The sequence below is a fragment of the Zeus faber genome, assembly GCF_960531495.2.
Source record: "Zeus faber genome assembly, chromosome: 8".
NCBI classification, from domain to species: domain Eukaryota; kingdom Metazoa; phylum Chordata; class Actinopteri; order Zeiformes; family Zeidae; genus Zeus; species Zeus faber.
The window spans coordinates 19,196,356-19,265,873 of NC_137195.1; the positions used below are offsets into that span (position 1 = coordinate 19,196,356).

At 44.8% G+C, this 69,518-nt stretch overlaps 8 protein-coding genes across 13 annotated transcripts in view; 4 read left to right on the top strand and 4 right to left on the bottom strand.

Annotated features, from left to right (window-relative positions):
• Positions 1-1,248: 1,248 nt before the first annotated feature.
• gprc6a (G protein-coupled receptor, class C, group 6, member A) lies at positions 1,249-5,034 on the top strand (the record flags this gene model as incomplete). The annotated part of the gene is made up of 6 exons (XM_080004813.1): positions 1,249-1,382; positions 1,632-1,926; positions 2,053-2,835; positions 3,000-3,215; positions 3,632-3,755; positions 3,938-5,034. The coding sequence occupies 6 exons, from the start codon at positions 1,249-1,251 to the stop codon at positions 5,032-5,034; spliced, it is 2,649 nt and encodes an 882-aa protein (XP_079860939.1).
• Positions 5,035-8,275: 3,241 nt separating this feature from the next.
• Positions 8,276-18,698, bottom strand: kpna5 (karyopherin alpha 5 (importin alpha 6)). The gene is made up of 14 exons (XM_080006121.1): positions 18,623-18,698; positions 17,711-17,844; positions 17,455-17,556; positions 16,228-16,327; positions 15,598-15,692; positions 15,314-15,445; positions 14,996-15,084; positions 14,789-14,888; positions 13,289-13,452; positions 13,124-13,202; positions 12,869-12,994; positions 12,326-12,453; positions 10,774-10,952; positions 8,276-10,059 (listed from the first exon to the last, which is right to left on the bottom strand). Exons 1-14 carry the CDS (start codon positions 18,624-18,626, stop codon positions 9,872-9,874), a joined length of 1,620 nt encoding a protein of 539 aa, XP_079862247.1. The 5' UTR covers positions 18,627-18,698; the 3' UTR covers positions 8,276-9,871.
• Positions 18,699-18,851: 153 nt separating this feature from the next.
• On the top strand, positions 18,852-25,971 carry zufsp (zinc finger containing ubiquitin peptidase 1). The gene is made up of 10 exons (XM_080005903.1): positions 18,852-19,408; positions 19,496-19,597; positions 21,091-21,201; positions 21,348-21,457; positions 21,767-21,935; positions 23,210-23,398; positions 24,667-24,832; positions 24,941-25,101; positions 25,256-25,476; positions 25,852-25,971. The coding sequence occupies exons 1-10, from the start codon at positions 18,865-18,867 to the stop codon at positions 25,897-25,899; spliced, it is 1,821 nt and encodes a 606-aa protein (XP_079862029.1). The 5' UTR covers positions 18,852-18,864; the 3' UTR covers positions 25,900-25,971.
• A 2,256-nt stretch (positions 25,972-28,227) lies between these two features.
• LOC307233478 (amine sulfotransferase-like) lies at positions 28,228-32,622 on the top strand (the record flags this gene model as incomplete). Its single annotated transcript, XM_080004814.1, has 6 exons — positions 28,228-28,387; positions 31,393-31,601; positions 31,711-31,837; positions 31,925-32,019; positions 32,176-32,356; positions 32,486-32,622. The coding sequence occupies 6 exons, from the start codon at positions 28,228-28,230 to the stop codon at positions 32,620-32,622; spliced, it is 909 nt and encodes a 302-aa protein (XP_079860940.1).
• A 2,503-nt stretch (positions 32,623-35,125) lies between these two features.
• Positions 35,126-42,413, bottom strand: rwdd1 (RWD domain containing 1). Its single transcript, XM_080005155.1, has 7 exons — positions 42,273-42,413; positions 38,638-38,703; positions 38,155-38,285; positions 37,930-38,073; positions 36,305-36,437; positions 36,113-36,175; positions 35,126-35,758 (listed from the first exon to the last, which is right to left on the bottom strand). Exons 1-7 carry the CDS (start codon positions 42,367-42,369, stop codon positions 35,646-35,648), a joined length of 747 nt encoding a protein of 248 aa, XP_079861281.1. The 5' UTR covers positions 42,370-42,413; the 3' UTR covers positions 35,126-35,645.
• Positions 42,414-43,742: 1,329 nt separating this feature from the next.
• LOC307233588 (calcium homeostasis modulator protein 5-like) lies at positions 43,743-46,583 on the bottom strand. Its single transcript, XM_080004932.1, has 2 exons — positions 45,861-46,583; positions 43,743-45,654 (listed from the first exon to the last, which is right to left on the bottom strand). Exons 1-2 carry the CDS (start codon positions 46,401-46,403, stop codon positions 45,265-45,267), a joined length of 933 nt encoding a protein of 310 aa, XP_079861058.1. The 5' UTR covers positions 46,404-46,583; the 3' UTR covers positions 43,743-45,264.
• An 8,151-nt stretch (positions 46,584-54,734) lies between these two features.
• On the top strand, positions 54,735-67,800 carry cnot10 (CCR4-NOT transcription complex, subunit 10). Of its 4 annotated transcripts, none has more exons than XM_080004915.1 (19): positions 54,735-54,775; positions 55,694-55,773; positions 57,300-57,461; positions 57,540-57,690; positions 57,814-57,953; positions 58,591-58,674; positions 58,790-58,873; positions 59,742-59,859; positions 59,950-60,099; positions 60,187-60,389; positions 61,608-61,729; positions 64,060-64,239; positions 64,336-64,416; positions 64,722-64,835; positions 64,926-65,056; positions 66,041-66,073; positions 66,175-66,302; positions 66,955-67,030; positions 67,240-67,800. In XM_080004915.1, exons 2-19 carry the CDS (start codon positions 55,744-55,746, stop codon positions 67,398-67,400), a joined length of 2,148 nt encoding a protein of 715 aa, XP_079861041.1. In that variant the 5' UTR covers positions 54,735-54,775; positions 55,694-55,743; the 3' UTR covers positions 67,401-67,800. The 4 variants fall into 4 exon arrangements, with proteins under 4 accessions (XP_079861041.1, XP_079861039.1, XP_079861040.1 ...); XM_080004913.1 differs by lacking the exon at positions 54,735-54,775 and adding an exon at positions 54,783-54,911; XM_080004914.1 differs by lacking the exon at positions 54,735-54,775 and adding an exon at positions 54,783-54,911 and having other exon boundaries at positions 57,817-57,953.
• An 876-nt stretch (positions 67,801-68,676) lies between these two features.
• tcaim (T cell activation inhibitor, mitochondrial) overlaps positions 68,677-69,518 on the bottom strand; it is a 6,806-nt gene continuing 5,964 nt past the window's right edge. For all 3 annotated transcript variants that reach the window (XM_080005435.1, XM_080005433.1, XM_080005434.1), the window contains exon 11: positions 68,677-69,195. In XM_080005435.1, the coding sequence (XP_079861561.1) occupies positions 68,973-69,195 (223 nt within the window). In that variant the 3' untranslated portion in view covers positions 68,677-68,972. The remainder of the gene's footprint in view (positions 69,196-69,518) is intronic.

Below are 69,518 nucleotides of genomic sequence, written 5' to 3' on the forward strand. Positions count from 1 at the left end.
AGTCAGACAAAAAGACAAAAATAGAATGGAATGCATTGTTGAAATTCTTGCCATCCAATTATTTGTCCCTTCTCCAGCAAGATCTGGCCGCAGAGCCAACTCACCTGTACAGAACCTAGGGGCAGCTGGAAGAGGTTTTTCCTGTTCCTGACACGCCCCCTGGTGGCCATAAATCAACACCTCGTCCATTGACACATTGTGGGCAAGAAGACATGGTTTTGTTTTGTTTTTTTGTTTTTTTTATGATTCTTGATTCATTGATTGTGTCATTAGCTGGACCTCCACAGAGCTCGTGGAACATTGTGAATAAGTTGCCATCGCCGCCTGCTGGTTTTTTTAAATGTCAAACCTTCACTTCATTGCCACATACCTGACGCCGTCAAGTCACATTTCTCCTGCCTTTTGATTGAGAGGTATACCTGTTGGTCTACAGTAAACAAAGCAAAAAGTGAATAATCAAACAAATGTATCGTAGGATTATCATAGGATAGAAAAAAACATCACAAACTGTGTGCGTTGAAGTTTGGGTTATGATACCTAAACACACACCTTAAGAAAAGTTACACAGACAACACAGTAATAATAATAATAAATAATAATTTTAAATAAATAACAAAAATTCCTAAAATATATTTGAGGCAAAAGAGTATGTAAACCAAGCCTCCTTTTCTAAAGGTGTGTTGTGGTTGCAAAGTAGGTCACACTGCTTGTTCACGCACACAGACATGTTGTCAATCTATAGGATACTAGAGGAATATTCCTGTTGAACAAATGTGTCACTCTGCCCTTGTGATAGAGAAATGCAAACGTAGAAGACAAGAGCGGGGGATTTCACAGTGTGCCTTTGATGGAAAACCTGTTTCCGTTTAGAGGAAAATAAATAAAAGGGGCAGGGCCTGATGGGCAGCACCGATACTAAGGCGGGAGGAAGCCACGGGGAAGTGTTGACTGAAGATGCTCAGGGCGAGACTGCATCACTTCATCAGGTGCACCAGGAAAGCCAACAAGTACCTGGAGGAGGGTCCAGTTGGGAACCGGGAGTAGGAGAACCAGGAAAACCAAAAGGCTGCTGGTGTCACAGCAAGAAGAGAGAGAGGCACAGAGAGAGAGAGAGAGAGGCAGAGAGAGAGAGAGGGAGAGAGAGAGAGTGAGGGCAAGAGAGAGAAGAGGGGTAGCAGAGGAGATATGATGACATGTACTGTGCTCTTCCTGATCGTTGTTGCATCCACGCTGGAAAATGGACGGGCCATGCCGGCTATCCCTGCATTAGCTGCAGCAAGGGCCCCCGGTGACTTCGTCATTGGGGGAATCATACCGGTCCACCTATCTGTGAAGAGAGACCATGACAACTTTTCACCCCACCGGCTGGAGCAGTGTGTCAGGTCAGTTCACACTAACGGATCTCCGAAATTATAGTGGCTAATGTTTGTATGTATCCATCACACCAAGGCGGCTACCTCTAGTAGTGGCTCATTCAGTGGCTGTATCGCAACTTCACCCTACATCTGTTTTGCTCTCACACCCCCACCCCTCTATTGCTCTCTCCTTATGTTTCTGACCTTATACATGATCAGCCTATGCCTAATATTGGGATCTGATACTGATAGACTACTTTCTGCTTCATCTAACAGATTTGACAAAGATGGCTTTGTCAGGACTCTTGGTATGATCAACGCCATAGAGGTAATGAATAAGTCTCCCATGCTGGCCGACATTGGTGTCACTCTAGGCTACCGTATCTATGACTCCTGCTCCGACGTGAGCACAGCGCTGAGAGCCACGGCCGACCTCACCCGGCAGGGCGACTGCGATGGGCAAACAAATACCTCCGTTTGCAACCAGCCCGTCATAGCTGTCATTGGAGCAAGCAGTTCGGAAAAGTCCATCATCGTTGCCAGGCAGCTTACCCTCGACGCCATTCCTCAAGTATGTATTTACACAATTCGAAAAAAAAACCCCAAAACATTATGGACTTATTTTATGACTGAAAACGAATCACGTTATGGGTCAAGCATATTGAGTTCAGACTGGCACCGTTTCTCTCCCCTTCAGATCAGCTACGCGTCAACCGCTATCATTCTGAGCGACAAGACCCGCTTCCCTGTTTTCTTGAGGACTGTGCCCAACGACAGCCACCAGACAGCGGCCATGGTTCAGCTGATGAAGGACAACAACTGGAGCTGGGTGGGCGTGCTCACTACGGACGGCGACTACGGACGCTCGGCACTGGACAGCTTTGTGTCCCAGGCCACGGAGTTAGGGATCTGCGTGGCCTTCAAGTCAATCTTCCCTCAATCCTTGACCAGCGCAGCCCTCTTGCCGGCCGTGAGGAAGGCGGTCAAAGCCATCCGCAGCAACAGCAAGGCGACAGTGATTGTGTCGTTTGTCAAGCCGACGCAGATGAAGCAGGTGTTCAGCGAGCTCCGAGAGCAGACAGAGAAGGCGGGGCATAGTTTGGAGTCCATGAAGAGGGTATGGATGGCCAGTGACAGCTGGTCATTCTACAGATTTCTTGATCAGCAGCTGAAGCTGGACGAGCTAGGGCACGTGGTGGGCTTTACCTTCAAACATGGAGACTTATCGTCCCTAAACCACTACCTAAAAATGCTTGAGCATAACAGCACAGGGAATAACCCTTTCCTGGAGGAGCTCTACGCACAGTCCAATGCCAGTGGAGACACACAAGCACCTACGCTGGGGGAGATCCTCAAAGGCCACGTCCATTCGAACAAAATCCTTAGTGTTGAGATAGCAGTGAGTGCCATCGCGAACGCTGTGGCCTCTCTCTGCCGCAGCAGGGACTGCAAAAGACCGGGCACAGTGCAACCCTGGGAGGTAAGGCTCCCCTCGAATTGATGCAAAGCTTGTTTCCCAAAAAACGAGCACTCATGCGATAGTCAACATAGCCTGGATCCAAACGGTCTGGCCAAACAGTCAATGAACAATTACCTGTATATCAAATTGAAACACAAGAGAAATTGTTTCTATTTTCATTTTAGCTCCTAAGAACTCTGCGGACGCAGGGATTTAAGCTCAGGGAGAGGAGCTTCAAATTTGACATCAATGGCGATATCAACCAGGGCTATGACATCATCCTGTGGAAGGTAGAGAACGGGGCCATCAACATCAGTGATATTGTGGCTGAGTACGACCCAATGACCAACAGCTTAAATTACACCAACGAAGGTGCTAGAAAACGCCTTTTAGGCCTGAGGGTAAGCACACATGCATTTGCTTTGCTTTGTGATATTGCCACACACACACACACACACACACACACACACACACACACACACAAATACAACAATTAAAAGGGATATATTTACACAAAACAAGATCTGATACCAGAAAAAGGTAAACCAACACAAAACATGAGTTGTGTAAATCAATAAAAACATGCTGATAGGCAGAAAATCCTTTTATTATTATTATTATATATTTCAACATGTGCGAAACCCACTTGTAAATAATGGTTCTGTGAGCAACAAAGAATACCAAGGACAACAAGTGTCAAGTTCAAAAAAAAGATGTGCAAAAAAGATTATTCCATTTTTATTTGGATTATTCTTTTCTCTGAGCTTTTTTGCTTGGAGGCAAAAGTGTTAACAAAGTCTTTAAATGCAATCCCCAGAGCATCATATCAAAGTGTTCGGATAGCTGCATGCCGGGACAGTCCATGAAAGTAACCGAGGGCCAGCACACCTGTTGCTACGAGTGTATCAACTGCACAGAGAACTACTTTTCTAATGACACAGGCAAGTGCATCAAACATCAAATAAATAAATAAATAAATAAATAAATAAATAGATAAATATTTGATATATATATATATATATACATACAGTACTGTATGTATGAAAAATACTGGATTATTATTTTAGTTTTTTGTAAAGTATGAATCATCATCACAACCCCGTCCCTGTTGCTTCTCCTCCAGATATGGACAAGTGTCTGAGCTGTGACTCGACCACGGAGTGGTCTCCTGAGGGGAGTTCCCATTGTTTCCGCAAAACCCTGGTCTTCTTCTCCTGGGAGGACAGCTTCGCTGTGGTGCTGCTGGTGCTCACCAGCCTGGGCCTGGTCCTGGTCCTGCTGGTGGGGACTCTGTTTCTGATGCACCGCCACACTCCCGTGGTGAAGGCTGCCGGGGGGCCGCTGTGCCTGGTCATTCTCCTGTCCCTTTGGTGCAGCTTCATCAGCGCCGCAATGTTCATGGGTCGGCCCACAAACCTTCAGTGCATGGCCCGGCAGGTGGTGTTCGCCCTCAGCTTCACTCTGTGCGTCTCCTGCATTCTGGTGAAGTCCCTGAAGATCCTGTTGGCTTTCCAGTTCAACCCGGGGCTGCAGGAGCTTCTGCGGCGGCTGTACCAGCCCTATGTCATCATCGCCTTCTGCGTGGCTGCGCAAGTGGCCATCTGCACCACCTGGTTGGTCCTCAAAAGACCTTTTTATAACTTGATCTTGTACCCGACCAAAGTGCTGGCGGAGTGTCACGAGGGCTCGTATGAGATGTTTGGCGCGATGCTGGGTTACATAGCCCTGCTGGCCCTCACCTGCTTCATCTGTGCCTACAAGGGCCGCAAACTACCTCAGAAGTACAACGAGGCCAAGTTCATCACCTTCAGCATGCTCCTCTACCTCATGTCCTGGCTGATCTTCATCCCGGTCTACGTCACCACCTCAGGGATGTACGTGCCCGCTGTGGAGGGGGTGGTCATACTCATCTCTAACTACGGCATCCTCAGCTGTCACTTCTTCCCCAAGTGCTACGTGATTCTCTTCAAGAGGGAGCAGAACACAGCCAGCGCCTTCAAGAAGAACATTTACGAGTACTCCAAAAAGAAAACAGGGTGTGTTGATGTACCGGACGGCGGCACCGGCGTTCCACCTGTAGCCCAACCGGCAGCAGAGCAAGCAGTCGTCAAGAGCAACGAGGGAACAAAGGATGTCCAGAGCAGCGACTATAGCAGCATTGCCTCTGGATCGGTGACAGCAAAGTGTCACAAGTGTCACAAGAGACTAAACAGCATTTAAACCGTTTCATTTGTTTATCTCCGCAAAGTGAAGTATTTGCCCTGACTCCTGAAGACTTTTAAAATGAGTTTGATACGGCGAGTGTCAAGTGTGGTTAAATGACGTTCGTGTCGTTCTTGCACGTGCTCGTTGGCTGGTCTATCCAGCAACAGGTAAAACCCCCATCCCCACACACACTCAGGAGAGGAGCCCGTGTCACGACACGTGTCCATCTGCTCGCGGGCTTATTCTAACTGGTCAACTCTCTACAATGAACTGTTGTCTACAACCCCATCTTCCGCGTCTCTGTGCCGGAGGGCCCTGAACACGCCGCTTTCGTGGCGCGTGGTAGGCCGAAAATGCCACACAGCCCTTTTCACTTAAGGCGAGATCGCGCGGGTTAAAAAGGTTGAGAGAAAAAAAATTCCCCCAAAAAAACCCTCCTTTCTGGTTTAAAATATTTGCCCTGAAGAGGTCGAAAGAGGTCGAAATCTGCTGGAATCCGAGAATGAGGAAACATTTTTGCCATTTTTTTTTTTTTTTCTTGTTGCTATGCAATGCAGTTCCGCTCAGCTCAGCAGGGTTATATCCCTAAGCATGACGTCTGAGCCATTTCGTCAAAAGGCATCTTTGCGTCTTGACTCAAACAAGGCTGAGACGTTGCAGAAGAGGATTCCCATCTAGTTTTCCTTTATTATCAAAGATATTTCGGATGGTGACGCTGAACGGACTGAAACCACACATTCATTTCGGAGTCTTCTACACTCTGTTTATCGTTTTGTTTTTTTTTGTTGTTGGTGTTTTTTTACGCCTTTAGCTTTGTTAGGGAATGATTTGTTTGGAAGAAAGAGCTTGGGGAACGCTTATGTAAGGAACCAAACATTGAAAAAGTTAATTTGCGCTGTTTCGCAATGAAAATGGAATTTTGAAACAATGAATGGTTATTCTGGTGAAATGAAAGGGAGCACAGCCTCAAGCACCGTCCTTTATTGAGTTGAACTGAAAAATTCCCTTCTCTGAACTTGCCAATCTGGTCTTGTGACGAAAATGAACAACGCAGATATGAAGGGTTGGAGTGTGTGTGTGTGTGTGTGTGTGTGTGTGTGTGTGTGTGTGTGTGTGCGTATGCGTGTGTGTGTGTGTGTAGGAGTGAAACAGCTCATCAGGAAAAAAGTAGTAGGAAAGATTGTCTTTGGGAAGAAATACACTTGTTTGATGGAAGTACAGATCACATTACTTATTTCTCATTGCAATATTGTTTTTCTTCCGCATTTTGGAAATGTACTTTCCCTTGTGGTTCTTACTGCGAGTAACAAAGAAGAAACCGTTGGGCTTTTTTGGTGGTGACAATGCCAGGGATTAAATTGGAGATAAATAAAGTTCAGTCTCCCAGCCTCTCTGAAGTTGTTTGTGTGTGCACGACACAAATGCGTTCTTGCAGTAAACAGCAGCAATCTGGGGAAATCGTTTCGTAATCCTGGGCTCGTTTCGGTTGGATCGCCACAATACATTTCGTCAGGGTGCATTTTTTTAGCTGCCGGGGGGAGGGATCTAGAGAGCACATTTCTGAGAGTCTTAAGTCCCCTAGAACAGAGACCCAGAACCCTTTAAAAAAAAAAAAAAAAAAAGGTGAAACGGGATACCAAGGTAATGGAGTACCTCGATTGTGAGGCCCTGTTACCAGCGCTCAAGGATATAATCTCCCAACAAGGGAAAGGGAACAGCTTGGGTTGCAGTTTGTTTTCCATGGCATGAAGCTTAGTCTCCCATTCACACCTGTGAGTGTGTGTATTCTTGTACATTAAATCATAATAAACACTGAAGCAATGATTCCTCGTTGACCCTGGGTGCATTTCATCGCCTTCCACCACGTACGAGCTAATGCGCTGTCAATGGAAATGATTCAAATCAATTGCACGGTTTCCACCGTGGCGGTCTGTTTTCTTTGTCAACTCTCAAAAGATCATAATTCTTGTCCTGTAAGCGCTTGTGAACACAATTCAGCCTCGGGGCGCTGGGGGGTGTTGACAGAGTTGTTTTGAGACGCACCCAGAACATCTTCAGTCCCGCGGCACGCATGCTCGCCTGGAGCAGGAACCACTCCATCGTACCTGCAGTTCGGCTTTTCCATATTTAACCGCCGCCTTGAGCTGTTCATCAGACAATGGCTTTCTATTCAACCAGTCCCGACCAAACAACAACAAAAAGAAAAGCTGTTTCCGTGAGAATACACCCCCGTGTCTAAACTTTTACTTAATGGCCCGTCAATAGACATCCAACACCATACAACTCTGTCAACAGGTCGGCGCTGTCAAAACAAACGGAGCTATTTTTTATTACTCCAATAAACAGAATATAAGAAATCAAAGCTATCATTGAGATCGCTGATGGGCGTCATTTTTCAGTCGGGTAATTTAAGTTACTTCCATTTTACGGCTTCTTTTATGTCAACATATATTTTTTTCCTATGTTTTGCTGTATAACACCATATGGGGATATTTTGATTTTTTGAAAAAATTTAGTTTAATAAGGTGACGTGACCCCTGACAGCTGACATCAATCAAATTATGAATAATTTAGGACACCGCAACATACATCTCTTAAATTGATTTTAACTTTGGATGTGGTTTTATAGAACCACAATAGCATGTAAACAATTTATATAAAATAAAATTTCCAGCCCTACAGCCAAGCTATATAAACGTGGAAAACAAAAGATAAATAATGTCAACGATTCACAAGAAGTTTGTAACAGATCTATTTATTTATTTATTTTTCTCCACAATATCAAATCAATGTCTCATAGAAGCAAGGCCGCTGCCATTACTCTAACGGAGAAGGTGCCTAGTCCAGTTTTGCCATCCTCTGATCCACGTAAAATTAGGGGGGCAGACAAGACGACTGGATCAATCTGTAATCACTTCCTGTGGTGATGATGCCGAGATTCATCTGTGGCATTCTGGATTCTGTACACCGAATGCCATGAGCACACCTCAAAATGAATTTCAACGGGGAAAAATAAAATAAAAAATAAAATAAAAAATAAACCCCAAATCAAAAACATTAAAGAGAAAAAAATAAATCATACAAACATGATAAACAGTAGAAAATTATATACGATTGAATGTGCATGATATTACTTTTCGCATTACAAAATTTTTCCATTTCAGGTGTGTTATATATATATATATATATATATATATATATATATATATATATATATATATATATATATATATATATAAAAATTTCCCAACTGGGCTACTTGCGGTTTGTGTACTCCAGTGTACACAGCATCAACGCCTTTTAAATAATGTGACATGCCCAATGTGAAAGCTCTTCCGATGCTTTAGATGTAGTACGACAGAATAATAAAGAATGCTGTGATTGACATAAAGAGGGCAGATCAGTGCCTTCTTTTCCACTTCCAACCACAAGTCAAAAGAAACCTTTCAGAAACCTAAAATCCGATGAAAACAACCTTCCTACGTCTGTAAATGGAAGAGAGAAAAAAAAAATAAAAACATTTCACAACAGACAGTACATAGAGGAGAAGCCATGGGAGACAGCAAGTACAACTGCATATCAGTCAAAAAAGAAATGAACTGCATATCACACCTCTCCACACTGAATTCCATATTTAAATAATTTCAGTTTCTTAAATGTATATATAATATACAAAACCCTCAATTTCAGTCTAGCTAACAATGTCAAATTTCATCAAGTCTATATGTAAGGTATCACCAAGGATATTGTACGGTTGCACATAATACAAGACCATATCATACACGTTGCTAGTTCAGGGTGAGATGAGCAAACTAAATAATCTCTCAGAAGAAGGGAAAAAAAAAAAAAAAGTGTTCTTTTTACCTGGAGATAGTTAACGCACAATCCATCACACAACGCAGACAGCACCTTAACTCGCCCTGATACCGCTTTGAATAAGAAGCGTCACACCACTACTCGCTGTCCTAATACTAAGATCGTTCAAACCAGCCTGGTTGGGACACGGCGCGTCGCCAGGCAGCGGCGTTAACATTGGCGCCCTCAAAGCTGACGACAGTGGCAATTATCACAGGTTGAATCTCCCCCGTCTCCCCGGAGGGCAACGGAATAAATAAAGAGGACGAGCTCGGCGTGTCGTCGTAGAGTCTGTGTCATCGGCAGGACCAAACAAAAATAAAATAAAACTTTGAACTTTGCGGGGGGGGGGGGGGGTTTGTGTCAACTCTGTCGACAACAAAGCTGATGGTATCTTTCCAGCTCTACAAGTACAAACCCGACTTGACCCTTCAAGATGCCATTATTTTAATTAGTAGTTGTTGTTTTTTTTTCCTCCCACCAATCAACAGTCTGATGCTTCGTATGTTCGTGGAGTTGTTTTTATCCTTTTGTTTTGAAGACTGAAGAGGTAGTTTCACATTCAAAAAGGGATATGGATGGTGACTTTGAGACACCGGTTTCAAATTGTAAAACGGAAAGAAAAAAAAAAATATCATTATAATCATTAATAACGATAATGTCACAGAAAATGGGGGGGGGGGGGGGGGGGGGGGGGGCACACCATGTTTTTCTCTCTCAGAAGATCTGCCACAGCACAGCCATCAAACTTGCGTGGGGAAGGAAACCCAAGCACCCTGTGTAAGCCTCCATAGAAGTCAAGTTAGAAACACTGAAAGCGCCAAAACAAAGGTTCTACATCTTTGTCTCTCCACAAATCTCCTGTTTCCTCTCTCTCTCCGACATTAGGGGGTGGGGCGGGTGACGAGCAGAGGCTTCGCTCGCTCTCTGGTGGGTTGACTCCAAAGATCGGGAGGAGAGTAGTAAAGGCGGGACCGGGGGCCTGTGGTGGCGGAGGTTAGAGCTGGAAGCCTTCCATGGGCCCCTCCTGCTGCTGGAAGATGAACTGGCCCTGGTTCTGATCCACTTGCGGTGCCAGGCTGGCGTCCTCCTCCTCCACGCCAAAGTAGTGCTCGATCAGGTCGAAGGCCTTCTGGTAGATCTCCTGGTTCTCGTGGCTTTGCAGGAACTCGATCTTATCCAGACCTGGAATCAACAAGAGCCAACGGCTTCTGTCAGTGTTTATCATAGCATAAAACACGTCTCACGCTATAGCGACAACAGGGTATTTCGCAACTTCCACAGTGTTAAATTAAACACTGAATATTTTAATACTTAAGACAAATTTTTATGACATTTAAGACCAATTTTTGGGCAAATTATCTCTATACAACAGGGAAGTATTGCAGGCACATACTATATATTAGGTAGAAATAGGGTAGATCGTTAATCAGTGGTTTTGGCGATTAATCCTAACTTTCATGAATAAACATTTGCCATTACTTTGTTTTGTTTTTCCCCCCACACATTTGTATTGTGCATTATAAAGACAGACAGATAAGTACTTTATTTATCCCCGAAGGTAAATCGCAGTGTCCCAGCAGTTCACATCAACACAGTAGGCAAAACAATAAAGCAATCAAGTACGATAAAAATATGAAACAAAGAAAACGTACAATAAACCTAACAGTTAACCTCATCTGCCCAGTTAACCTCAGTTAAGATCTGCCAATACACACTAAACCTAATGATAAACACATATAACCTAAAAAGAACAAAAAAAATGAACATAAAACAATAGGCCTGAAAAATAAAGACACATTGAAAAACTAAATACACAGTCCTATACAATAACTTATGGAATAAACAGAAAAGCAGACCGATGAAAGTACATTAAACACAGGCCCACACAGGTCGTACCGTAAGCCTCCTCGATGAGCGCGCAGTAGGGGTTGATGCCCGTCCCGTTCTGCTTGGCCTCCTGCTCTCCCAGTCTGAGGATGTTCTCCAGCCCGTTCAGGGACACCTGCACGATCTTGGAGTCCATCACAGTCAGCAGGTCACACATGGGCTTGATGGTGTTGAGGGACACCAGGTACCTGCCAGCGGGGAGCGATGGTGGGAAAGGAAGGCAATGCAAAGAAAGTCCACGAGGGGAAAAAAAGAATGAGAACATAGTACAGTGGAAACCGCTGATCAGGATCACGGTGACAGTGATCAAGCGCTTATATGGATCAAGAAGCTTGGGACAGAATCATTCCTATACAAATGCTGTTTAAATAATTATCTTATGGTAATCAGGCTGTCCGCTTACAGTGTTCATTTTGGGTCTTTTCATACATGACAATGTGTGACCCACCGCGTACTTTTGGGTCATTTGGCGGCTTTTGAGATTTTGGTCCCCCCCCCCCGCATCATTTGAAAGTGGAGAAGAGCTTCCAAACAAGGTGTCACTTGTGCAAATCAAGCAAATATTTTTAAAGCTATGACTTGTTGATGACAAGGGTGTGGCAAACTGTGATTCTGAGATAATCACCTCCAACGTTTTCCCCACACCAGATTCATTCAGCCAGCTCCCAGAATGCAAATGGGGTTGGCAGACAAACAAAGCCTCATGGCTACTTAACATACTGGTGAATGGGCCAATCACGAACAGCTCAACAACACAACTAATTTTGTTTTTAAAAAAGCTTTTATTTAAACTCTGTTTTGAAAATACGTTGAGTTAAAAAAAACAAAAACACAAAGGAACACTAATCTGGAAAAATCTAATTTTCCATCAAGAAAGGTTTTTTTTCCAACTTATTTGGCTGCTCCTGGCAATTTTAGAAATGCGTGAGATGGCGAGTTTTGCTGTGGTGGGACACATATTGAAAAATAATTGAAAACTACGGCAATTCTATTTTTTTTTTAACTGCACTCCGATTTTCATTAAACACTTTAAATCCTGTCCGACAATTATTTGAAGGTAAAAATTCATTTAAGAATGATCCTTTAGGTGTAGAGCAGTGGCGTAAATGGGTAATGGAGAGGGAGCCATCTCCGCTCTGCGTCCCCCGTTTCTCCAAAAATAAAGTGTTTTTATTTCAGATATATTAATTTTCCTCCGTTTCCTAACTGAACAACAAAAAAAGCCCTGTGCGTCCCGTGTCATGCTCCAAAGAGCCATTGATACCATTAGATGGTAATCTGCACGAGAAAAACATATAAATAATTTGCTTATAATATATCATATTATAGTGATCAATTTGACCCTGACAGAAGTGATTACTATAAGAGGTTTCCACTGTAATTTAGTTCTCTTTATTTTGGCAACTATACTGGGACATATGCACATGGGAAATGTTTCAGTAGAATGCTACGTTTACACACTTTTATAAAAAATAAATTAAAAAATACATCTGAAATACTAAAATAAAACATCCATTTAAAAACGAAGCCCAGGTCGGCATTGAGGGCCTTGCATCGATACCTAATTTGTGCAGGAGTGCCGCCAGACGTGGCGTTTGTAATGGCCCACGCCGCCTCTTTCCTTGTGCGGAACTCCGCCTTCTGAAGGATTTCTATGAGGACTGGGAAGATGTTGGCGTCGATTACAGTCTGATGGAGAATAAAAACAAATACATGTCAATCACAGTCATTCTTGACCTTTTCATATCAAGAACCCTCAACTTGAAATACAGCAGGCAATTTGACTCTGGGACCCCAATCTCAGAGGATTGTTATTAGATATGATTGAGTCCAAAGCTACATACCGGTCTATACTCTAGTTTCAGAGATAACAGTGAAACCAACATCGAAACAGTCAATGTCTAACTAACGTCTTGTAAATGAAATAATGGTGAGGTTTAACTATTAATAATTTTTCTGGGATCCACTTGGAACTTATTTAAGGACACCCGGACCCCGTGTTGGGAACCATCGATCTCGTACATCAGCGGGATATAAGAAAACGGAGGGACAAGAGCTTCTCTAATCACGGCACATGAGCTGAAGATAAGCAGGGCTCCTCTACCTGGATCTGAGCCCTGTTTCCTGCAGTGATGTTAGAGACAGTCCAGCATGCCTCCTTTTTAATGGACTCCTTGGGGCTGCTAAGGAGGTGGAGTAAGCAGGGCAGTGCTGAACAATTCAGAATCACCTAAAGATGAGAGGTGCACACGCATACATGCTTAGAATCGTGATGAAATGCAGACTTGTGGAACAGGACACTAAATAGAAAGTAGAGGCATCTGGGTGACAAATTGAATGCCAAAAAACTTGTTTCTACCTGTGTCTGAATGTCATCCCCGGTCACAATGTTGCCTACAGCACGCAGTGCAGGCGACACCACCTTGTAGTCGCTGTGCCTGCAACATAACATTCACACTGTGAATACCATCCAGGCGTTTTGCTCTGGCTGTGCTTGAGGAGGTTTTTAAATTTTTTTGCTTACATGAGCAGCTCCACGAGCCTACGGCAGACACCAGAGTCGATGACTGTCTGGATTTTGTCGTTGGGGCCGTCCGACAAGTAGGACAAGGCCCAGCAGGCATCAGCCAAGACATCTGGATCGCTGCTGAAGAGCAGCCTGGACAGCACGCTGAGACAGGGAGACACCTGAGAGGCAACCAGAGAGCACTTTGCTGTCATTTATGGTACAGGCAACATCTGTTAACTATTGATTGTTATCACAATAAATGTTAGCTTAGTTAAATAAACAATGAGTAAAAAAAGAAAAAGAAAAACACATTTACATTAAAGCTACCAAGTCTATAACAGCACTCACTTATTAATTTTGTATAGAGCTGCGTACAAATACAAAATGAAGAAAAAAGTGCAATAAATATGAAATTAGAGCAACAATAAAAAACACTTATGGTCCAAAAAACTGTGGCCATTAAAAAAAACTGAATATTGAATGCCATGATTTATTGCGCATATGGTATCTCTATATACAGCATTTACATGGTACACCGAAGGTCCCTACTTCCCATGGCAGTAAATAAAATGTGGTCACAATTCTAATAGAGCTCAGTGTCATGGATGGTAAATACAGACCGCTCTCCACACACACTACAGTTTGACAAGGCGACAAGCCCGGAGCTTTATTACCCCGCTGTTCATCGGGAAAGTCGGCCATCTGTGAACACTACTTTCCATATTGGAGTCATTGTTGATAAAGTGCACAGTGAGGTTTGAAGCGCTGTTTTGTTGTCACAGATTTCTGACATGTCTCATTAAAAAAAAAAAAAAAAAAAAAAAAAAAAGAAACGCAAGGAATCAGCAGCATATATACTGTACCAGAAATGACTGTAAACTTATGATGTCATGCTCGAAAAACACTGTGCAATGTCTGTTTAAGTGCGGGCAACACAGTCAGAGTGATGCTAATACTACTAGTTCCAACTGTGATTATTCATCACAAAGTTAACTTCCAATAGTGGAATTTCAGTTGATGTCTGTGAGCCTTAATAACACATAACCATTTTGGGACGCATTTATTCAGAAGTGACATACAAAAAATAGCTGTCAGTCACATAAGGCCAACCAGGTGCAGCAGGCTGAGTCATATGTGTAATTATAGGGCCAAGTACGTACTTATCACACATACACTGATTTGCTCAAACTGTACTTTAAGGTGTCTTTGCCACTGAAACAAATTAAATGGACCCTATTCATCATCCAATGACAGTGAACAAAAATGACTCGTGACAGCAATGAAATGTGACAGCAAAATATACACACATCCTCCCCATCTGCCCATCCTCACCCACTTCCTGCCATTTTTCCCCCAAAATTGTGCAGTGGGCGGAGCAGGGGGTGAAATAACTCGCTCAACATCACAGGACGTGAACACCAGTTCAACGCATTAGGGTCACAATTCCATGTGTGGTATCTTTAGAAAGGTGAGATCTAAATACAGCAGAAATGTGTAGTGGACAACTGGACTGACCTTGGCAAATTCAGGCGGTGGGTTCTTTCCCCGGCACAAGTTGGAAAGGGCCCACACTGCGTTCCGGGTTGTAGTGAGACGAGTGGATTTGGCGAGGAGCCTTGAAAATGAAAGACGCCATTGAGTTGTAAACAGACCTTCTTAGCCCAGTACCGAACGCACTGAAGGAAGCCTGCCAAACATGCCACACAGAGGAAAGACACTCACTGTTGGAGCGAGGGCAGGATGCCACAGTTAAGCACGTAGTCTCTGCACTCTGCATTGTCCCCGGCTATGTTCCCCAGCGCCCACACGGCCTGAAACACAGCAAACAATTACTCTGCATTTATCTTTCACCGTGCATTTCACACTGCAAGCGGGAGAATCCATTTTCTGTACAGACGGCTTGCTGGAGAAAATCACTTCAGCAACAGCACTCTCACTTATTTGTAGCCTCCTTATTTTCAGCGAAAGGGACTTGATTATGTACTATGGCATGCATACATACATTTTCTAACTTAAAGTCGCTAGTTTTCATCTGCTCACCTGTTCCTGGACATCCTCGTAGTCGGAGTTGAGCAGCTCAATAAAAATGGGCACGGCTCCCGTCTCGATGACCACCTTGGTGTGCAGGAAGGTTCCTGAGGCAATGTTGGTTAGGGCCCAAGCTGCCTCAAACTACTCAACACAAACACATGCATGCACACAAAGACACACATAATAAATTCTATATCCAGCAGATGGGGAACACAGTAAAAGCTGTTGAATACACAAGCAAAGAATATTCTAAGAACTATTTCAGAGAATGTAAAGACCCCCGAGGGCCTTACCTGCAGCGTGCAGTTTTCACTCCTCTTAAGAAACTCCACAAAGCGATTCACAACTCCAGGAGTAGATATAACCTCATCTATGGGGGGATTGGGTTCTGTAGGTAAAAGGATGCAAGAGCGGTTTTTAATTTGATGGTGTTGAATACCGCAACCAGCCCGGTAACTTTCAGTCAAAAGTTAAATTTAGTTAAATTTTTAAATTTTCTGTCATGTCCTAGCCTCTCTCAGTCGTAGGACTGAGAGAGGCTACTAACGTTTATTGACATCAGCAAGGAATGACATCTCCCTAAACTGTTAAGTGACTCAGAGGATTTGGTCTCCAAAAGGAGTCTATGTGCAGCAGACATGGTCTTCGATCACTGTGTGACAATGCATTACTCAAAAACAAGCCTTTAGCCACCTCTAGTGGTAATACATTGATAACACCGCTGCAAATGGTCATCATTCACGCAGAAGTCGTTTTGATTCAAACCGCAGCTAACAACAGATACGTCAAACTTTTAACTAGTCTTCCTGATTGATTACATCGTGTTAGCACATTAAATATTTTATTCACTAAAAGTTGTTTTTTTGATGTGCGGTGATATTTTATATTCCAACGATTGCGTGCTTTAAAAAAGTATAACAAACCTTTTGAGAGTAATTTCCTAAATTTCTGTGTAGCAATTAGCTGCTGGTCTGGGTCTTCTGAGAAGATCATCTGAATCATATCTGGAGTTATGACTCCTTCCTAGAACAAAACAAGCCATACACAAGTACTTAATCATTATCACATGCATACGTTTGCACTCTCAACGACAAAAAAACATAATAAATATGAGAATTAAATTGATATAGGTGAGGTCAAAAATAGTGGTTGACCGGTCCAATATCTGGCATTTTGAGATCATCGGCATCGGCCGATGCCTGCACTCACAAGGCCAAAAAACAAAAAATGTCTGCAGACTAGGGTAATATCGATTTTCTATACACTTTGATTCTGAATATTCAAAAGCGTTTTCTGCACTATCGACATAACTTTATAAGCTGCACTTTCTCGCCGTCTCTTCTCTCAGACGGCGCCATACGCGACAAACACGCATCCTCTCACTCAGTGCTACAAAGTACAGCAGAGAGATGTCATCAAGTGGCGACTCTCACTCTTAAAGGAACAATGTAAGCTTTTCCAAGTACACCTTTTTACCCCCCTTTTGCTCGAAATAAGATTATTAAAACACAAATGAATATCATTCCACATTTATCAGATTTGGTGACATTTCTAACAAAATAAAATAATCATTTTGCCCGGGTTACAAATATAATGTATTGTACAGCCGCTTTGGACAAACGCATCTGCTTAATGATTTTTCTTCAATATAAGTGCACTGCAGACAGAGTGCAGATCTACTTAAGCAAACAATGACAATGCAGACAATAACAGTGTTAAATGTTCAATTAAGTTCATAAATGTTGCATCTTATTAGTTATTAAATTGTTTTATGTTTATCAGATGCAAAAATACAACATGATTATATATTGACCGCCCTGCTCTAACTATCAGCATCGGCGCCCCAATTGCACCCCCTGCACACGCCCCCCTCCGCATTAAAACCTTTTTTTTAGTTTTATTTGCAGGCTTTGTGATTTGAAAATGGCATTATCTTTTGATTATCAGCCCTAAATGTTACCCAGCAGCACTTCCATATATTCTCCGTTGTCACAATCATGTTGTGATCGGCGCTGATAATAGGTAGTCTCACATCCACTCGTAATGACACACGGAGCTGGGACACGAAGCAATAGAATGGGACCCAGTGTAGACCAAATTGACCACAATAAAATGTGGACACGAACGGGTATCTGTTCGGGCAAACTTACGCCCGCAACTGGCACGGTGGAGCTGACATCAGGATCCTGGATTGGGCATTCAAGCATGGACTCATCGCTTGATGGGACACACACGTTCCTCCTCTTGAACAACTGGGGGAAAAGGAACACAGATCACTTAAACTAAGAACCAACACCTGTAACAACACTAGTATGAAACACAGAGCACATTGCGATTAGACGGCAATATTTTCGAAAGATACCGAGTAGTGAAATTGTTTCCCCGGGTAGCATCTGTAGTCCTCACCTGCTCCTCTCTTTTCTGTTTGCGCAACTGGATTCCTTCCTCTTCTCTCCTGCGCCGCATCTCCTGAGGATTCAGAGCTTTGTTCTTATAGCTCTTCATCCTGTAGTTGTCCTTCCCGGGGCTAGCCATGTCCTCTGAAGGGGGGGCAAATTACAACAGTGCTAGTGATTTATAAAGTGTGTAATTTGTTTTAAAACTGAAGTATTCTTATTCAATACTAGCGGCCTGTCTACACATTAACCACCTATCATCAAGACAAATTGCATGTACATGAGAATGTACATGGCCCAATAAACAGACCAATAAAGGATCGGGGGCATTGGAGGGTACGCCCTTCCTAACATTTCTAAAAAAGGTATGCACAACATATATTTGGGTTTATCTTTACATATCCAAATGTGCTTGTTTGTTTTAATTTTCAGGTTTATTGCATATAGCAGTTTGTACTATTTGTATCACTTAATCATTACGACCTATTGTTTTGATGCGAGCTTTTGTAACGTCGCAATTGCCCTCAAGTGATGAACAGAGTAACCGTCCATCTGGCCATCATCTAATCATAATTCGGGACTTAACCTGACTTCATGACAATACTACAGCCATGTCTAGGGGCCCTAAGACCACCGAGTACACAGCACAGCAATTATATTCCCACCCAGCCCACAAATATAAGGTAAACTGCTAGCTTCCTCCCGGGCCTAGCACTAGCCCAGCTATCTCCATGCTAACGCCAACCTGCTATTATTAGCAGCGGCCCAGTAAACCCCTGCCTATTAGCTTTTAAGCTAAGGTAGCCTAGCCTGGGCTCCATTCGCGAAAACCACTAGTAACGATACCGGCCTCTCGACAACGTTATGACAAAGAACCGCCACCAGCCGCTCCCTTAAAACGGTGATGTTACAGCCCGCTTACCCATTTTAGAGCCAAAGTAGTCGTAAAAAAAAAACGGCGTGTGTTTGTTTCCGACCCGCTCCTCCGCTGCTCTTCTTTTTTTTTACCCTGAATCAGAGCAATATGGCGGCGACTCAAACATTTCCCAGCGAACCCTTGGAGCGACGGTCGCCGACGTCACATCCGGCAGCTGGCGCGTCCAGCCGCGGTTCGGAACGGAAGGAAACGCGTCCAATCGGCGTCCCGCGGCGGCGGCGGCGGCCATGTTGACCTGTGTGCTCTGCGGCGAGCAGCACCTGTGGGAGGAGGACATGAAGACGCACCTTCTCCTGGCCCACGCCGAGAACCAGGCGAGCTGCCCGCTGTGCTCCTTGTCCGGCGTTTCCTATGACGAGCTGAGCTACCACGTCAACACCGAGCACCGGGAGCCCGGCGGCGGCGGCGGCGGCGGCGGCGGCGGCGGGGCGCCACGCTCCGCGCCCAGTTCGCCCTCCTCCGTCGGGCAAGGCTACAGCGACGGGTCCGCGATTCCTTCCACGTCGTCCAGGGACGGTGGCTCCGAGGCAACGGAGGCGACGCCCCCTCTCGACGAGGCGGCGGCGGAGCCCCGTCGGAGCGGCGCGCCGGGGCCCCCCGGCGGACGGGCCGCGTCCGTCGGCGGAGTCGCCCCTTCGGCGCCGACCTCCCGGGGTCTCGACACCGCCCGCGACGCGGTCAGACGCCGCGTCGAGGAAGGCGGAGGCCGGGCTGCCTTGACAGCAGAGCGACGCAGAGTCAAACACAGGCGGCTGTCGTCACCGCGGAGGGGTAGATAACGGCCGCGGGGGTGGGTGTCACGCGTTTGAAGGGCCGCGGCTGGTGTTGATTTGTGTGTGCTTGTGTTTACGGTTGTAGATGACACGTTTCCTTGCCCCCTGTGTGCCCTGGTCTGCAGCGATGGCTTCACCCTGCAGGAACATGTAGAGCTGCACCTGCAGGAGCAGGACGCACCTGAAGGTAGCCCTCCTAACCCCCACGGCTCCAACCGTCGTGTCAGGACTCCGCAATGTCACAGAGTGGAGTGGAGTAGCGAGCCTTATGATCCTGCTTTTAATTCACGTGTTGGCTGTGCGAGCCCACATGGAAGGCCTGAGACATATTATTGTCTATATTGTCTAAGACACTATTATTGTCTTACTGACGGCCTGGGGGCATTCTTATTTGATAGAAAATTGACAGTCTCACTTTGGTAAAAAATGGCAAAACACCCTGTGTTTTACAATCCTACCCATATCCATCCAAAACTTGCGAAATATCAATTAAACCTCCCCTACACCTTTTGATCACTTAATGATATCATTTCCTGTGCCATAGCAAGGTGATTACTATGATTGTAGTCTGTATCTTATATTGCAGTTCAACATTACAGTTCACATTATTTGTCTATCTATATGCTCACATTGAAGTGAATCCTGCTTGATCAAGCATACATGCAATAGCAGAATACAGTTAGATGTTCTATTGATTAACCAATTCCAGTTGTGTTCAAAAGCAGTTCATAGTAGAACATTCAGCAGTTCATCCTCACCCTCTGTCAATATTTCACTCACAAGTTCAACCCTAGAAGGACATTAGAAATTAAAGGCCAAATGATACTTTACTAAGGCTTAAATGTTGCCCCAGTGGCCTGCCTTTATAAGAGAAGCTGCAGCAGAGTTGTACGTTTTTTTTTTTTTTTTTTTTTTTTTTTTCTAAAGTACAGCTTTCAGTGTGGTTGTGCTTTGAATGGTTATAAAGGACTAGTGCGTGCCCAATTTATTTTTTTTTTTTTTCAGAAGAATTTCCAAGACATTTTAATGGCTCAGTTTAACAAAATGTCAATGATTCATTCCTGTGTTCCACAATGGAAGATGAAACTGCCGGTTAAAGTCATAAACCGCGGAAAGACACGCATGCCCGTTCAAAATTTAAGACTTTATAAGACATTTTAATGGCACAGATTAACAAAATGTCAACGATTCAGTCCTGTGTTCCACAATGGAAGATGAGGTTGCCGGTTAAAAGTCATACACCCGGGAAAGACTCTTTGTGACTCAGTTGCAGAGCCCTTAAGCGCCCCCTGCTGTCTTGCTGTTCGCTGTTCATTAGAAGTATTAATATTACACGTGTCGCGTGTCCAAATTGCACCAAATTGGACACTGCACGTCCTTGGGTCCCCAGCAATACACCAGCCAAGTGTGGAGTAGATCGGATGAACGGTTGGCGAGATAATCGAAGAACATACAGAGATTCCTTGCTTTAGTTAGATGGGATTGTTAGTGGGACATTTTAATGGGGCATGGGTTTAAAAGTAGCAAACCTCTGACGGGGGAAATATAAATTCTTAAAGGTCCTATCAAGTAGAAGAACCCAGTTTCTAGTACCAGTCAAATTTGTATTATTATTGATATGAAATGCAACCAAATTTCCAATCATTTTATTTTTTTATTTTTTATTTTTATGTTTCTCAGGTGCAAGGATGTATGTGTGTCCTATTTGCTCGATAGTGTGTGAGGACAGCTTCATCCTGCAGCAGCATGTGGAAGTACACTTCGATGGCGCGGTGGCAGCCGGCAGCGCAGGTTTGGAGTTTACTGACAACTGGGTCCTTCTGTGATCAAATAATTTCCTCGAACCGGAGACACTGTCATCCATTGCCCTGTAGTGTCATGCAAATCTCACTGTGTTCTTTTTTTTATTTTATTCGTCTGTTTGGGCTTGATTGTAGTGAGCCCTGATTCTGACCTCCGGCTGGCCAGACGGCTACAGCAGGAAGAGGATGAGAAGAGGAGGGGAGCGGGGGTCAAACAGGAGGCGGAGGAGTTCAAAAAGTTGAAGGTGCAGACAAGGCCACAACGCTCACAACCACTTCACACACCCTTGCTCCAGATCTGCTCGTGTTTACGCTCGAAATCTCAATGAGCACCAGAGCCTTTTTATCATCAGGTTTTAAAAAGGCAGATTTTGCCCGCCGCCTCATATTTCTCATTGTGGGCCATGGCGTGTTGGAGAATTCCAAGGAATAACCAAGGCCCCGTCACTCTGCGCAGGACGCGCATGTGATGTTACTCTATCTAGCATGTGGAGTCATGTGTCGCCACGTGGCAGAGGCAACTGTCTCACAGCACAACCTTATGATATGTGCAGGAGACGTTTGGTCTGGACAGAGACGGAGGATACCGCAGGCAGCTGGAGAAAACTATGGAAAAAGCCGTGAGCCGGGGTGTCATGGCCCCCGCAGACTTCCACAACAAGAGGGTGGAGTTGATGGAGTCTCTGGCCTCAGGGGTCGACGACGGCAAAACAAGAACCCAGGGTATGTCGCTGTGTGGAAGGGTTCCTCACACTGAGCTCCTGTATGGTTTTCCAGAAGCCCACAGGAATATAAACACAGATCCAGGGACTTTGTATCCATACGTAGTTACACAGTGACTTTAGTTAATGAACAATTTGATGGGGAAGAGAGTGTTATTGTTTCCAGGTTAACAGCTAGTGGTGGAGGGCTGGTATTAAAATTGTCTTACTTGAACCAAGGCAGGCACTAAATAACCTTTCCCTCACAAAAGCACAAAAGAGTGTGACCTCTGTTAATCATTTGCCCAGTAAGGTTTCCAAAGGATTTCAAAGCCGTCGTTGTGCTATAAGAACATTTCCATATTTGCTGCAGAAGATTGCTGTATAAATATGTTGAATGCAGCAGAATTAACATGATTTTTTGCTTTCCTTTTGAGTTGACACCGCTTTGTTGACTGAAAGTCTGTCATGTGTTGTTATTCACCTGATCACATGCGTCTCCACTATTTGCTTGAGAGCAGTGCCTGCAGAAAATGTGTTGGTTGGGTTCCAACGTTTATATAATTCCTAGAGCAGAGGTTCACAAATTTGGGCCGGACCCTAGGGGTCCTTGAAGGAATTGCAAAATCATGACTATTTATTCATTCTTTATACGTGGTTTTTTTTCCCCACAAACTATACCGTATTTCCTCAGATGTAAACCGATAGTCAAACTGTCGCTGGCGTGGGCTACATAAACAAATAAAAGCCCGCCTTGCTGTAGGCAAGACATAGCAGATCGCTTCTTGGGGTGGATGCCCCTTTCTGAGTGCTCTTGCTCCCGAGTGCTCAAAGCAGGAAGTGGTGTGGTCAAGACAAACAGAAGGCACAAGGCGATGGGAAAACTGCAATTCTTCCGTCGGCTACCACAAGTGCGACTTTTAGGGTAGCTTCTTGCTCTTTTTTTTTTTTTTTTTTTTTTCACCACTCGTGTTTGCATGACATGGCACCCAGACTGAAGTTTGATTTAAAATACATACTAAAATATCATCAAATATACTTTAGAGGGAATTTTATATAAAAGCCTACCTCTAATATAAGCCTGCTTCCAATAAAGGCCTGGTACTGTCTGCAGTTGAGGTAAATAAAGGCCCCTGGTCACTATTTGAGGAAATACGGTATATGTACTCAACTCACTGTACTAACAACACATGACACTGCACAGTGAATGATGTCTCAGGAGGAAAAGTCTGGAGTTCAGTTGTTTTGAGAAGATCCATCTGTGTGTCTTAAACACATGCACCCGTATTTCTTCAGGCACACTGGGAGCCCTGTATGAGCACTTCCAGAGAGCGGCCCGGGACTGCGTTCATGTGTGGCTGAGCGCCGAGACGGACCATTTCTGCTCCTCCGCAGGTGACAGAGGCTGGGGTTGTGGCTACCGAAATCTCCAGATGCTGCTTTCTGCTCTACAGAGAATTGAGACCTTTGCACACTGTCTGCCAGGTAAACCACTGTGCGGTCTGTCAATCTGTGAAGTTCCATTACATTTCTTTACACGTGACAGAAAATTCTAGTTTTTCCCAGCTGTAATTTCTTTGTTCCCCTTGGGGAGGGGGGGGGGCGACATAAAAAAATAAATATATATGACTTAATTCCCATGTTCTTCTATCATCCCAATACCCTGAATATCCCCCCATGGATTAATGAAATTGAAATTTGAGTGTTTGCAGTGAACGTTGCAGTTTCATTTGAACCAAATTTCTGAGGTTTACTTGAGCATGCTCAAGTATCACATGGCCGCTTGTAGCATCTTTTGTCTCAACTTGTTTGTAGTCAGTTTTCATGCTGTGCTGCAGGCATTAGCTGTGCCTATCTCAACAGACTCATTGGTGTAGCAATTGAAATAAGCAAGGTATGCCCACAAGGTATTTAAAAAATAAAAAATAAATCCGTTAAACTTATCTGTTTGTCCAATTACTTCACCTCCACCTCATGGGCTTCCATGTGAATTTTTATTGACACACTGTTGTTGCAGCTGCTCAACAACTACAGAGCAAAACGACACAACGCTCAAAGCAGTGGACCACAGTTGGCAATAGCACTCTGGTTATATATGGACCACTATAAGGCAAAATGCCCCTATGATAAAAATAACACGGGCCCACCAGCAATTTGTACAGCTTTTTACTGTGTTGGAGGTAGTTTCACAGGAATAATACAGTAGAAAACTAGGGCACTAATATTGCTTCAGACAACTAAATCGCTTGAATGTATTTTTAATGGCTGTGATGAAAAAGTGGCCTTTTATTATCCAACAGTTTTAACTCTGCTTTTGATCACCAAAACTTGTTTTTAGGCAGAGTGGCATGTAATATAACCAGTTTCTTATCAGTCCACAAGCTGGCTTTATTCGGGAACTCACGTTACTAAGCGTTTCGAGTATATAAGCTGAGTTAGTCAACCAGTTTTTAGGTTCACAAGACATGAACAAGTGCATGCAATCTTCTAAATAGAGTTAAAACTAACCTACATGGTATCCCCTTGCCCCACCCCCCTCGTAGATCCAAGGTCCCTTCCTTGGCTTTGAACAGGAATAGACAGGAAAATAAACCTATTAAAGCATCCCCTTTTAGCGGTTGCTACTGTAAAACCCAAACTCCAGATGATGTGCTTTATGTTATTGGGTGTTCCCATTGGGGTTTGTTTTGTTTGTTTTTTAACCCTCCAAGTCATAGCTAAATGCTTTTGCTCCGTCTCTTCTTCGTCCTCAGCGGGGCCGGTCCCCGGTGTTCCGCGGCTGCAGAGCATGATTGAGGCGGCCTGGAAGGACGGGATGGACCCGCAGGGCGCGTCCCATTTCAACCACCGTTTGCAGGGCACGCGGGCCTGGATCGGAGCTACAGAGATCTACGCTCTCCTCACCTCGCTGGGAGTCAGGTCCGGATCAGACTGCAACCTAGAACTTAGTAAATAGAGGGTCACCTCATTCTTCCGACACCTTGGTGAATTTCAGCCTTTCCGTTGGGACGGGTTGTGTGTACACAGGGCCCGCATCACAGATTTCCATAAGCCCACCGGCCCGGGAGACACCCATCCCAGGCTGTTTGAATGGGTGAAAGATTACTTCTCAGAGTCCTTTAGAGGCGCCAGGCTGCCGCCTCGGGTGGTTCGAACCTCTCAGCCCCCCCTTTACCTGCAGCACCAAGGTAAACATCATTACTGATTTAGAAAAATTATGGATAATATCAGGCGGATAGAATAACGGATAGAATAACTGCTCACAACTGGAACAAGTTGTGAGCAGTTACTGATTCGGTGTCTACAGCTTGGTTTGGACGTAACCTTTGCCTCTTGCCTCAGGTCACAGCCGCACCATCGTGGGTGTGGAGGAGAGAAAGAATGGGAGCATTTGTCTGCTGATCGTCGACCCCGGCTGGTCACCTTCAGACGCCAGGAAGCTGCTGAGCCAGCACACTGCCCCTGCCGCCGTGCGCCGTGTCAGGAGGCTCCCGGGCACCATGAAGCACAAACAGTACCAGGTGGTGGCGGTGGACGGGGTTCTGTCTCCAGAGGACAAACGGGTGAGTCTGTCTTTCAGCCGTTCCCACTTATGAAGGGGAGAAAATAGAATGGCCCTTCAAGGCATTTTGACTGTTATTTGAGTGGCATGTTAACCTTTCCTCTACATATACAGTTAAGTACACCGTTTATAACATTGAAAGTTGCCAAAACACTGGGACGTAATCCTACTTGCAACGGTTGTCTTCACATATTGCGCTAAAGAAGAAGCCATGAGGCTTGTTTGGCTCATGTTTGCCACTTCATAGTCCTTTTGGTTAAATAAAAACAAATCCTGACGTTGAATGTATAAACATTCTTGGTTGAGTGTAAAAACCCTGACTGTGTGGATAAGCCAAACTTTATCTGTTTCTATTATTTTTGTGTTTTTTGTTTAGATCCGCATACAGAGTTCGGGAACATTGCAAGCTGAAAGGATTCCATGAACACAGGATGGAGATGTTTTATTTGATGTTTTTATTGTGAATATATATATATATATATATATATATATATATATATATATATATATATATACACACACTTTTTTTTACTCTTTGTAACAGGTATTTTTGATTTAATAAATTATATATTGTTACACTTTTACCAAACGTCTGTATCATTGGTGTCATTGAGCTGCGCTCTCACATGATTCACATCAACTGGTGTCAGGGAACCCACTGTTCCTAAATAGATTATTCTGACCACACAAGGATAGATGAGCTTTTAGTGACATTTATCTGACTTCCTGTCATAAACACTGTCTTTTATGAAACACAAAGAGACAATGTGATCATGTCAACTTTACAAAACTTGGCTTGTAAAGTGAATTGACTCATAATTGACTTGTAATTCTACCTATCTGTGAAAATTGTACCACGGCAGGTGAATCACCAAGAATCCCCTGTGGATGGGGCAAATCAACACACAAATAACATTCTGCAGGTGTTGCGCAAAATGTGTACAAAATTCTCTTTCAATGCTTGGAGAACCTTCACATTTTAAACAAGAGAATAATTACAAATATCTAAATTGTGGTAATTAATCATTAATTTTATTCGGGAATTTGAATATCAATGGGGGCTCTGAATGTCGTCATTTGTTTACAATGCAATGTTCTTTTCACTGCCCATGGATTGTGCACAGGGCAGCAGGACAGTGCACTGGAAGTGGAGGAAGTGGTGAAAAATGTTACATGATTCAGTATTTGTTTACATTTTGCCTTTTTTTTTTCCACTCTGTGTGCTTTTATAATCACTCTCGGTGACTTGATACCAACCGCAGTCATATTTGCTTACAGTCTTGTGGGTAAACTTGTGCGTTGAACAGTTCACATCAGCAGTGGTAGAAGATGTAGACCGACTCAAACCTGTTTACTGTGCGCAAAAGCACAAATACCCCCAAGTAAGTACAGCTTTGACCTTTCCATTTCAGTAAAATTACTTGTCATATCCAGTGTCCTGATATAACTATCCCTATAGTCTATTATGCGGCAAAAAGTGCATGTGGTACCTTTTGTTCTGCAGTGCTCATGCGTATCCTGGCAATCATTTACAAAACACAGTACATATCCTTTTTTTTTTTTGTACTCTATTATAGGAGATGGTTTATTTTTTTAAGATTTATTTCCCTTGGACGAAGCTTTTGACAATTATAATTATAAATCCAGAGTCGAGTAAATGAAACCCACATATTTTATTTAAAAATGTGGTGGGGTAGTGGTCCAAAGTCCCAAAACGCAATAGAAATTGGAAGTGAGTGCAGATGCTCGAAAGTGTACTCTAGTACTTCGTTACTTTCCACCACTGAAAATCATACTTAACCTAGTCGTACGCAACGCCAATGATTTCAAGTTGCGCAATCCGACCACTTGCAGAGTGCAAGCCATGTGCGCCGCTGCAAAAGAGGTGCGGCCTTATTTACCCGAATGCGGAGGCGCGGGCGAGGCGTTTCATTGGGGTGGGGACGGCAGTGAGGATAAAAGCCACCGGGGAGGGGAGTCCCGCTTCCAGCATCCGACAGATGAGCGCGGCAGGTAAGAGAGCGCCACGAACACGTCGCGCCGAGAACCGACTCGACCCCCCTCCCTCGGCGATATCGCGAGAGTACACGTTATTAGCGGCAGGGGATGTGGAGGAGATGGTGTATTTGAAATTGAACCACCTGTAAAGCTGAAGAATTTGTTGGGTTTTATTGCTGTTGTTGTTTTTTGTTGTTGTTGTTTAAGTCGGGCAAACACCCCCCCACCCCGTAGGTTTAATGACATTTTTTGTTCATGTTTTATTTCACACCACTCGACCCGCGCGGCTACTAACAAAGACGTTTCCTGGGAGCGAGGGTGCGCAGCCTCTCGCCGCCGAGACGCAACTTTTCCCGTTCGCCGCGGGGGGGACAGTCAGACATCTCTGGGAGGTCGATTGAACATCTTTTATTCGTGGGAGCACGGAGCGAACCAAACGGGAACGAACGGGGGAGACGGTTCCCAAAATCCTGGCGGGGGAATACTTTTCAGTGAATACGAATAAAGTCATCTTACAATATATATAGATTTTTTTTTTGGGGGGGGGGGGGGGTGTTGTCAAATAAAGTTAAAGACATGTATGTGTGGATTGGCTTACGGCAGCCACCCTCCCTCAATTTTAACGGACACGTCGCGATTGAGTAAACTCCTGCAGTTGCCCGGTGACCCCCCCCCCCCCCCCCGACGCACCGTGCCGCTGTGCGACACCGCCGAGCCACGACATGCGTCCCCACCCGGTCCGTTTCAGGTCCTCATGGATCCCACCGAGGAACACGCGAGCGACGGCTTCAAGTTGGTGCCGCACAGGGGCTTCAACCTGATCAACGGGATCCACGATCCGGCTGAGGTGGACCGGATCCACGGCTGGGACGTCAGAGACTCGGACGTGTTCGTCATCACTTATCCCAAGTCAGGTGAGGAGGCGGCGGCGGGGACGGCGGAGAGCGACTTTGTTTTTTGTTTTTTGTTTTTGTTTTACCGATTGGCCTGTGCAGTGTGAGGCGGAAGGCAGGTGGAGATCTCAGCTGTTGATGTGTCCGTTGTTTAAAATCCCGCACGCCTTGCCCGCATCACATGGAATGCGGCGGGCCCTGTTTGGCGTTTGTTTTGGCAGCAGGTAACCCAGCACCGCGCTTTGGACGTTACGGTACACCGACAGTGTGTAATCTCGGAGCAGCCACACACAGCCTGCTTGTTTCCACCTGGGGCCAGGTGACTTCACCTAAAGTTGGTGTCATGAACCCGCATACAAAACACTGACATCCTGAGCTTTCAGCAACGCACCGATAAAGGTCCCACTCCGCGTTTACTCATCCAGAAGCAGCTGCGGCGAAGCCTTAACTAATCCTAGACAGTGGTGGAGACAGCGAAGCGGAGGAGGGAATGTCTGAAACCGAGGCCAATGTTGGACGTGATTACGATGAATCATCCCCAGATAAAGAACAAGGAGAAAATACACAGGTTGAAATTGAGGCGTTGTCGGCGGAATGGAGACGGAGCAGGGTCACCCATGACTGACCACGAAGTTCAAGGCATTGACGAAAAGTGGCTAAAATATCACGTCAAAACAGCTTCGCTCTTTTGCTTTTTTTTTTTTTTTTTTGAACATTTAATTCAACGCATTGCCACGCCCAACGCGTGACACTAAAACACAATCTTTTAATCACTTTTAACCGTGAAGGTCTCTTGTAGACACTCGTCAGGTTTGAAGTCGATCCGATAAATCGCGTAGGAGGAGTTCGCAAAAGTACGAAGCATAAAAATGCCCAGAAAGTGAATAAAATGACACTTTTAATCAAATATGGCCGACTTCCTGGTGTGTGTGTGTGTGTGTGTGTGTGTGTGTGTGTGTGTGTGTGTGTGTGTGTGTGTGTTCAAAATATATATATTTCTTTAAGTCTAGTGACGTAACATGTTCCCAATTTTGTACGTTTTTGTCGAAAAAAGTGAAAAGATTAGATTTCTTTTGAAAGTTTAAAAAGGGAAGTGGCCGGCCATTTTACCACGCCCATGCACGGGACCCATAGAATATCAAATGACTTACAGTGTGCAAAGCTTTGTGAGTTTTTCGAGTATGTTAAGGCCCCCCTCACACATTCTGCAGGACGAGGGCCCTGATTAAAGCGACAAGCGGCGACGAGCAGGGCCCCCGCACAATGCGCATGCCGGGCATACTGGCGGGATGCAGCACCGCACTTCCGCGGACGTAAGATGTTATTTTCCGCGTGGAGTGCGTGGTGCTGGACATGACGTATTGCACCTTTTGTATCCATTCCCGTGTCCACTATGTGTTGCTACAGAACACGGACCCAGCCTGCATTATGTTGCTGTCTATGAAGCGCAGACCATACAATTGAAACTTAACGATGTTTGTCGTACAAGGCCCTAACCCTAAACCCTTACCCTTTTCATAACTTTTAACCGTGAAGGTCTCTTGTAGACACTCGTCAAGGTTTGAAGTCGATCCGATAAATCGCGTAGGAGGAGTTCGCAAAAGTACGAAGCATAAAAATGCCCAGAAAGTGAATAAAATGACACTTTTAATCAAATATGGCCGACTTCCTGGTGTGTGTGTGTGTGTGTGTGTGTGTGTGTGTGTGTGTGTGTGTGTGTGTGTGTGTGTGTGTGTGTGTTCAAAATATATATATTTCTTTAAGTCTAGTGACGTAACATGTTCCCAATTTTGTAAGTTTTTGTCGGAAAAAAGTGAAAAGATTAGATTTTTTTTGAAAGTTTAAAAAGGGAAGTGGCCGGCCATTTTACCACGCCCATGCACGGGACCCATAGAATATCAAATGACTTGTTTTGTTAAGGCCCCCCTCACACATTCTGCAGGACGAGGGCCCTGATTCAAGCGGCGACGAGCGGGGCCCCCGCACAATGCGCATGCCGGGCGTACTGGCGGGATGCAGCACCGCACTTCCGCGGACGTAAGATGTTATTTTCCGCGTGGAGTGCGTGGCGCTGGACATGACGTATTGCACCTTTTGTATCCATTCCCGTGTCCACTATGTGTTGCCAGAGAACACGGACCCAGCCTGCATTATGTTGCTGTCTATGAAGCGCAGACCATACAACTGAAACTTAACGATGTTTGTCTTACAAGGCTTACCAGCAGGTGGCGCTGTGGCCATTACTCATTATTGGCTCGTAAACGTCTTCAAGCCGAGGCTCTTATGCGCATTTTAAGTTTGAGGCAGATTTGACAATATTCAGTCGAGTTGCACACCACTTCCTGTTATTTGGTGAAACATGGAATGCCAGTGTGGAACATGTCCTCATTTCTGGGGGCGATGTCTGTGCCAAACTTCGTGAATGTCGGAGCAACTATATCCAGACTAATACCTGCTACGCATTAGGGGGCGCTCTGGAGCCCGCTTATTCATGACTGGTTGGATGCGAGTGACATTTGTCATCATCATCATGTCGAGGCCAGTGGGGCAGCTCGTCATAATGAATGTTAATTGTGCCAAATCTGCCCCTCATCAAATGCAAGACAAAGAATACATGTGTAAGATATTAAAAACATGCCAGGCCAGCAAATAAAAAAAACAAAACATGCACGTTATGGCCAGTTTGATGAATAATTAATTATTATTTATTAATAATTATTGTGTGCTTTGTAATGTAATCCGAGTGGTGTAACATCAAGGAAAACCTGCCCCAAAAATACGGAAACATCTGGTGATGTTTGTGATGATGGTCAGTGGCATGATGATCTGTTGAAATAATTTCTTCATGAGGTTAAATGTGCATGTCTCACAATTTTGAGGTGACTTTAATAGCACCGTCCATTTCTGTCCAAAACCGTATAAATTGGTTAAAATACAAGGGTTAACCGTTGCAGATTTTGGAAAATGATGCCAGCGCTCAACCCTCTTCTCCCCCTGGTGAAATGAGGAACTTGCTCCGATTCTAGGAACCATTTGGATGCAGCAGATTCTCCGTCTCATAGAAGCCAAGGGGGACATCGATGCCACCAGAGAAGAACTCAACAGCGATTCGGTACCCTGGATCGAACTCATTGGCAAAGGGAAGGAGTTTGAGGAGGCTCCGTCCCCGAGGCTGCGGGTCTCCCATCTACAGTACAAGTTCATGCCTCTCGCTCTCAGCCAGAAGAAGGGCAAAGTCTGTTTACCCTCCGTGTGTTTCCTTTTGAAATGTTACTTTGGGTGATCGTTCGCTCAAAGCGCGTCGACGTCCAATAGGTCTAAAGTCTGCGCCGCCTCTCTTCCAGGTGATCTACGTGGTGAGGAATCCAAAAGACGTCCTCGTTTCCTACTTCCACTTCCACAAAGTTGCCACCATGCTCGAAACGCCGAAGGACTTCAACGACTTCTTTGAGAAATTCATGAGAGGAGATGGTGAGAGCAAAGTAATGCAATACAAGCGCGGTTCTTGTGGTGTTTGGACGTAGCCGACTAAGTGCTAATAAACACATTTCATTGCAGTTTACGGGAACTGCTGGTTTGAGCACATCAAGATGTGGCACTCTCACAAAGATGATATGAATATCCTGTTCATCACGTATGAAGAGATGATTCAAGTAGGAACTGATGTTATCTTTTATTTCTACGTGCTGATGGATCGCTGGCCGTGTGTGTGACAAGCATCAGCTCTATAAATGGCTAATTAGATTTGCATGAGGAAATTCTATTGCGGCGCAAAGCATGTGCAACCCCGTGTGTTTCCACCCACCCAGGACCTCCAGACGGCGGTGGAGAAGATCTCAAGGTTCCTTGGCAAGCAGCTGACTCGAGACCAGTTGGCCAGCGTAGTCGAGCACAGCACCTTCAGGAACATGAAGCGGATCCCGCAGGCCAACTACGAGCTGATTTCGGGGGAACTGCTGGACCACCAAAAGGGCTCGTTCATGAGGAAAGGTGAGGCCGGCCCGGGATCTCAGATGTGCAGCTTGAATAAAAACTAAACACACATGCTTACTGAAAGAGTGAAGCCGTTTGGGTCACTGTCTCTCTCTCTCCTTCCTTCCCATCTACTGTGAATAATAGGCACCATTGGTGACTGGATGAGCCATTTCACCGTTGCTCAGAATGAAAGATTTGACAAAGTCTTTCAGGAGGAGATGGAGGGCTTCCCCCTGCCTTTCATCTGGGACATTCGTGTGAAGCCTTCGTCCTCCAAATGAAGACAAAACTAAGTGCTGGGTTCTTTTCTTTGATACATTTACCTTTTTATACTCATTTTCCTTCTTTATTATATATATATATATATATATATATATATATATATATATATATATATATATAAACTATGGCTTCTAATCACGAGCATGTCATATATATTTGGGGTGTCATGATTATCCAAATCCAGAATTGGATTTGATTTTAATTTCACGATTCGATTCTCAAATTAAACAAATTTTCAGCACTCACGGCTTTTCCATTGGTCGACTATAGTCTTGATTTGTAAAGGGAAAAAAAAATGTTTCTCAATAAGTAACTTTTATTTGAATATTAAAAATGATAAAAAACGAATGAGAATATTTAAACAACACAACTAAACTGTTAAGAGCTTAAGCAAAACTAGACTTTAGAATAATTAACAACAAATTGATTATTACACTCCTTTTAAAATACTCACCAAAATAAGCGCAGAAAAACAGATGCTATTTTTGCCACAGGGCAACACTGGTCATAAAAGGCAAATTACCACCTGCAGCTCAGTGATCTTTTCTCCAAACTAAGCAAATAACAAAAAAAAAAAAAAACTCTAGATGTATTTCATTTACTCAGTTTCCTAATGCTGCTCTGCTTTGCTGCAGATCACTCCTGAAAAAACCCCGCCCGTGTTCTCAACGTCCGGTGGCAAAAGCCCCGCGGCCCTGCAGGGTCCACGAGCCGGTGGTTGGGAACCTCTGCACTCGAGGACATTCCCTTGACGAAGATTGGGTTTATTTCCCACTTTCATCGCCACGACAGTGCAATTACTGGGTATTCTGTTCAAAGACGCACCTTCCCTTGTACACACTGTGAAACGCCGTAGGTGAGGGGGACGCGCCGGTGTGTCGCGCGTCTCCGCTAATGTGGACTCGGCACACCGTTACCGGGAACATGCCTCTCTAATGTGCATTCACTGTGCAACACACGGGATGAACTGCTATTGAACTTCGTTATTTTTTTGTAACATTTGAATTCCATTCCTGGAGCCCGAGTGCCAGGTGGGCGGGTGTGTTGTGTGTTGAGGGATGCGGCGCTGCGGACCCCTTCGCGGAGCTGACCGCACTAGACCCGATCCGAGCTGCAGTCGACCTCGCAGGGGGGCCCATACCCTCCAACGCACACTCCATTTGTTAACCGGAAAATGGCAACCATGTCAGACAATGCCAACCTTGTCAGACAATACCAACCACAAAAAAAGCGGAGAGAACCGCGAACCTGCTTGTGATTTCGAAATCGAACTAATTTCTATCGATTTTTGAATCGGAGTCGTGACACCCCTCATATTTATTTTACACACACACACACACACACACAATTAAAACCACCACTAATAACCACCAATATTGTGTCGATCCACCTCGTGCTGGCAATACAGCGCCGACCGGTCGAGTCATGGATGCCACAAGACCTCTGAAGGTGTCCTGTGGTATATGCACCAAGATGTTCGCAGATCCTTTAAATCCTGTAGGTTGTGAGGTGGGGCCCCCATGGATCAGGCTTGTTGTTCCAGCACCTTCCAAACATGCTCGATCGGCTTGAGAGCTGGTTGATTTGGAGGCCAAGTCAACAGCTTGAACTCTTTGTCATGTTGCTCAAACATTTCCTAAACAATTTTTGCAGTGTGGCATTATCCGGCTGAAAGAGGCCACTGCCATCAGGGAATACCGTTGCCATGAAGGGGTGTACCTGGTCTGCAACAGTGTTTAGAAAGGTGGTACGTGAGATACGACCCATGAATGCCAGGACCCAAGGTGTCCAAGCAGAACATTGCCAAGAGCATCACACTGCCTCCTCCAGCTTGCCTTCTTCCCATGGTGCATCCTGGTACCATCTCTTCTCTGGGTAAGCAACGCACATTGGCGGCGGACAGGGGTCAACATGGGCATTCTGACCGATCTGCGGCTACGCAGCCCCGTACGCAGCAAGCTGTGACGCACTGTGTTCTGACACCTTTCGATCATAGCAGCATTAACTTTTTCAGCAGTTTGTGCAACAGTAGTTCTTCTGGGGGATCGTACCAGACATGCTAGCCATCGCTCCCTACGTGCGTCAATGAGCCCATGGTCGTCTATGACCCTGTCGGCGGTTCACCGGTTGTCCTTCCCTGGACCACTTTTGGTAGGTAGTAACCACTGCACACCAGGAACGCCCCACAAGACCTGTTGTTTTGGAGATGCTCTGACCCAGTCGTCTAGCCATCACAATTTGGCCCTTGTCAAAGCCGCTCAGATCCTTACGTTCCCATTTTTTCTGCTTCCAACATCTTCACAGGTGCCATTGGAACAAGATGTTATTCACTTCACCTGTCAGTAATTTTAGTGTGTGTGTGTGTGGCAAAAATATGAAAACATTTGGTTGACTGGAAATTGTTAGTCCCCTGCACCCCCTGCTTTGATATGTACTCTAAATTCAGTGTATTTATTTTGTAAAAGTGATTTTATAATTTCAATTAGTTCATCTGTTCAGACTTATTGCAAGTACATATTTGGAATGCATTTAATTATCAATTTGTTACATGTTATGGTAGGATATTTACAGTAACTTGAGTTTAGGTCAAGGTCATCTGAGTCTGACAATTGTTTGGCATGAATTGCATAAAACTGTAGTGAGTTGTCAACGAAAAGCAGTTAACAGCTTAAAATGTTAATTATGTATTACAACTTGTGGGCATATAAATGTTGCTCAGCGTTCACGTTCCAAATGACTGCTGCCCTCTGGTGGCCAAAATTAGGTTTCCGCGTGTCTGGTGCAACAGGTCACCATCGGAGCAAGTTGAACATAAAATGGTTCAATTTAAACGGATTGTGTCGAAATTGATAAGTAAACGCAATAAAGTATATCGTCTTTTGTAAAGATTTACATCCCAACTGCTGTTCAGTGTCCATCTTTAAAAAATAAACCACTTCTGCTGCTGGGATTGGCCAAGTCGTGGTATTCCCATGATACGCAAGGAGAATTATGCAAAAGTCCCTTTTGTCCCGTTCTTTCATTAATCCTCGTCGCTGCCCATGTCTAAAGGGTCAAAGTCTGGATCATCTTCATCCAAGTCGAGGTCATCGATGTCCTGGAACAGGGACTCGTCCACTTCCACGTTGTTTCCAGCTGGAACAAGAAGAATGACTTTTTCAATATTATTGGTGAATTACAAATGACAAATAATGTCACTACAAATTTGTCATGATTGAGAAATTAAAGGAGTCTGTATATCGTTTCTCCAATGGAAAAGATGTGCTATGAGATGTTGGACAGTGACAGACCATAACTTAATAAATCTAATTGTTTTCTGTTCAACAGAATTATAATTTGGAATTACAATTTTAATAATTGGTGGACAACTATGCACACTCTTCAGTATTTAACTTTGTATTAATGCTCAGTTTTGGCAAAACCAGTAAACAAATGGTATCTTTGCATTCCTCGTGTTTACACTGTACATGCCGACACAAAAAACCTTACCATCTTCAAGGAACTGAATATCAGACGTGTCAAGATTGTGGTCCCTCTCAAAGAGCTGTTTACCTGGTAGGAAACGGGGTTTTTTTAAGTTCATATATTCATAGAGGATCAAGTCAACAAAAAAAAAAAAAATCTATTTTTGTCGTAGCAAGCTCGGCCGATGACAGCGAGTGGTCAAATCCGGGGATTTACCAGTGAGTTTAGTTTTCCCCGTTTGCTCCTCCTCCTTCTGTCTTTTCTTCCTCAGGTCTGCCATGTCACTCTCAAATGTGGCTTTCCACGCCAGGAAGTTTTCAATGGTGACCACGGTGCCTTGGAAAGCCACCTGTGACAGACACAAAGTATTAGCTCCGTAACTGTAGATGTATAGGTTGGGCTTCAGTTGAAAAGTAAATTTTTAATACACAGCCCAAGGTATATATTCGGGGTTTATTCGGGCTTCACAAAATTAAATTACTTTACTTTTTTGAAGCACTATTTTTTCATTTGAGGACTTCACACGCACACACGTTAAGTGAATAACATTTATCATCTTGTTCCCAATGGCACCTGGCACAGGTTAGATACTGTATATTAGGCAGCAAGTGAACAGTCAGTTCCTGAAGTTGATGAGTTGGAAGCAGGAAAAATGGGAAGCGTAAGGATCTGAGTGACTTTGACAAGCGCCAAATTGCGGTGACTAGTTGACTGGGTCAGAGCACCTCCAAACCAGCAGGTCTTGTGGGGTGTTCCCGGTATCCAGTGGTTAGTCCCTAACAAAAGTTGTCCAAGGAAGGACAACGGGTGAACTAGCGACAGGGTCATGGGCGCTCGAGGCTCGTTGATGTGAGTGGGGAGCTAGCCCGTCTGGTCCCATCCCACAGAAGAGCTACTGGAGCACAAATTCCTGAAAAACATAATGCTTGCTATGATAGAAATGTGTCAGAACACACAGTGCATCGTATTTCCCATATGGACCCCTGTCCACCGAAAGCGCCTACAATGGGCCCGTGAGCGTCGGAACTGAACCATGGCGCAATGGAAGAAGGTGGCCTCGTCTGATGAATCAGATTTTCTTTTACATCATGTGGTTGGCCGGGTGCGTGTGCGTTGTTTGTGTGTGTGTGTGTGTGTGTGTGTGTGTGTGTAATATATATATATATATATATATATATATATATATATATATTGTTGGATGTAGTATAGCGTACAAAATGGCGGCTGATAGAAATGACTGGGCATTTTACTTAAAATGGCGCCCAACATATAAAATGTCTCTTTATGACATCTCTCATCCAAATAGCCTAATGACGACTTGCCAAATAACCTTTATGACGACTGGCCTAGGAGGAACTATATAGGAGCGTGTCACACGCTCTCTCTCTCGCTTGGTCGCTCTCGCTTTGGGCTCGTCTCTTGGTCTTTGTCATTGTGCCAATAAAGGATCCATTATGCATCGCATCCGTCTCCATCTTATTGAAGAACCTCCCGACATCAACCAACCTGGGAGGGATCGGTTTCCCAGATCCCAACAGTTTATATATATAAAAATATAACATTTGGATTAAAATCACACTTCTCTGGCATAATCCAAAAATATTATGTTACGATTTGAAGCCTTTTCAAGCACTTCAACACAAACTGGGCTATTTCCAAGGTATTCCAGTACTTACATTTCTGAGGATGAAATTCAAGCATCTCGAGGACCTAGTAAGAACCCTGTGTATATGAATATTTCCAGCCTTTTCCTTGGTTTTGCATTAAATAGCCACAGAATAGAAGCAAAAAGAACATCTGAAAACATCAGTATATTTTGTGCCCATCTTTGCTATGCATACCTTCTCAGCCTCCTCCGCCTCCTTATCTTTCCGCTTTTTATCTTCTTCACGTCTATTTTTGATCTGGTCGACAACTTCGTTCAACTTCTCCTGAACGGCCGTGACTAAAGTGAAAATCATCACCATGCCCAGGTTTTCTTCTGCCTGCAACATATTCAGGAAGTTGATTCCACATAGGGGCATGGGGAATGCGTGTTCAGGTGCCGCGGACAGAAGGGTGCAGACCTGTTGCTGCAGCAACGCCAAGACGTCCTCCGCGTCTCCATCCTCCAGATTCTCCTGGGAGAAGATCTCCCACAGCGGGGGCTCATCAGGGTACTTCTCCACATAGGTGAACTTCAATGTTGTTTCAACCGCTAGGGGGAAAAAGGCATTTTTAAGTTAAGGGTGTTGCTTAACACTTGACTGCTTTTCCTCAATATCCACTACCTGCATCTCATACTATCCAATATTCTGTGTGGACATTTTGGGCTTCTCATATGTTTAAGATAAGATAGAAGAACATTTACCCTACATAACTCCTGGAAATTGTGTAATACTCTTTAACATCGCCATAGATCTTTCAAACTCAAATTTTAACCAGGAGTTTTGTAGAGAGCTGGGATTCAGGCTAAATAATGAACAGATCCACAGTAAACGGCCATCGCTGAACCAACAGCTCCCATTTTGTCTGATTACTGTGTTAATTAGGGGCTTTCATTTACATACTTTCATCATTGTCCCCTGCATCTGACGTTACAGTGATGGTGAAGCTGGTGGGCTCCTCTGAGAGCACTGAAAGAGAAATATAAATGTTGTTAGGCAGAATTTGGCAAAAAACAAAAAAAATACAAGCATTCTAATACATCAGTGACATGGCTGAATTAACTTACAATATCAAGTATGATGCATATGTATTGAATCCCCTTATTGATATTAGACTGACATAAAATTCTATTAGGCTACTTGTTTATGATTTAAAATTAAAGATTTTTTTATTCATCACATGCAGTCAAACAAGACTGCAAAACAAAGTAGGACAAAAAAAAAAATTCTGAATAAGAAAAAAAAAAGGCAAAAGATAAAAAAGATCTGTAATGATCATAATATGCATGTATGTAGAGCATATGTACAGTGCAGAGCATGTACAGTGTTCATAACAGCTATAATAATTGCATCACAAGTTATTAATAAATGAATACACCCAGAATCGTGATTGTGGCGCCGCCCCTTGCGGCCGCCTGCGTGTGCACCTCGTGTCGATTATGCACATTTTAGTATTTTTAGAGCTTATAGAGCGTAATCACCGGGTGTCATGACATTGCACTGCATATATGTATGACTGTATGTATATGTATGTGACAAATATTCTCTTGAACTTGGACTTGAATAATAAATTAATACACACTATTAAGCTAATTGGTTAAACATGTGGTCATAAACATTGGTTGGTTCTGGTATATCATTTTTAAAAAATGTGAAAAAAAAACCTTTACGATATTAATGTAGGATGAGTGTCTATGAAGGGAGCAGTTCAGGCTGGCAGTAGGGTTGCCAAATGCCCCGTATTAGCTGGGATGTCCCCAATATTGGTTTGTCCCATACGGGACCTCCCTTCTCCTGTATTTTCACTGCTACTTTACTCTGATCACCAGACAGCACTCTTACAGATCCTAGATCTGATATAACAGCAGTAGCAGTTCATCTGCTGATCACACCACAGGTAATCCAATCTGGTCGGCACCAGCAGGTCTTGTGGGGTGTTCCCGGTATCCAGTGGTTAGTCCCTAACAAAAGTTGTCCAAGGAAGGACAACAGGTGAACTAGCGACAGGGTCATGGGCGCTTGAGGCTCGTTGATGTGAGTGGGGAGCTAGCCCGTCTGGTCCCATCCCACAGAAGAGCTACTGGAGCACAAATTCCTGAAAAACATAATGCTTGCTATGATAGAAATGTGTCAGAACACACAGTGCATCGTAGCACATGCCCAAAGTACCCATGCGGACCCCTGTCCACCGAAAGCGCCTACAATGGGCACCTGAGTGTCAGAACTGAACCATGGAGCAATGGAAGAAGGTGGCCTCTTCCGATGAATCACATTTTCTTTTACATCATGTGGATGGTCGGGTGCGTGTGCGTTGTTTACCTGGGTAAGAGATAGCACCAGGATGCACTATGGGAAGAAGGGGAGGACTATTCAGAGGTCAAAGCTGTTTTGGCGGCATGAGGGGGAGCTACACAATATTAGACGGGTGGTTTAATATATCTATATCTATCTATCTATCTATCTATCTATCTATCTATCTATATCTATATCTATATCTATATATATATCTATCAGTTGTACGTATAGCGTAAATGCACTAATTCATGAAAAAAAAGATTCTTAAGTCTGGTGTTGTTTGGTTGGTTTGGCATGTGCAAATATGGACAAACATACAAAAAAGAAAAGTATGTACAGATACAACAAACAATGGGAAGCAAAAAAGACATGGGTTAAGCCTGTCAGTGGTGACCCGACGAAAGCCTTCTATACTTTATGCCGTCGGGAATTCTCAGGTGGTCATGGAGGTGAGAATGACCTCACTCAGCATGCTTCCACAGAAATGCACAAGAAGGCCACACTAGCTAAAGGTGAAAGCAATATCGGTGCATTCTTTGTGACATCTTCTGCGGAAAACGACAAAACCGTGGCAAGTGAAGCCTCGTTGTGTACGATACGGTTAAACAGGGACTCTGCAACAGCACCGACTGTCTTGTTAAACTAAACCGTGCTTTGTGTCATGACTCAAACGTTGTGAAGAAGATGCACTCGAAGAGCAAAAGCTGAGATGATTACAATTAATGTTTTAGGACCAAAGACCGTGTGGGATATTTTGGATGATCTGTCCCTGACCAAAGGTGAGCTTGTATATTTCTCAGTTGCCACCGATGCCCTAAACAAAGGGAAATAGAAGAATGTTTGCGTGAGATATTTCTCTGTGTCTGATGGAATGCAGTGCAAGTTACTCAACTTTCATGAAGGCAGTAATAAAAACTGGAAATGGCATACTTCAAGCTCCGATTAAATGTCTGGAAAAGCATGAACTGGTTATTAGACACATCTCAGCCTAGTATGCAGGAGATAGTGCCAATGTCAACTGTGGAAAACACCACTCTGTTTACCAGTTAATGAGCAGTGCCAACGATAATATTCTGAAACTCTTTGCCCAGCTCACATAGCTGTAACAACATAACACCTGTAAGCACACCTGCGATCAGCTGTCAGCAGATATTGGGTCAATTGTTTTAAAGGTCGAGAGCCATTTTTCAGTATCTGCTTCCCGAAGAGGAACTTTTTTGCCTTTGTTGACATCGAGTGGCATGAAATTCTGCGTCATGTTGGCACACGATTGCTCTCTCTTCATTTAGTTGTCGATTGTCTCCTGCAAAGCTCTCTTACTTCATACTTCAGGTCCCTTGTCCCCCTGTCCTCTGGCACTGAAGAGGATTTTGCAGGATGAAGAAAAAACTGGAGCTGCAGAAGAGTAGCTGTTTTTTTCACCCCCACAACAGGGGTTGAGTTTTTGCCCAACTCACCAAAAAGCTGGAGGAAATAAAGCTCTGCATCACAGATGTTTATGTGGAAGCCGAAAGGTCAAAATGAAGATGCTTCAGCAGAAACAGGCTGCCTTTTTGCCTACCAGACCAAGCAGCTGATTGACAAACAAGTGCCAGCACAAAGGCCAGCACAATCGGCCTCCGTGAGGAGCTCTCCTTCACCGACCTGGAGCAGGTGGTGGCTGCCCTCAAAATGAAGAGACGGTCAGTACGGACCAGCTCTATGAAGAGTTTTGTGTGGGCCGGGTGGAAATACAGAAAGCCGGACAGGATACCACGAAATCCACCAGTGAGAAGTGAGCCAGTTTTCCAAAACATAGGGAAAGCCAACCTGATCAACATCTTCCGGATGGTCTCATTTGTCCTCGGTGTACTAGGCTAAAATTACTTTGCAGAGAGTGTTTGGTCAGACACAAGAAAGAGACGCCGCAACAATGATCAAAAATGATCTTCAAGCATCTGTGACTAGTCACGTAAGGACTTTCTCTCTGGCTGTGCACAAGGACAAGGCACTGCTTGAATCAGTCGAGAGCAGCAAACTATTTCCAATTGAATATGAATATGAATATGAATATACACTGTATCCTCGCAGCAACAAAAAAATATTCCAATTGTATAAGAACATGAATATACATTGTATGTGGCACCGTTCAAAATGTGGTAGTGAGAAAGTTGGCAAGCCTAGCTGGCAGTGAGGCGGCCAGTCAGCTAACTAGCTAGCAGGTTAGTTAGAGCTGGCCCGCTTTTAATATCCCAGACCCTGACCTGTGAAGGAGTCCGGGTAGATCGACTCTATCGCCTCCAGCTCGTTCCTCTGCTCCTCGGCGTAATCTGTCATGTTCCGCTCGCTTCGTTTGCACATAAGCCGGTTCAAATCAAACCATCCCCGCGACCCGTGTGCGTGGTCCGCCAGCGATCGATGACCTCGTGGATCCGCACGCCGGGCTTGATCGGTTGACACTTCACTCCGAATCGATTGGACGTTGCTTTAACAACCTGCGTGGCGGTACAATTAAAAATGCGGAAATATATTTGCGGGAGGCTCGTCGCAGCTGGAGCTTGTACTGTATTGTCTGTTGTTGGTTTAAAAAACAAAAACAAAACAGAAATAGGAAAACCCCACAGGGTGCATTTTCTGACGTCGACTTGTTTAGCCTGAAAGAGGACAACCCCCTTCAAATGACGCTGAGTTCCGGGGGAACTCGGAAACCGCTATTTCCGGGGTCGCTACTCACTTCCCCAATACACGCGTTCCATTGGAACGTCACATAAAAACGTCAGAGTACTTCGGCTCGAAATTAGGCGAATCGAAATAAAAACCGACGCGACTCCGCCTCTGTTCACTGTTAGCTGTCGCTGTTATCTTGTCAACTCGGGCCAGAGCGATCTGCCCCGATGTTCCGATTTAAAATTGCCGTTCTTTGCTCTTTTCTAAATAAGAGAATGGATTTCCTCCGAGTTCAGACGGGATTGGAACGCAGCATCATAACTGTTTTCTTTTATTCTAACAATTTGAGCCCAAGACACAATGAATAAGTTCTGCCGTTTTATTGCGGGAATATGGATGGATGGTTGTAAATTGCATGAAAAACGTTTTTTTATTAATTAACGACTGTATACATCAATTATAGAATTTTCTTTTATATATATATATATATATATATATATATGACATATGATATTACATTTCACTGCATATATGTATGGAAGTATGTATATGTATGTGACAAATAAAAATCTTGAATAAAAAAATCTTGAATCTTGACACAACAAAAATGGTTTATATATATATATATATAAAAAAAAATATATATATAAAAACTTATATATATATATATATATATATATACATATATATATATATACACCATTTTTGTTGTGTCATTGTTCAATTGACACAAAATCCTCAGATTGTTTAAATCTGTAAACATTTATTTTGCACTCACCCTCAAAGACCAATGTACATGACATTTGCATTTGATGGATTGCACATAATTAATAAAATATAAACGACAAAATAAACAAACTAGATTTTTTTGGGGGTGTGACACGGCAGGACAGAACCAAGGTGAAGAATAAGTCATTGCATTGGTCATGACTATGTTATTTTGAGTGTGAAACAATTGGCAGCTGTTTTTGCTCATGCATTGTTTATGAGCAAACACCTTTCTGTTATCATTATCCACAAAAACGCACATTTGAAATCTCAACAAAAATATACAAACGCAGTCAGTGTTTATTTAGTATTTTTTAGTATTTATTATGTGTATTTAATAGAATGTTACATCTCTTTACATTTGTAAAAAGTTCTCAGTCTCAGTTTTCTCAGAGCATTTCAAATTTTCCCAGAGTATTTATTAAATTCAAATTACATTTTTTTAAGGCAGTGCTCACTAGCAGTACAATCAATACAACCACATGAGGAACTATAAACCACAAAGGAACAATCCAACACTTGTCACATTATATATGATATTATTAATGGGATGTTGCAAATTTGTACAATGTAAATAATATATAAACAAGTGCTAGAAAGTGCTGTCAGATAAAAAACATGTTTTAACACAGATTTGTTTTTTGGCTTTGTAATTTCAAATAATTGTCAAATAATAAATACTGGTAAATAAATCATATATTTTTAGGAGGAATAACAAACTTTTATTCTTAATTGGAAGGCCTGAGATGGGCATGAGGTGAACAGGCATGAGCAACATAGGCACATTTTAGAGACAGCTGCACATATTTAAGAGGTATGTTAGATGTTAGATATGCTGGATTTATAACCCGTATTACACAGATATGAAGGATACTTTTGGAATTCCATCTTCTCAGTTTCATAATACAAACATCATGCCGTTTCAAATTAGTTGTACAGGTCAGGTGTGTGTCTAAACCGTAACCGAGTCATTTACAGCAATTAGAGGCTGGCTATATATGTCCTGTGCCAGAGGGACTTCGATTTAATATTAAAGGTGCAGTGTGTAGAATTTAATGGCATCTCAGGGTGAGGTTGCAGATCACAATCAACTGAATACCCCTACACATGGCGGCCTACAGGGAAGAGACGGTGGCTGTGAAAGGCCCTCTCTAGAGCCAGTGTATGGTTTGTCCGTCCTGGGCTACTGTAGCAGAAACATGGCGGTGCAACATGGCGGCCTCCGTGAAGCCTACCCGCACCCAAATAAATAAAAACAGCTCATTGTAAGGTAACACCAACACAGCGATTCTTATTTCCAAGGGATTATACACTAATTATGACATACTTGTGATACTATATTTCATTTCTGCCAAGTCAGTTTCCGTAAATTCTACACACTGCGCCTGGTGTGTATATATATATATATATATATAGCATTACAACTTTTATTGCATAACAACTTTAATACACTGGTATAATTGTTTTGATATATATACTGTATATATACTTATATATATAAGTATATAAGTGCATACAAGTTGTTATGCTAGTTAGTTGCAGACTGTGTGAAGGGAGGTGGAAAGAATAAACCATTTCCTCATGGTACTCCACAACAGCTGCATTCTTTGGTAATGACATGGTAGAAGGGTAGCTTTGTCACCTACAAGAATTCCCCTGAGTCAAACACACACACACACACACACACACACACACACAAACAAGATGCATATAGTGGAACAACAGTGGCATGCATCCAACAGTCCTTCCATTCAAGGCCACCACAGTATCGTCGTATACTGTAATTCAATAACGCAATGCCCAGGCAGCTTGTGTTCTTCTCTATGCCATCTCCATACCGTGCTCGAGGTCCATCACGGGCTTCTTTTCTGGGCTAAAGTCTCTGTCCGTCCGCTCCACGTACCTCTGCAAGGTGCTGTAATATTGTTCGCTCCTGGAGAATGTATACAGGGCAGAGATCTCTTCCCACGCTCGATGGTTGGGAAAGGCGAACGGCTCGGGGTCCTTGTTCTCGAAGAAGCTCTTCAGGTTCCTCTCGGCCAGCTTGGTGGCGTAGTCGTTGGCGAAGTTGTCGAACCGCTCCTTCTCCCTTTCGATGTAGCGCTTCCAGAACGTGAGCTGCAGGTAACTCACCTTGGAGCGGCAGTTCTTGCAGCATGTGCCAGCGAGACCGACGACGGCGGAGATAATGACAACACACCAGCCCAGGATCTGCAGAGGGGAGACCATTAGGAAGAACATAAGGCTTGGAGGGGGGCACATATTTCTGTCGTTTTGTAGGTTAAGTCGTGGCGTGTGCGCGCAATTGAACGCAATTTCAACTTCGTCGTATGTTCTGTGGTACCCCTATGATGTCTCTCTTGGACGTAAGCCATCCTTTATCAGCGGCCTCCAAGCCTCAAAGGCGCATCCCTCACCTGGGACTGTGCCCTGAACATGAGCAGCAGCTCCATCCGCTCATCGGTCGACAGCCTGGACCGGCCACAGGGTACGCGGGCCAGCTCCTCCCGACACTTCATGGTCTTGTTCTTGCAGAAAATGTCCACCACCACGCTGTCGTCCAGGCCGCTGACGGCGCACTCATAGAACGTCCCGTTGAGCAGGGCCACGCACAGCCACATCACGGGGGCAACGCAGGCGCCCGAGAAGATGCTCGTGAAGACCCGGAGGCAGTTGAAGCAGTTGCCCCGGGGACACAGCTTCGTCGGGTTCAGGCAGCAGCCGGTGTACAGCCTCCAGAGTCGGGTGCTGAAGAACAAGCCCAGAACGAGCAGCACCATCGCCGGGCCCAATAGGAAGGTGAGGCCGTAAGCGAAGTTCTGGTCGCGGTTGCAGGGGCACTGGAAGGAGACCATGGAGAAGACTCGCTCGCCGCCAATCGTCAGAAGGGCCATAAAACTGTAGCCGATGGTGGTCTTCTGGTTCATGAAGAAACGTAGCACCGTCTGGAAGTTATCCATGGTGGCAACAAGCGAGTTTCCAGAGATGCTCAAAGTAGATTTAAAAATAAACAAAAGCAAAACTTAAAAGTGTACAAAATAGACCCAAACTGAAATGCGTGCTCTTACGTTTACAGTCCGTGCACAACCATTCTTCTGTGTCCTTTTCTGCGCTGAAAACAAAACTCTTTCTGCCGTGCCGCTCCCTTTGGCTCTCTGCCGTACGTCTTCCTCACTCCTCCCTTTTGACTCTCCCCCTTCTCCTTCACTCCTCCCTCTGTCAGTCTGTCACTCTCCTGTTCTGTTGGCTTCTTTTCTCCCCCCACATCTGTGCTCCCACTTCTACTTACCCTGGCCCATACAACCACTTCCCTATTAGTTTTTCCCTTGTGCTTCATGATCACTCTGCAAATCAATTTCCCCTTCCCCTCACGAGTAGCACAGGGCTGTAAGTGTCTCTGACTGGGATCCTGCCCGTCTGGTTTTCAAGGTTTCTATGGCGATGAGGGCGGTGTCATGAAACACATCCTTGGGGTTCAAGCTGTCTGTTCAGTCATAATGCACATAGACTACAACCAAGCTCGAGAGGGCTATTCTAATTGGGATTCAAAAGAAATCTGCAACTTTACCCTCTCGCTTTCATGCACCGAAATGACACAAAGAGCCAAGACACGTAAAAGTGGGACATTGTGGAGAACTGAGACAACTCTGACTCTCTGAAAGGCGCTCCTTCAGACTCAAGAGTTAATGCTCAGTAAGTGCTCGCTCGCTCTCTCTCTCTCTCTCTCTCTCTCTGAACGTGTGCTAACTCATTCCTCTGGGACATAACCACACACCATAAAAGCCTACAGAGTGCTTTGAACAGCAGAGGGGCTTGTATTGATGAAATACCAATTTAAAAAAAAAAGAACAATACATATCCAACTTCATGAAAGATCTGGCTGCTTTGTTTAGATACGGAGGAATTTAATTAAAAAGAACACAGAGCAAATACGCGTATTGCATACCTGTTAGATATATACAGTAGGATTGACTGCAAATTGATTAATTATTTATGTAGGTGCTTGGATCAGAATCTACAATAAAACATTGAACAAACAAACAAACAAAAATTGTCAACGTTACCATGGTCTGAAGATGGCATTTCCTGTTCAATAAAGTGAAAACAATGAGCAATTCTCAAAGTCTTAAAGACATATATGAGGATCAAGGTAAAATACAGAATGTAATCGTGAAAAAAAAACAAAATTGAAAAACAAAATTTACTGTACGGGACCATTTCCAGTTTTCATAATTCTTCATGAGACCTGGAAATGTGACAAATAATCTCTTGATCTTGATCTTGAAATGAGACGTGTCTGACTGTTGCTGTTGGTGACAAAAGAAAAACATCCGCAGAAGATGCGCTTAACCGCTGGCGCCTGATTTTACGATTATAATTATTTTTTAATCAATGACGCAAGAACATAGTACGTGATTGCCTAAGATTCAATAACGTGCTCTCCCCTTAGAATGTTTGGTCGCCTTAATCCACGGAAGCCAGCACAGTGGGGTTGTGAGCAGTTGGGGCTGAGTGAGCCCATCGTCAAACTCCTCAGGCCAACCTGTTGGCGGTTCTCCACATGCACAGCGCAAGGTGCTGTAGAAGTGATCCGTAGAGCTAAACCTGAAGAAGGAGGAGACCTTCCGCCAGTGTTCCTCCCGGGCCAGATTGCTGGCGCGGAGTGCGCCTCCAGCAGGGAGTTCTCCTCCTGCGCGTCGGAACCGCCAGAAAGTGAGGTGCGGGTAGCTGACTGGGGGGGGGGGGGGGGTTGCACCGGGCCACACACCTTAGAAACCAGACTGGACACCGCAATGGAAGCGCTGAGCAGCCAGCCTTAAAGAAATCAAGCATGCAAAACACTTTCAACCGTTTTGAATCGGATTGAACGTTGAACGGGAATGTTCAAGATTCAAGATTCAGGATTTTTATTTGTCACATACATATACATACTTTCATACATATATGCAGTGAAATGTAATGCAACGCACCCGGTGATAGCACACAATATGTCCTAGGAAAAAAACAAAAGTAAAAAATTCCTTTCTAATAGACCGACTAACTCACTCCTAAAACGTAATACAGTAAGTTGAATACTTATAGAATAAGATAAAAAATATATAGAATAAAATACAATAAAAAATAAAATGAAATAAAATGGAATAGATAGAGGGAAGATGGGGAATGTAAGACAAATAAGGCGGAGGGCGGTTTAACGGAAATCGACGGCAACTTTGAGGACGGAGGACTTCACCCTCACCATTCCAAAGCAATACCGTCATACCTCTCAGCTAGCGGGCATCGACGATAACCGCGATGGGATGGAAATCCGGGTTCAGAAAATAAAACTCCACTCCGGGATTCTGAGTCAACCACGTGTCAACCGCCTTCAACCCAACCCGAGTTCCGAGTGGTGGGCGCAACCAGCGCACGGCCGGAGCAAAAACACGGAAACGCGACTTTTGCTTTCGGAACCTGGAATTCACCACCTCTGGCTCTGCTCACACGTCATACAGATAACGTACCCCCCCCCCCCTCTGCTCACACGTCATACAGATAACGTACCCCCCCCCCCCCCCTCTGCTCACACGTCATACAGATAACGTACCCCCCCCCCCTCTGGCTCTGCTCACACGTCATGCAGAGAATGCACTCAATTTATAGTCACCACGACAGTGGGTTGTCATTTCCCTCGACTCCTTGACTTTATACACCAAACTGGAGGTTTAATCAAACTAAATCGGACCGAGCAGGCACGAGTCTTGAGTAGTTCTATTCTTTCCTTTCTCACCTGGGACCGTGAGAAACAGGGACAGGGAAACTCACTCAGCTCTCGCTGACACTCCCGACGAGAGACCCCGTCCCCGCACAGGTGCCGTCGGAAGGCGGAGGCGTTGGCGCCGGTCGCGGCGCACTGATAGTAACTCCCGTCGAGGAGCGCGACTGCGACCCGGCTGAGCGGCGCCACCAGCGCGGCGGAGCTAACCCGGAGAAGCGTCGCCCCCCCCCCCCCCCCCCCCCCCGCCGGCCACGAAGGTCCCCCCCGTCCTGCAGCTTCCATGTCTTCTTCCTCAAGATGTAGCCCAAAAACCAGGAGCACCGAGAGAAGCACCGCGATGCGGAGGAGGTTCCGGCTGTTGCAGGGGTATTGGAACACCGCGAAGGGGAAGCAATGCTCCCCTCCGGCCGTCACCAGGGCAACCACACCGCATCCCAGACGCGTCTGGTTCTCCAGGATACCCCAACCTGCCCGGAACGTATCCATGGAAGAGCTGTTCTGGTAATCGGGGATGTTCGTGTTTCGGGAAAGGTGAGAAGCTCCCAGTTCCCCATTTTGCCCTGTTCAAATCTAGATTTCTTAGGTGTTCTCCATTGTTGATGTCATCTAAAAATATATAGGTTTTACAAATAAAATCTTTATTTTTATTTGACCTAATGACTATATTTTCCAACCAACTGCAACACGCAGCTTTTACCTTTCAACTGCACTATGTGTCAGTCACGGATAGTGCAGGCCTAAAAAAAAAAGGATCAGATTGTCATTGGATCAACTGAAAATATGCGTTTATTTGTTAACCCCACTTTTTTTTAGTCTTCTCAGTAAAATGCGCATCTTAATTTCTCAATTTCCACATAATTAACTACATTGTGCCCGGTTTCTCTCCACCGCACGTCAACATATAATTCGCCATGTTTTTATGAGTGGTCCAGCCCGTTATTGTTATTGTTCGGATTTTTAGGGGTCCCCGATTGCAATTGTTGGGATTTTTAATATTCTCGGGACTTTTCCGGGCTAAAAGTGCCCGGAACAGGACGACCGCTCGAGCTTGTTGACATTGTTGAGGTCTCGTTAGAACCGGGACGTCACACATCGTAGTGAAAAATTGTTGAAAACTGAGAAATCGTGACAATCCGACAAAATCCGACCGAAAGTAGCCGGTTCGTGCTTCACCGACAAGCCAACGTTTGAAAACTTTCCATCAGGGGGATGGCGCGAGATGAGCGTTAGAATAAGACGCATTGTGACATCATCATGCTGCGTACTATACATGTGCAGGTTTTGGTTCTGAATGTCCGTTCGTGTCGTGTAGGCTTCATCGCTCTGGAGTGATTAGAGGGCGGAGTAGTGGGGGTCCCGGGCCTTATTAGTGGGGGTCCCGGGCCTTATTAGTGGGGGTCCCGGGCCTTATTGATGAAGCCAGTTGCAGACGGTGACGGTGCTCACACGTCAGACAGAGAATGTATTCATTTTCTATTCATCACATCAGTGTGTTGTCTTTTCCCTCGACCGAGGGATAATCAGACTAATCAGACTAATTTGGACTTAATCTGGACTAATTTGGACCGAGCGGCACGAGTCCTGAGTAGTTCTACTCTTTTCTTTCTCACCTGGGACTGTGCGCGGAGGGAGGCAACGATGTCGTCTCTTGTCTGCCCGAGGCACCGCGGTTCCCTTTCCCACAGGGAAACTCACTCAGCTCTCGCTGACACTCCCGTCGAGAGACCCCGTCCCCGCACAGGTGCCGTCGGAAGGCGGGGACGTTGGCGCCGGTCACGGCGCGCTGGAGGTAACTCCCGTCGAGGAGCGCGACTGCGACCCGGCTGAGCGGCACCACCAGCGCGGCGGAGCGAGCCCGGAAAGCATCGCCCCCCCCCCCCGCCGGCCACGAAGGTGCCACCAGCGGCACCCCACGGGCTTTCTCGGGCACGTTCCCGTCCTGCAGCCTCCACGTCCTCCGCAAGATGTAGCCCAAAAACGAGGAGCACGGCGGCGGGCACCGAGAGAAACACCGCGACGCGGATGGGGGTTCCAGCTGTTGCATGGGCATTAGAACACCTCGGAGGGGAAGCAATGCTCCGCTCCGGCCGTCACCGGGGCAACCACACCGCACCCCAGACGCGTCTGGTTCTCCAGGATACCCCAAACTGCCCGGAACGTATCCACGGAAGGGCTGTTCTGGTAATCGGGGATGTTCGTGTTTCAGGAAAAGTGAGAAGCTCCCAGTTCCCCATTTCGCCCTCATGGGATCGTTGGGTGGCTCACTGGATCTACTTAAAAAAATGTTAAAATCTAGATTTTTTTTTAGGTGTTCTCCATTGTTGATGTAATCTAAAAATATATAGGTTTTACAAATAAAATCTTTATTTTGATTTGACCCAATGACCATATTTTCCAACCAACTGCAACGCGCAGCTTTTAACTTTCAACTGCACTATGTGTCAGTCACGGATAGTGCAGGCCTAAAAAAAAGGATCAGATTGTCATTGGATCAACTGAAAACAGGCTTTTATTTGTTAACACCACTTTTTTTTAGTCTTCTCAGTAAAATGCGCATCTTAATTTCTCAATTTCCACATAATTAACTTGAACACCTACTTGTGGTTCATGGTGCCCAGTTTTTCTCCACCGCACGTCAACATATTATTCGCCATGTTTTTATGAGGGGTCCAGCCCGATATCGTTCGGATTTTTAGGGGTCCCCGATTACAATTGTTTGGATTTTTAATATTCTTGGACTTTTTCGGCCTAAAAGTGTCCGGAACAGGACGACCGCTCGAGCTACGGACATTGTTGAGGTCTCGTTAGAACCGGGACATCACACATAGTGAAAAACCGTTGAAAACGGTGAAAAACCGCTAATCTGACCGAAAGTAGCCAAAGGTTTGTGCTCGGAGCGAGATGAGTTTTAGAATAAGACGCATTGTGACATCATCATGCTGTGTACGACACATGTGCAGGTTGTGGTTCTGAATGTTTGTTGGTGTTGTGCCTGGTGTAGACTTCATCGCTCTGGAGTGATTAGAGGGTGGGGTGGTGAGGGTGAGAGGTGGGGGTCCCGGACCTTGTTGACGAGGCCAGTTGCAGATGGGAAGGAACTGTTCTTGTGGCAAGAGGCTTTGGCCTTGTTGCACTGCAGCGCAGTCTCCTGCCATAAGGAAGTGTTTCAAACAGTTTGAGTCCGGGGTGGGAGGCGCCCGGACTAGGAGAGACCCAAACGCACGACGCGGGGAGACGGGAGGCAGACAAAGGATGTTTATTAGCCCACACGGTGGAGCTGACCCGGCCAGGTAGGGATGGAGCAGGGCTGGGCAGGGATGATGATGACGACGACGACGACCCGGAGGAGGGGTCCAGGATCCGGGTGGAGCGACGGGGAACCGAGCTGGATGGAGAAGGACGGACAGCCTTGGTCGACGAGCAAAGACAAGCAGGTAAACCGGGTTGGCTGGAGATGGACGGACAGACTGGGTCGAAGAGAGGAGACTGGCAGGTAAGGGGAAGACAAAACAGAGAGACATAGACTAGAAACAGGAACTTGGAACTAGGAATGGCACCAGTAGCTGTACAACTCGGGTAAGCTAGTTGACGGTCTGGCAAAGAATGACTGGGAAGCTGAGACTAAATACTGTGTGGAGTGATGCAGGTAATTCGTCTCAGGTGTGCAATTGGCTCAAGGGGGGAGCTGCAGATGGGGCAAGAGCGGCCTCTAGTCGTGCTGGGAGGCCCTGGGCCTAACACTTTGCTGCTCGCCTCAGGGTACTGGAAATGTACAGGTCTGTGTAGTGTAAGATTTCAGGAGCTTGACAGACTGGTGGCTGGAGGTGCAGCTGTTGGTATACGGGGAGAAGAGCAGAGGAGAAAGAACGCAGCCTTGAGGGGAACCAGTGATGATGTTTCGGGAGTCAAAAGACGTGTTTCCCCAGCTTCACGCGCTGCCTCCTGTCAGACAGGAAGTCTGTGATCCACCTGCAGGTGGCGTCAGGCACGCTCAGCTGGGAGAGCTTGTCCTGCAGAAAAGCCGGGGTGATTGTGTTGAAGGCAGAGCTGAAATCCACAAACTGGATCCAAACAGGAGACGGTCTGTGATGGATTTGAGGTGGCAAGGCGTTCAAAAGGCTTCATCACCACAGAGGCACAGGGCAACGGGTCTGTAATCATTAAGTCCTGTGGTCCTTGGCTTTTTTGGGACTGGGATGATGGTGGAGGATTTGAAGCAGGCTGGTACACGGCATGGTCTCCAGTGAGCTGTTGAAAATGTCTGTGAACACCGGCGTAGGCTGGTCAGCTCAGTGCTTCAGCGTGGTTGGAGAGAGAGAGTCTGGTCCGGCTGCTTTGCAGGGGTTCTGCCTCTTAAAAGCCTGTTGATGTCCCTCTCCAGGATCAAAAGAGTCGTCACTGTGGTGAGGGGCTCTGAGGTGAGTAGAAGTTTCCTGCCGTGGTGGGGGAGGTGGAGCTGGTAGGAAGTTCTTGTCTTTGTCGGAAGAGGAAAACAGACTCTGTATCAACTGTATCAAAAATAAATCTCGTAAATGTATCATCGTTATTGTGGAAGATTTTATTGTAAAAATGATCAAGATTGTGTTATCGCCGAGCCCTACCATGAAATACTAAAAACGTATTTCACGGCTTCTATTTTTCTGACGCTTCGCTGGAACTTGGAACGCATCACTCGGGAGCACTTTTCAGTGGATTTCAGGTGGTCACAAGTTTTTGTGGATTACTTTTTTTTCTTATTTTTCAATTAATCCGGCAAAACAAATGGGGACCACAGAGATAATATATTGAACGAACAGATCCACTGACATCTACCAGGTAAGAAGGGACATAATTACCCACGTCAATCGATAGTTGGTGACGTCGAACCACTTCAGAGTGATGGAGTCTACACTGGACATGGTCCAACTGGACATTCTCAATTGGAATCCGTATATTGATAGTAAATAATATGGTGACATCATAAAGCGTCGTCCTGTTAATCTCATCTTGTTCATTTTGTTTACCAACAGTGACGTGTGTTAAGCAGGACCAGCTGAACATTTGGGGTCAAAGTTGTTCTGTTTTCCACTAATGTCCGCTCCGTATGTGAATCGATTTGGATGAAATTTAAAACCAAGGGATCCTCGTGCCATACCGGTTTACACGACACCTCAGCGATGGCCGTAGATTATGTCATTATTGCGTTCCAGATACTTTTAGCCCCGTTGGACATATTTTAGGCATGACATGCATTGGACCACATCTGTGATATCGGGCTGGACCCCAAATAATAATAATAACAATTGAAAATACTAAAGCCAAATACTATACATATTATTTTTAGTATTTTATCATTATCTAATAGCAGACCATAATATCTACTGTATGCATCCAACGGTCATTCCTTTGCGCCCTCTCAGAGTAGGAGTTTGGATTTTTCCGAATTTCGACGTCACTGGAAGGCAGCGTCGGTGTCCCGCGCCCTCCAGGCCGCGTGGGGGCGGTAGCGTCCCGCAGTCCTCGGCCGCCAACTGTCAGCGCCTCCCGAAGCAGGATCTGTTTGGAGCGGACAGCCAGCCCCGTGTCAGCCGCTCGGTAAGCAGCGTTTGGGCGCAGTTCGTGTGCTTTGCGTCGTCGATCCGAGGTATTTGTGGATTGTTTCCGCCTGGTTAACAGTGTAACACCGCCCCCCTTTCTTTAAAGAAGTTCGGAGAGATGGCGGAGAGTACAGGTGAGTTCCCCGGCGATCGTTAGCGGGCTAGCTAGCTAACGCGTCGCCCCCTAAACGTTAAGTGCTCGGGTTTGTTTTGTTGAAAGAAATATGCAGCCACGGCGCTCCCGTGCGAACACATATGGTTGCACTTTCTTGGGGGGGGACTTCAGCCGAGCTTACGCCCGGATTGGGGGCGATTGCATCTGTTATTCGTGGATATTATTCACGCCGACCTCCCACCAAATGCTTGTCGGGCGTCCGGTGCACTACCCCCGAGCAGTGATGCCACGCTCGCGAACGACTGTTTGAAAATGAGTCGGTGGCCACTGCGGCAAAATCATCTCCTCGCAAACTGAAAATATTTGCCGAGGACTGAATTCATGTGGGGGGGGGGGGGGGGGGCGGGGCGGGGAACAATTTTCCATAAGTCCATGTTAAACGCGACGGATTCAAATGCGATGGCTTTCACCAGCCTAAATCATTCCGACAGCGGGAAATGACTTGTGTGAGCCACTCTGTGCATTTCCCGGCCAAATTTACACATGGAGCGAGAATTTGTCTGGAAGATCTTTCGGACGAAGGCTTTGCATTTCTTCCACCGAGATCAATTATTTTGACAGAAGGAAATGCTGATGAAATTAAACCCTCGTTCGCCGTTCTCTCTTTTAAGTCCAGACGCAACTGAAGGAAAACCCAGCGACTCCTTTTTACTGAGTGAGTGGCTCGTCGGGAACCGTATCGTAAAAGAACGAGCCGAACCTTTCAAACCCCTTTTCCTTCTTTCCCTCTCTCTCTCTCAGAGCAAAACGACACCTCATCATCGCCTGGGATCGTAGACCACAAGAAAGAAATGGCAGCAAGTGCATTGGAAGCATTCACGGTAAGTCATCCGCGAATGGACTGAGAGTCGGCCCTGAACTGACCTTCACTCATAAGCAGCGGTGGAAGAAGTACGGCTACTTTTTAACTTCCAAATACCCGAAAACAAAACAACTCGTAAATGTACTTAATCTAAAAAAGTAAGTAAAATAACTAGGGATGGGCATTTTCTTTTTTTCCTTTCTTTTTTTTTTTTTTCGTGGCCGACAACTAACAACAATTTCAGAATGAGAATTAGTCGACTAGACGTGACGTCATCAACCCACACATAGACCATTAACCACACATAAAAACAGTTACAGCACATAAATAATATAACAACATAAATAATTGAACAGGTCCTATTTAGAATCATTCTTTTGTTTTTCCAAATAGGCCAGGTGCTAGAGTGACCAAACGAGTCTTACCAGAGATGACGAAATGAAAATGGCGAAAATCGCAAATGACTCGGCATCACAGTAGTAGGGCTGAATGATTTGGGAAAATAATCAAATTGAGATTTATTTAAGACCAATATTGCGATGTAGTATGCGATTTTTATTATTTTTTTACGTTTCTTATCAGCAATAAATCATTCTATGGTATAACCAACACAACATTGGATACAGTCAACATATAAACTGCTCTTTCCTGATGAAATTAGATGAATTGGTGCATGAATTTATATGAATAACATGTCTTTATTTTCACTATTGAATTCTATCACAGTAGAATATTGACTGATTGATTGCCCTGATTGCTTCCCCCCCTGGGATGGACCTCTAGGCGGCCGCCTATCTCCCCTTTAGGAAGATCCGGCCCTGGACAGCCTTTTTGGTTTAATTGTGTAACATTTAAAAAAATAAAATAAAAACTTCAATCGCAGGATTCGCGATTTGAAAATTGCGTTCTGTTAAATTGCGATGTTGGTTTGAATTCGATCAATTGTTCAGCACCGTTCAGTAGTAGAACCGTGGTAAGACAGCTTCATCCCACACAACGAGCACTCTTACTTTTTTCTCAAATTGCGTAAAATAACGCAACGCTTTGCTCCATCTTGCCCCCAACATTCTCTCATAAAGCATGTTCTTCTGTGTGCTACACTTAGTAGAGGTTCTCGTGATGTGTGTGCTACTCATTAATCATGAAGTCACTGCCCGAGAAGACTAATCAATTAGTCCTCAACGAAGCATGCCCATCCTTAAAAAGTAGAAAGTCATATTCAGTGCCCTGATAGCCTATAATAGGTTACTACGGTGCCACTTTATTATTTATTTTCTGCAGATAAGGCCTCAAATAAATAAGGACAAAAATATAGCATAGATGGCGGTGTCATAGTAATTTACAAATGTATACGAGTCCCGATATATACATTTTTCAAATATAACTACAGATAAAGCAGAGAAACGTAGTAGAGTAAAAGTATTGATGTTTTCTCTGAGATTTTGTGGCGTAAAAGTTGAAAGTGTTTGAAAAGTGTGTGTGTGTGTGTGTGTGTGTGTGTGTGTGTGTGTGTGTGTGTGTGTGTGTGTGTGTGTGTGTTCACAGGCGGGGAAGTACGATGAGTCCATCAAACACCTGGAGACGCTGCAGGAGGTGAACAAGGAGGACTACAAGATTGCAATGAACAAGGCCATCACGGAATTCTACAAAAGTGGTCAAACCACAACAATGACCTTGAAGCAGACTCTGATGGCCATGAAAAACCAGGTAAGCCCCCCGCATATCTTCTAATCCAGCAAATTTGTTTAGGAAATACACCAAATACACCGTCTTTTCTCCTTTGAGGTTCACACGTCCGTGGAAGACATTGACGGTTTGGATGACGTTGAAAACAGTTTCCTGTACTACAATCAAGCCATCATCCACTATCACATGCGGCAGTACTCCGAGGCGATTTCAATAGTGGAGAAACTATACCAGTTTCTGGAACCATTTGGTATGTAATAGCCGTCTGGGCAAAGTCCCGTTGTTTCAATACCAAATGTTAGGAAAGATAAACACATACGCTAGGGAGCCTTTCAACGCCGCAGCTGCTGCCTGATTGTGTTATTTTTCCTAGAAGAGAAGTTTGCTCAGGCCGTCTGCTTCTTGCTGGTGGACCTGTACCTGCTCACATTCCAGCCCGAGAACGCGCTCCACCTCCTGACCATGCTTGACAAACTCTCCGTCCAAGGCAACAACAAGAACGTCAAAGGAGAGGTACGGGTTTAAGAGTTAAAACCTGCGGCGAGCCGTTTGAATCGTGAAATCATATTATTCTCATTTGGGGCTCTTTTATTTTATTTTTTTTCCTTATGAGACACGATGTGACTTGTAAATTGACGTGATGGTTATTTTGGAGGGCATATTCGGGAGGCAGAGCGGGTCGGATGGTAATCGGTAGATTTCCCGGCTCAATCCCGGGATCCTGCTCCTAGATGCGTCAATTACTAGGATGGTCAAATGCATTTCGTTGCCTCAGTACTTATACTCTGTGCAACGACGATGAGTTGAGTCTAATCGCATCTCATCTTTGTAATTTCTCAAGTGATTTATCCACTTTATTGTTATTATTTATCGTCGATCAATATTGTAGCTCGGATTCACTTGTAACTAACATTTAGGCTGCTTGGCCAGGGAATATTTTGGAGTGACTCATGACTCCTGGAGCTATTATCATGGGCAAGAGTAGTGAAAGGAAGCTTTAATGTTACAAGCACAAAGAGGTATTTGTTGGTATTTTTCTTCTATTCAGTCAAACTTAAGCCGATGGCTTCCCGCACAATCATATATGAAAAATGTGCCTGTTTGGAAGTAGAACTTGATAACGTACTGTCGTGGCTTTTATGCTTTTCAGAGCAATAATTCAAACAAGGACGGGTCGAGCCAGAGGGCAGATCTTATGGCCATGATCGAGGCAGCCAAATCAAAGATGCACCAGGTGAGTTTTAAATCCAAAAACGTGTCGTTGTTTGAGGTTGGATGAAGGGAAATAAAAATAGCTTTTTGTCTTTTGCCTTATATCCCAGCTTTTTAACGGGTTTCCCTTTTTCCAGTACAAAGTGCGCGCCTACATTCAGATGAAGTCCTCCAAGGCATGTAAAAGGGAGATCAAGTCCGTCATGAACACAGCAGGGAATGTAAGTGCAAAAAGTCCTTTTTCTCTTGTCAAATGCGACCCGAAGACTCACTAAAGCCGAGGACAGACTACACCGTTGTAGCCTGGTTCTTCACTCCCGGACTTTTTTTTATTTTTAATTTATCACCAACAAATCAGTGCTCGCTCCCTTGAACGACAATTGCTTGTGTGAACTGTTCAAAGACGCGATTCGAGAGATGGCCAAACCTTTGCCGATGCCTCACAGCAGCCGAGCAACTGCCTGCAGGCTAGATGTCTGGACCTGTCGGGGAGTCAAACTCCTGCAGTGTGAAAACTGTTGTGATGAGCTACAGCCAATTGGAGTGCAAGACAGGGGCGAGGGGAAACCCGGTGGAGGAGGAGTAATATAGCAGCATGTACGGAATGCATGTTATGTGGATTAAAATAAAGGAATATTTTGGTATTTTCATTGCGCTTCACTTTTTAGGACTTAATTTATAATAATTTACATCCATCTCTCTGCAGGATTGATTCATGCAGTCTGCGTCTCCCTACCTGCTCCTCCTCTAATGCCCTTTTTTTAATTTTGTCGGCGCAAAACAGCAAACCTTATTTATTATAAAGCATATTTTGTTTACTCTTGGTAGTCACATGGAAAAATACCGAAGTTCCGTCAAGTCTTGCGTGGATCATGCAATGTGTAGTTTCAACACCGCTATGTCCGCAAGACATGTGAGAAAGTATCGTCCAGTGTGAACACCCCAGCGCCGTCGGGATATTAAAAGTGGTGTTATGTGTGGACGCCTTAAGAGGCAGCGGATGTTGGGGATGGGTGTTGTCACAGGCGCTCAAAGAGCACCTTGCGTCCGTCGCCGCTCTGACCCGTCGTCTCTCATCTGCCCTGCCAGTCTGCACCCTCACTCTTTCTGAAGAGCAACTTCGAGTACCTGAGGGGAAACTACCGCAAAGCCGTAAAGCTGCTGAACAGCTCCAACATCGCGGAGCACCCGGGGGCCATCAAGACAGGTGTGATAGCGTGTGGGGGGAGATGCCTAAGAGGATTTGTGATTTTATATACTGGATGAGATGACCAAGATCCCACCTCTCCTTTCGCAGGTGAATGTGTACGATGTATGTTCTGGAACAACCTGGGCTGCATACACTTTGCGATGGGGAAACACAACCTGGGTATTTTTTACTTCAAGAAGGCCCTGCAGGAGAACGACCACACGTGTGCACAGCTGGGGGACGGCAGCAACGGGCAATGTGAGTCAAAAGTATTTACCCCCCCTCCTCCCCGCTTGGCATCATTTGGAGAGGCGTCATGAAGCGTGTTGTTCTCTTTTCATCCAGCTAAGAAGTTTGCAGGGATTCCCATGTGTGCCCTCCTCGCAAACAAGCGCTACGAGCTGCTGTATAACTGTGGGATTCAGCTGCTGCACATCGGTCGACCCCTGGCGGCCTTCGAGTGTTTGATGGAGGCGGTTCAGGTATACCACTCCAACCCTCGGCTATGGTTACGGTTGGCAGAATGCTGCATCGCTGCAAACAAAGGGGTAAGAACTACTTCGTACCGGGGACGGGACAATACCAGTTTTTCATTTCCGATCTAATACCGATATTGCAACCTTCCGTTCAGTTATTTTTATTTTTTTTTCGTCTGTCACTCAGCTGTTAATTTGCTCATGATAGCCATCTAAAATAAATAATCATCCTCAAACCGTTCAAAGCCCAAATTCAAAGCCCACAACATGACTTGTATAGTAATGCTGCTTCCTTTTATTTAGGTGCTCTTTTCAATAAAATAAAAAGTTGAAAGAAGCTTTCAAATATTACTTGACATTAAGAAAACAAAAATCTGCAAGTGCTTTATCATGTTTGCTATGTTGAAATTTCTCAGTACCCCCCCCAACACTCATGTTGCATTTATTATGTTCCACTGTGTTGCATTTGCACTGTGTGGTCTTAAATAACCACACTGCAGACACCGCTCACACAGTGTTATTGCTTCTACTGGTTACCACGTGGCCTCTCTTTACGGAACGTCGTATGTTGCGCGTTTCAAAGGATATTCATTAGGCGATGGTATCGGATTACGACATATCTGAAAATCTTATCCAGTCGCCAATAATCACTTCTTGTTTTTTTTATTTTCACATTTAGAGCTGTGAGATACAGGCCATTTCCGCACTAATGTGGATATATGTAAAAACGCCGTTTTCCGTGTCAAAACATTTTCAATCCACATTCCCACACTAGTGTTTTAGCAGCGTTATCAAAAAAGTTGCAAAAACAGTACAGCGAGCAACCATGTTCATCATTCACAAAATTGTATGGGCGCGATTCCTCAAGTTGGAGACTTTTAAACTTTTAATGGAGACACAGCGCACTCATTGAATTACTTGTAAGCATGTAATTAAGCCAAAATGTACCGACCACACGTAAACAAACTGGTTGTCGGCCCTCGCTCGTAGGTTCCTGGCGCATGCGGAAATGCACAAGTTGACTGTATGACATCAGCGTTTTAAGCTCTGTATAGACGGAGGGCCTAAATAGAGGGGGGGAAAAAAGGGGTTTAAACGTTTTACTGCAGTCAAATGATGAAGAAAAGTACTTGGTGTAAAGCAAAAACAAAGAACCGCAATATTATCGTATGGGAAACCAATTATCCTGATAATATCGTCATACCGTTTGTAATTCCACGAACCTCCCTATATGTGAATGTTTGTGCCCAAGCCGCTCTCGCATTAAACATTTTCTTTCTCTGTCCAAAGGGCTCAGAACAGGAAAGCAAGGGCTTACCCTGCAAGAAGGGCATAGTTCAGTCTATCGTTGGACAAGGTTACCATCGCAAGATTGTCCTGGCATCACAGTCTACGCAAAACACTATCTACAGGTCAGTGCACTCTCCTTAACAACTTTTTGGTGGTGGTGGGGGTGTGTGTGTGTGTGTGGGGGTGTGTGTGTGTACAGTTGCCGCTGCAGACTGGGGAGGTGGCATTGCATAACAGTTCCGTAGCTCCATTCAGAGCGATCTTTTCTCCAAATAAAAGTCTGTTTTTTTTAGAGCTGCTCCCTGAAAGTCAACGAGTCTAATCATCAGTCGGAAGCCCCTCAGTCGACTGAGATTCTTCAAGTCGAGCAGTTGTTTTTCAGTCAGTGTGCCTTACAATAACCGGATAAAACAGATATAAGCTCACGAAATGCACAAGAATAAAATGAGGAATTCTAAATCAGGGGAATCATAAATATATTTTTAAATCTGTGAATCACATGGGCGCGAACACGGCTCTCTGTGCGCCCGATCGCCGTGCCCCATTCCTCCAGATCAAACAACTTAAAACAGTGTGGGGATGGGGCGTGGAGGAACGGGGCACGACTTATAGGGATGGTTATTGTTAAGATATTTTTTATTTTTTAAGAGAAAAACTGAAACCGCAGAGTAAACACTGCTTTATTTTCTGCACGTTACGCATGGAAAGGGGGCGATTGGGGCGCAATCTGCGCTCGCCTTGCATTGTCACTCAGAGTGGGGTCTCTTCATGCGCGTGTGAGAGCCAGGCAGAGGGAGCCAGCCCCACCTCCCTCGTGAATATCTCTATTGCAATGATGGAATGCAAGCTGAAGGATGTATAAGAAATAATTTGCGGTCTTTGCAAACACGGTCCGGGACGGCGCACCGGCCACAGGGTGAAGGGTCGGTTAAAACAACCGCTTAATAAGGCGTATTAAAAGCAAAATAAAAGGATCAAATCGTGTAATTATCTTGGAGAAAGCCCGACGCCCGCCCTGCGTCTATGCTCACTGGAGAAGGAGGCAGTGGCTGCGGCTTCCCCGGGACTTCCCAGCCCTCGGTACCAGGTGTCTGTGTGTCTGAGTGCGCTCTGCACTGCCGCGTTGTTCCTCCAATATCTGAACCGAATAAAGGAAGACAGAAAGCGAGAGATTCTGTTTCAGAATGACCTGGAAACGGGTTTTATGGTGATTTATTTATTCTTCTTGAGGATTTCTCCGGACAGGGGAAAAAAGCCCCGGGCGCGGTTAATGCACGCACTCTCTGAACTGTGCTTTGCACGTCATTACATTGGAAAAATAAAAAGAAAAATTGCCTTAAAAAACAACCGCCAATGGATTCAGCCAATTGCCATTTGCCAATATATTCGTTCAATCGCCCAAGCCTAAGATATACTCATATAATTATATTTAAATTAATAATTACATTGAAAATTGATTGTGTTTTTGTTTGAAGTCCTTCAAAATGAAGAAATAGTGTTTAAAAAGTACGTGACTTAATACTATAATTTGGCATGCCAAATCAGTGGGACTTGAACTTGGGAAGAGGCAGTCCAATAATCCATCGTTATTTTCACTCACACACCAAAGCACGTAGGACGTCAGTGCCAACTAGGACTGCAGGAACGAAATTCAAATAGAAATCAAATATTTAAAAAAATATCACGATTCGAATGCTGAAATTGCCATTCCATTCTGTTTTTTTTTTTTTTTTAATTATGAATAATTGATTATAAATGTTTCGGCTAACAATTGCGAATCAATTCACATGTGATGAACCATAAAGTTCAAAATAAGTTAATCCGGTTTGTTGCACAGTGAACGCACATTAGAGAAGTATTCCCGGTAACGTAGTCCACATCGGCAGAGACGCACCGGCGCGTCTCCCTCCCCTCCAGCGTTTCACTGTGTACAAGGGAAGGTGCGTCTGTGACCGGAATGTCCAGTAATTCCACTGTTGTGGGGATGAAAGTGGGAAGTAAACCCGATCATCATCAAGGGAATGTCCTCGAGTGCAGAGGTTCCCAACCACCGTGTCGGACAGTAATGGCGGACGGTAGCATTTGCTACTGGACCGTGAGAACGCTGGCTGGATCTTTTCAGGAGCAATCTGGGATCTGCTACCCAACAGAGCAGCAGCAGGAAATGGAGTAAATGAAATCAATCTCTTAAGATTTTTTTTTATTTGCTTAATTTGTAGAAAAGATTGCTCTGATTGGAGCTGCGGAGCCGTGTGAACGCCCCCCCGATACTAAATTTGAGCATTCAAAATTTGAATATTAAAAATAATCAAGCATACAAACTTGAATGGGATTATAGAGGAAAATCTGCAGCCCTACTGCCAACATGTATGTACTACATAGTGTGACATTTTGGGACACAGACCAGGTTTAAACGTTTTGGTCCATTCTATACTGTGTGGTATGTACCCAGTGAGGGCCAGTCGGCTGCGATCCCCGTAGCCAGCATGGAGTTTGCCGCCATCTGCCTTCGGAACGCCCTGCTGCTGCTCCCCGAGACGCAGCAGCAGGACACCAAGGCCGAGAACGGCTCCAAGAGCTCCAGCCAATCAGGGAGCACGGAGAGTGGCAGCGAAAACAGTGACGCCTGCAGGTGAGGCGGTGCTCACCGCGTCACACTGGCTCAATCATTAATGTTCACGTTCAAGTCCTGTTTCTCTAATTAACCTCTCCTGGTTTTCCTCCCCAGCGGGAAGGGTCAGGAGGCAGACAAGTTCCTGTCTGCAGCTCCATCATCACCTCTCAGAAAACAAGAGGTGGAGAACCTGAGGTTGGTTGTTTCAATGGGGTCTTTGCCGACTTGGCATTATTTAGTCTTTTTAGAAAGTAAGGGTTCGCATTGGGTTGCACCTGAATATGAACTTCATAACTGACTTATTTTATAAACATAGTGCAAATGCATTTGATAATAACAAGCATGAATAAATTATAGCAATTACAATGTGCTGGGAATCTTGTCCTTGTTCGATAAAATGAAGAAACAGTTGATCTCTTGACCCCATGTGAATAGAAGAACACGAATATGGAGCCACACAAAACCCTGGTTGTAAATGGCTTGTCTTCCTGTTCCGGAAGGTGTTCCATCTTGGCATGCAGCGCCTACGTGGCGCTGGCGCTGGGGGACAACCTCATGGCCCTGAACCACGCCGAGAAGCTCCTGCACCAAACCAAGGTGTCGGGATCTCTCAAGTAAGGAGCCGCTCTTCTTGACCCTCCGCCCCTTTTTAAACTAAAACAACGCCTTCCTCGCCTCGCTCACGCGCGCTTTCCTCCCTCCAGGTTCCTGGGTCACCTCTACGCCGCCGAGGCGCTCATCTCCCTCGACAGGATCTCGGACGCGATCGCGCACCTCAACCCGGAGAACGTCACCGACGTGTCGCTCGGGGTGCTGACCAGCGAGCAGGACCAAGGTCAGGAAACGCGGGAAACCCAATGCATCAACCGCCACCTCCCTCCTTTTCCTTCCAAAAGTGACCACATTACATGAAGCTTTTTCTGGACCTAGTTCTAAAGAACCAAATGTCTGACTGCGAGGTGCTTCGTGTAATACAAGCGACTTTTCATTCAGCAGCGTTGTCAAAAGAAACATAGTTCAATATAACCAACCAGTGAAAACTATACATATATTAAGATGTCCCTAAGGGGAAATGAGTTTGGCTTGCTGAGTACACATCTCTACACGTACGTACGTCTCTAGCTGTACTGCACGTACACTCACTAAGAACTTAATAAGGAACACATGTACACCTACTTATTCATGGAATTATCTAATCAGGGTTGATCTCAGTGTTTTCGCCCGTGGCATGATTGTTGGTGCCAGGCGGGCTGGTTTGAGTGTTTCTGTGACCGCTGATCTCCCGGGGTTTTCACGCACAATGGTCTCTTAGAGTTTACTCAGAAGGATTCGAAAAGCAACAAACATCCAGGGAGCGGCGGTTCTGCGGACGGAAAGGCCGAGAATGGGAGGCACCACCCAGTATTAGTATAGAGTTCCTAATAAAGTGCTCAGTGAGTGTATATAAAACAGGGTGAAATACACATAAAACGCATACAATGATGACAATATGAGGTGTTAGAGGATTATAAATGCCTAAAACTATGCCAGTTAAAAACATTTAAAAAAGACTTTAAATTCAATAAATTACTTGTAATTAACAATTAAATGTTATTTATCAATAGGTTAAAATGACAGTTGACGTCAAACCATTGAAATATTCATATATATATTTTTTTATTTCCTCCATGGTTCTTTGAGATTCGCCGAAACCCAGAGCAACCGGTCGTGACGCGCCACCGCCCGTGACGTTGGCGCTCGAGTTATCGCGGTTGAGAAACGTCCGCCGGGGCGGTTCAGTCCGCAAGGCTGACGCCGTGTTTTTGCTTTTTCTCTTCAGGATCAGACAAAGGGGACGAGCCCGTGGAGTCCTGTGAGTGGAGCATTGATCTCACACTCAAATCAGTTTGCTTCTTACCGGTACGGTTCCCTTCATAAGTGTGTGTGTGTGTGTGCGTGTGCCTGTGCGTGCAGCAGGGAAACAGACGCCCCTGTGCTACCCGAGCAGCGTGACTTCGGCCCGCGCCACCATGCTGTTCAACCTGGGCAGCGCCTACTGCCTGAGGAGCGAGTACGAGAAGGCGCGCACGTGCCTACACCAGGTACCCAAAACCAGTCATTTATCATACCCTATAGGAGATATTCTGGAAGTCTGACTGATCTATTATCGTTTTAATGAAAACAGGGTTGAAATGTATCATTTCTAAATAATCAATTTGGAGCCGCTCCCCCCCTGCGCTGATATAATACAAGCAGCCTCTGCGATTCAAATTTACATGAAACTTCCTAATATGCATTTTGGAATATCCACACTCTAACCGGTTTTGAAAGCACCGGAAGATTATTATTCAGCTTCATTCAGCCTGTTTCCCAATGCCCTCAACGTGAATTGTAACGCATAAAATGAGTGGTGCTGGCTCCCAGTCCAAAATAAAAAGGAAATGGAAGAAAGACAATTTGTCACGGAGGCCGTTAGTGGGAGGGCCGTGAATATCCACACTAACCTCCCCCTCAAGGAAATGTGATTTTCTATCTCAATAACTTAGCTGTTAGCGTAGTCTTCTTTTATTACTTCATTCTATGAATTCTCCTAGCGCATATTAGCTGAATAACATCAGCTGGAACATTTTATTTTTCTCGTACATTTGTTTAAAGTGTAAAACGTTCTATATGTACATTATCTCTTGTCTGCATATTTCTGTTGCTTTTCACTGGGTTCGATAAAGTCTGCTTGCTTCTGGTGTTTGTGCTCAGGCTGCGTCCATGGTGAACACGACAGAGATTCCCCCCGAAGCCATTCTGCTGGGGGCGTACCTGGAGCTGCAGAACGGTGAGAATCTGCTCGTCCGATGTGATACCATGTTTGAGTTTGAGGTACAGCCACCCGAGCGCTGGGTATATGGAGCTCATTGCTTTCATTTTCAACCGTCAAACCGCGTCAGCGTCAGGCAAGGCGAAAGCGACGTGTTTTTTTAATGTTTGACGCACCGCACGGGCGTGACCGAGGTCTCGCATGTCCCCCCGCCCCCCCCCCCGCAGGAAACACACAACTGGCGCTGCAGATCATCAAGCGGAACCAGCTCGTCCCGGCGTCGCTCCAGACGGCCTCCCCTGACACGCGGAAGAAGCCGGCGCCGGCGTTCCAGTCTGTCCAGCCCATCCAGATGCCCTCGTCCTTCACACAAGTGCAGCGCAAATGAGCCCCCAACCGGCACGACAAACCCACGTTACGCGCATTCTTCCCCCGGACCCCTTTTGTGAGACCAGAATATTATTTATAATGCTGCTCCCCCTCAGAACCATCAGCCATATAGCCCACAACTGTAGGTCCTTATTTTTATTTTATTTTTTTTTTTAAGTGTGAAATGCAAAAAAAAAAATAGTCCACAGTGGTTGGAACAGTGAAGCTCTTCACATCATGAATTGAGAAAAGTCCTGTATTTTGTTTTTTAACCACCAGCATTGTCTATTGACTGGGTAGAAACTGGGATCATTCTGAGTTTTCTTGGTTACTGAGGAATTTGTTAATATGATGTAAATTGTCTGACTCTGCGTTGTGGCAAGCAAAGTATGGGGGGGAAATAAATTTTATTTACAGTATTGGAGCTGTGATTATTTGACTGTATGAGGTTATAACAGCGATTTGTAGAATGATATTTTAGTTGTAAAACCTCTGTAGAATATATATCAAATACACGCTGATACAAGATTAACCTGAAATTTGATACTTTTGACTTGAGTTGATGGTAACAAAGGTACAACTTGGCAATAAATTTCACTGAATTATCAGACTAGTTTGATTCCCAATAAGAAAAAGTATTTAGTTGTACAATAGGGTTAATAATTGGACTGTATAAATAGGATTTTCCTTCTGTTTTTACAGTATTTATAAGGCAACATACTTCTGTTTCCATACTAGGATCACAATTAGGACAGTCTAAAATGACAGCTGTCACGCGGGCAATCCCCTTACGTTTTATTTAAAGTAGCGGTTCAAAACAACGCGAAGTATGAGGCTACATATTCCCTTCATTGCGTTTGTTATTTAAAAATATATTTCTAGGAACTACAGCGATCCAGAAAAACCAACTGAACCTGACAGAAAAGCTCCAACTTGTAAAGCAGTTTGACACCATAACTCAGTAACTCTGGTCAAGTCATTTCATGTGCCAGGAATACAAAAACAAAGGTTTTTATACTTTCTGATTTTGATTAGTCATTTATATTTTCTATATTATAATTGGTGTTTATTAATCACGTCGTTACACACGAGAGGACTAAGGTCAATAACAACCTCATACGAAATATTTTTTCGCAATATTCAATAAACGTCCAGAATGAGGTTTGTTTCATTCAAATGTTCCAAACTACATAGGAAGTCATTTTTAGTAATTCGGGAGTTTAATAAACAAGTTTATAACGGTAGGTTCGACTTGTTGAGTGCACTGCAAACTAAAGAAACAAACTATTTTAGAATTAAATAATTTTATTTCAAAAATGACAAGTAACGTTCAACTCCACCCAGTGGCCACAACTATTGCACTTGCACGTCCAATTCTTCTATCCAACCTCTGATTAAAAAAAACAAACAAACAGGTTAAAATACTACTCATTGGACGATTCAAATGAACCTCAAATCACTTCACCAGTTCTTCATTCTCCACGAGAACCTCAATCCCTGTCACTTCCATTGGACCGAACCTGAACACAAATCCCTTCCCCTGAGTCTCTGCTGTGGAACATGACGTCCAGGGGAAACCTCCCCCGCCGGCTCAGCCCTTCCAGTCCCAGGGGATGCACAGGTCTCCGTCCTGCATGACGGAGTAGAAGTGCGACACGCACACGTGCAGGCCCTGCATGGGCGAGCTCTGCTCCAGGAGCCGCCGGCTGCAGGCGATCATCTGGCTGGAGCTGACGCTGGGCTCCCTGGAGAGGCCGCGCAGGGATAGGCTCTGGAGACACTCCTGCACCGTGGTGTCCTCCTCCGCCTGCAGCCTGGGGTGGGGAGGGGGTGGGGGGCATCCGATCGTATAATAACTGCATATATTTTTGTTTCGAAATGTTTAAAAATTGCATATATTTGCACTTCTCTGCGAATAAAACAAAGCAGCGGTTTTGTAAAAGTCGTGGCGTTGGTGATGTATTTGCTCCTATAAGGTAGGTTAAGTGTGGAAAATGTGTCGATAAAAATAAAAAATTTGAAGGTTTGAAATATATCAGACTATCCACAGACACTCAGGATTTCACGGCACCTAATATACTGTACACACTGTACATGAAGGGTAAAATGTCCTTTCATCACCATCATGAATTATTCC

Coding starts and splice junctions, on each gene's coding strand:
- kpna5 (XM_080006121.1), bottom strand. Junction 15,446..15,597: donor GTGAAAACTGCACGCTGCAG/GTAAGGCCCTCG, acceptor TGTGTTGAGTAG/TTTGAGGCAGCTTGGGCCCT. Junction 13,453..14,788: donor CACCGCCTGAATTTGCCAAG/GTCAGTCCAGTT, acceptor GTTGCCTCTCAG/GTGTCTCCCTGTCTCAGCGT.
- zufsp (XM_080005903.1), top strand. CDS start 18,865: ATGTTGACCTGTGTGCTCTGCGGCGAGCAGCACCTGTGGGAGGAGGAC. Junction 23,399..24,666: donor CTTTGCACACTGTCTGCCAG/GTAAACCACTGT, acceptor CTTCGTCCTCAG/CGGGGCCGGTCCCCGGTGTT. Junction 24,833..24,940: donor CTCACCTCGCTGGGAGTCAG/GTCCGGATCAGA, acceptor GTGTGTACACAG/GGCCCGCATCACAGATTTCC.
- rwdd1 (XM_080005155.1), bottom strand. CDS start 42,369: ATGTGCAAACGAAGCGAGCGGAACATGACAGATTACGCCGAGGAGCAG. Junction 38,074..38,154: donor TGGCGTTGCTGCAGCAACAG/GTCTGCACCCTT, acceptor AATATGTTGCAG/GCAGAAGAAAACCTGGGCAT. Junction 36,438..37,929: donor AGGCGGAGGAGGCTGAGAAG/GTATGCATAGCA, acceptor TGTCTGTCACAG/GTGGCTTTCCAAGGCACCGT.
- LOC307233588 (XM_080004932.1), bottom strand. CDS start 46,403: ATGGATAACTTCCAGACGGTGCTACGTTTCTTCATGAACCAGAAGACC. Junction 45,655..45,860: donor TGTTCAGGGCACAGTCCCAG/GTGAGGGATGCG, acceptor TCCCCTCTGCAG/ATCCTGGGCTGGTGTGTTGT.
- cnot10 (XM_080004913.1), top strand. Junction 57,462..57,539: donor TGATGGCCATGAAAAACCAG/GTAAGCCCCCCG, acceptor TTCTCCTTTGAG/GTTCACACGTCCGTGGAAGA. Junction 65,057..66,040: donor GACCAGCGAGCAGGACCAAG/GTCAGGAAACGC, acceptor TTTTCTCTTCAG/GATCAGACAAAGGGGACGAG.